The sequence below is a fragment of the Ranitomeya variabilis genome, chromosome 2 (genome assembly GCF_051348905.1).
Source record: "Ranitomeya variabilis isolate aRanVar5 chromosome 2, aRanVar5.hap1, whole genome shotgun sequence".
NCBI classification, from domain to species: Eukaryota; Metazoa; Chordata; class Amphibia; order Anura; family Dendrobatidae; genus Ranitomeya; species Ranitomeya variabilis.
Window position 1 is genome coordinate 607199289 of NC_135233.1, and position 72089 is coordinate 607271377.

Consider the following 72089-nt stretch of genomic DNA (forward strand, 5'->3'; position numbering starts at 1 on the left):
TTTCGTGTCTGCTGATCAGGATGACTGGGTCTCCTTTTTGCCGTTGGCTGAGTTTGCCCTTAATAATGGGGCCAGTTCTGCCACTTTGGTCTCCCCTTTCTTTTGCAATTCAGGGTTCCATCCTCGTTTTTCATCTGGTCAGGTGGAGTCTTCGGATTGTCCTGGAGTGGATACCATGGTGGATAGGTTGCATCGTATTTGGGGGCAGGTGGTGGACAATTTGGAGTTGTCCCAGGAGAGGACTCAACGTTTTGCTAATCGCCATCGTCGTGTTGGTCCTCGTCTTCGTGTTGGGGACTTGGTGTGGTTGTCCTCCCGTTTTGTCCCTATGAGGGTCTCTTCTCCTAAGTTTAAGCCTCGGTTCATCGGTCCTTATAAGATTTTGGAAATTCTTAACCCTGTGTCTTTTCGTTTGGACCTCCCAGCATCCTTTGCTATCCATAATGTCTTCCATCGGTCATTATTGCGGAGGTATGAGGTACCACTTGTGCCTTCTGTTGAGCCTCCTGCTCCTGTGCTGGTTGAGGGTGAATTGGAGTACGTGGTGGAGAAAATCTTGGACTCCCGTGTTTCCAGACGGAGACTTCAATATCTGGTGAAATGGAAGGGCTACGGTCAAGAGGATAATTCTTGGGTTACAGCTTCTGATGTTCATGCTTCTGATTTGGTCCGTGCCTTTCATAGGGCTCATCCAGATCGCCCTGGTGGTTCTTGTGAGGGTTCGGTGCCCCCTCCTTAAGGGGGGGGTACTGTTGTGATTCGGTTCGTGGGCTCCCCCGGTGGTCTCTTGTGGTACTGGTGTCCTGCAAGCTTTGCCTTCTCAGTTCACCTGTTCCTATCAGGATGTGGGAGTATCCTATTTAACCTTGCTCCTCAGTCATTCTAATGCTGGCCATCAATGTATCCAGAGTGATTCTGTTGCATGTTCCTGCTCCCAGTTTTCTGCTCAGCTAAGTTGGACACTTTAGTCCTTAAGTCTATTTTTGTATGTTTTGTCCAGTTTGCACTTATGTGAATCTCTGCAGCTGGAAGCTCTTGTTGGGCTGAAATTACCACTCCAGTGGCATGAGTTGTCACATGAGTTAAGGTAATTTCAGGATGGTGTTTTGAAGGGTTTTGCAGCTGACCGCGAAGTCCTCTGTTGTATCTTTCTGCTATTTAGTTAGCGGGCCTCTCTGTGCTAAATCTGCTTTCATACTATGTGTGTCTTTTCATCTGCTCTCACCGTTATTATATGTGGGGGGCTGCTATCTCCTGTGGGGACATTCTCTGGAGGCAAGCCAGGACTGTGTTTTCTTCTACCAGGGGTAGTTAGTTCTCCGGCTGGCGCGCGGCATCTAGAGACAACGCAGGAATGCCCCCTGGCTACTTCTAGTGTGGTGTGTAGGTTTAGCATCGCGGTCAGCTCTAGTTTCCATCACCCGAGAGCTTGTCCGTTTATTCTATGCTTCTGATGTTTCCTTGCCATTGGAAACCATAACAGTTCCCGATAGCCCCCCGATACTCATCCTTCTCCCCGATACTCCTCGTGGCTCCCGATGGGCGCCGCCATCTTTTTCCAGGAAAAAAAATGGTGGGTGCATGCGCAGTGCGCCGGCCGGCTGGCACCCTGAAGATCTTTGGGGTCTCGGCTGCCAGGGGTAGCCGAGACACCAAAGAACATGATCGGGGTTGGTTTTTACCAACCCCTGTTTTGTGATCGCTGGTAAATAACCGTTTACCGGCGACCACAAAAAGAAAAAAAAAAAAAACGGCGTGTCATTCTCTGTCCTCTGATATGATCGCACATCAGAGGACAGAGAAATAGGGGGATCGGGGACCCTATCATACTTACCGATGTCCCTGGGTCCTCCTCCATCCCCTCCTGGCCGCCGGCTTCTTCCTCCGGGAAGAAAATGGCTGGTGCATGCGCAGTGCGCCCGCCGTGATATGTCGGCCGGCAGAGGAGGATTCTTCCTCTTGTTTTATTTTGGTCACTAGATCTTATCACAGTGATCAAAATAAAAAAATAGTAAATGACCCCCCGTTTATCACCCCCTTAGTTACGAAAAAATGATAAAATAAAAAAATAAATGTATGTCTATTTTCCAATTAGGGTTAGGGCTAGGGTTAGGGCTAGGGTTAGGGCTAGGGTTAGGGTTGGGGCTAAATTTAGGGTTAGGGTTGGGGCTAAAGTTAGGGCTAGGGTTCGGGTTGGTGCTAAAGTTAGGGCTAGGTTTGGGGCTAAAGTTAGGGTTAGGGCTAGAGTTGGGGCTAAAGTTAGGGTTAGGATTGGAGCTAAAGTTAGGGTTAGGGTTTGGGCTAAAGTTAGGGTTAGGGTTGGGGCTAAAGTTAGGGTTGGGGCTAAAAGTTAGGGTTAGATTTGGGATTAGGGTTAGTGTTTGGATTAGGGTTAGGGTTGGCATTAGGGTTAAGGTTGGCATTAGGGTTACATTTAGGATTAGGGTTAAAGTTAGAGTTGGGGTTAGGTTTGAGGTTATGGTTGAGATTATGATTAGAGGTGTGTTGGGCTTAGGGATTTGATTAGGGTTAGGGTTGGGATTAGGGTTAGGGGTGTTTTGGCATTAGGGTTGTGATTAGGGTTATGGTTGGGATTAGGGTTAGAGGTGTTTTGGGGTTAGGGTTTTGATTAGGGTTATGGATTGGGTTGGGATTAGCATTAGGGGTGTGTTGGGGTTACGATTGGAGTTAGAATTGGGGGGTTTCTACTGTTTAGGTATATCAGGAGGTCTCCAAATGCGACAGCCAATTTTCTGTTCAAAAAGTCAATTGGTGCTCCCTCCCTTCTGAGCTCTGCCGTGCGCTCAAACAGTGGTTTACCCCCACATATGGGGTATCAGCGTACCTAGGACTGATTGAACAACAACTTTTGGGGTCCAGTTTCTCCTGTTACCCTTGCGAAAATAAAAGAAATTGGGGGCTAAAAAATCATTTTTGTGGGGAAAAAATTATTTTTTCTTTTCATGGCTCTGTGTCAAACTTCTGTGATGTATTATAAACATAAGGATGAATGACCTCGGGGAGATCAAAACATCCAACACTCTGGAGATACCATCATGTGTTTCTCAACGCAGTGATCCAGAACACTGCACCCATCCCTAAAGGGAAATATGCAAATGCATGTATAAAAGCCGCGTAGACACCATCACATGTTTCTCAATGCAAGCATTGAATAGCCAGGTCTTTCACTGGGAAGGAACAACCACGGGAAGGGCAGCATCCAATAAAGGAAAACCAACTATGCCAAAACATGGTATCCATCCACAGACAGCTGTTTTGGGGTAAACTTCTGTGAAGCACTTGGGCATTCAAAATGTTCACCACATATCTATAGATAAGTTCCTTGGGGGGTCTAGTTTCCAAAATAGGGTCACTTGTGGGGGGTTTCTACTGTTTAGGTACATCAGGGACTCTGAAAATGCAACATGACACCCGCAGACCATTCCATCAAAGTCTGCATTTTAAAACGTCACTACTTCCCTTCCGAGCCCTGATGTGTGCCCAAATAGTGGTCCCCCACATATGGGGTATCAGCGCACTCAGAACAAATTGGACAACACATTTTGGGGTCCAATTTCTCCTGTTACCCTTGGAAAATAAAAAAATTGGGGCTAAAAAAATCATTTTTGTGGAAAAAAAATATATATTTTCACGACTCTGCATTATAAACTTCTGTGAAGCACTTTGGCATTCAAAGTGCTCACCACACATCTAGATAAGTTCCTTGGGGGGTCTAGTTTCCAAAATAGGGTCACTTGTGGGGGGTTTCTACTGTTTAGGTACATCAGGAGCTCTGCAAATGCAACATGACACCCACAGACCATTCCATCAAAGTCTGCATTTTGAAACGTCACTACTACCCTTCCGAGCCCCGATGTGTGCCCAAACAGTGGTCCCCCCACATATGGGGTATCAGCATACTCAGGACAAACTGGACAACAAATTTTGGGGTCCAATTTCTCCCATTACCCTTGAGAAAATAAAAAATTGCGAGCTAAAAAAATCATTTTTGAGACAAAAAAAAGGATTTTTTATTTTCACAGCTCTACGTTATAAATTTCTGTGAAGCATTTGGGGGTTCAAAGTGCTCACCACACATCTAGATAAGTTCCTTAATGGGTTTAGTTTCCAAAATGGGGTCACTTGTGGGGGGTTTCCGCTGTTTAGGCACATCAGGGGCTCTCCAAACACGAAATGGTGTCCAATCTCACTTCCAGCCAATTCTGCATTGAAAAAGTCAAATGGCGCTCCTTCTCTTCCAAGCCCTGCCATGCACCCAAGCAATGGTTTACCCCCACATATGGGGTATCGGCGTATTCAAGAGAAATTGCACAACAAATTTTGTGGTTCATTTTCTCTTTTTACACTTGTGAAAATAAAAAAATTGGTTCTGAAGTAAAATGTTTGCAAAAAAAAGTTAAATGTTCATTTTTTCCTTCCACATTGTTTCAGTTGCTGTGAAGCACGTCAAGGGTTAATAAACTTCTTGAATGTGGTTTTGAGCACCTTGAGGGGTGCAGTTTTTAGAATGGTGTCAAGTTTGGGTATTTTCTGTCATATAGACCCCTCAAAGTGACTTTAAATGTGAGATGTTCCCTAAAAAAAATGGTTTTGTAAATTTTGTTGTAAAAATGAGAAATCGCTGGTCAACTTTTAACCCTTATAACTTCCTAACAAAAAAAATTTTTTTTTCCAAAATTGTGGTGATGTAAAGTAGACATGTGGGAAATGTTATTTATTAACTATTTTGTGTGACATATCTCTCTGATTTAAGGGCATAAAAATTCCAAGTTTGAAAATTGCAAAATTTTATTTTTTTTTGCCATATTTCCATTTTTTTCACAAATAAACGCAAGTCATATCGAAGAAATGTTACCACTAACATGAAGTACAATATGTCATGAAAAAACAATCTCAGAATCAGCGGGATCCGGTAAAGCGTTCCAGAGTTATAACCTCATAAAATTACAGTGGTCAGAATTGTAAAAATTGGCTCGGTCATTAAGTAGCAAATTGTCTCTGTCACTAAGGGGTTAATTTATAACGTTTTTATTGAGGGTTTAGCAAACTTATTAGTAAATAAAGCGTATTTATTGCATAAGTAAAAGATCTACAATTTACTAGAAGTTTTCTATTTTTTGTCTTCTGGTATTCATTGGTGCTTTTTGCGCAAAATTCTTCAATTTTACCCCAAATCAAAAATGCTCTTTATTTTTGCCTATAATCTCTTTAGTGCAAATAGTCGCCTGTTACACAAAAATGTTATAAAATGTGCCCAAGAACTTAAGACATAAGTAACATGAGTGTGGGGGACTGGAGAATTTGGGCAGAAAAGTTTTTGAAAAACAAAAAAACAAAACAGGCAAACAAATATAACATAGACTTAAAAATGAGGAGAGGAAAGAGAAGAGAAGAAAAGAGAGGAACGAAAAGAAAGAGGGGAGGAGAGAAGAAAAGGAGAGAGAAGAGAGGGGAGCAGAGAAGAGAGGAGAGAGGACTGAAGAGGAGAGGGGAGAAGAGAGAAAAGAAAGAGGAACGGGGAGAGGAGAGGAGAGAGGACAGAAGAGGAGTGAAGAGAGGAGAGAGGGGAGGAGAGAGGACAGAAGGGGAAAGGAGAGAGAAGAGAGGATATGAGAGAAAAAAAGAGGGAAGGAGAGAGGAGAGGACAGAAGGGGAGAGGAGAGAGAAGAGAGGATATGAGAGAAAAGAAAGAGGGACGGAGAGAGGAGAGGAGAGAGGACAGAAGAGAGGAGAGAGAAGAAAGGGAAGGAGAGAGGAGAGAAGGGAGGAAAAAGCAGAGGAGAGAGGACAGAAGAGGAAAAGGGAGAGAAGGGAGAGAAGAGAGGAGAGAAAAGAAAGAGGGACGGAGAGAGCAGAGGAGAGAAGAGGGGAGAGGAGAGAAAAGAAAGAGGGAATGAGAGAGGAGATAGGAGAGAGGAGAGGAGAGAGAAGGAGAGAAGAGTGTAGAGCAGAGAATGGAGGAGAGGTAACAGAAGAGGAGAGGAGAGAAAAGTGAGAGGGAAGGAGAGAGGACAAGGGAGAGGTCAGAAGAGAGAGGAGATGAGAGTGAAGAGAGGAGAGAAGAGATAAAGAATAAGACACAAGTGAAAAATGCCAAAAACTAGAAAGGAAATGGTGTAAAGGCAATAATGAATCGACCCCTTTGTGTCTTGGCAGCTGCACAGAGTTAGCTGCATGTTTGCTACAATGTATCAGTCTGGAGCACTGACTGTTTCGCTCACACAGCATTTTATAGACTTGATACGATGTATCCACTTCTCAGCTGAGAGTCGCACTTGCCATGTACAGATTTACTGTTCCTGATGGAGGTTTCACATTGGCCTTTTTTTGACAAAGATTTTTATGTCTTGTTGGCAAATCTGCAGCAGTTTTCAGAGTTTAACCCCAAAAGAACTCAAATGAATTTTTCTTTTCAACACTGAAACAACATCAATCAATAAAAAGGTGGTTTATAAGGCGTTTGTCAGCATAAAATGACTGTTCAAACTAAGCACAGGTGCACCTTCCCACTTGCTTGTTTGCAATCTGTCTCCTTTCTCGATTGGCTTTAAAGGGAACCTGTCACCTGAATTTGGAGGGAACAATTTTCAGTCATAGGGGCGGGGTTTTCGGGTGTTTGATTCACCCTTTCCTTACCCACTGGCTGCATGCTGGCTGCAATATTGGATTGAAGTTCATTCTCTGTCCTCTGTAGTACACGCCTGCACAAGGCAAGATTGCCTTGCGCAGTCGTGTACTATGGAGGACAGAGAATGAACTTCAATCCAATATTGCAGCCAGCATGCAGCCAGTGGGTAAGGAAAGGGTGAATCAAACACCCCAAAACCCCGCCCATATGCCTGAAAATTGTTCCCTCCAAATTCAGGTGACAGAGTCCCTTTAAGGAGGGCAGAGACAGATGGAAAACAAGAAGGTTGGAAGGTGCATTGAACTGTTTGACCACCACAGAGTTTCTACAGTCGTTTTGACCTGACAGATGCCCTATATAGAATGTTTCAAACTTTTCCAACTCAATCGTCCATGGAATGATTCTCTCATCTCTCATTGCTGCTCATAAGTGAAGACTTTTCTGCGTCTTTTAACTTCAAGATTCAAAAGAAACCAAATGGCTCAAAAATTGATTGGTTTGTTTTTTCATTTTTGCTTCTATGGATTTAAAAAAAAATTCCTGAAAATTCCCATTAATAGAAAGCAAAAACTAATTGAAAAATACTGAGAAAAACAGTCACAAATGTCCCAAAAGTCCTACGGAAATGATCAATAAAGCATTTAAACACTTGTCTTTTTTGTAACTTAAGTTTCAAACTTAGACCAAGTTATTTTTTTTGGCCTCCTCTTGACAGTCAGTCATTTTGTGCAGAAATATCCAACTTAAATTTTTTATTTTTCAGAAGTTCTGCCAAATGAATAATGTGCCTGAAAGTTTAGTAGAAAGTTTTAGAACTTTTCTTGTGTACATTGATTTATAAATTTAGAAATTTCTTATGATAACGCATTTGTATGGAGTAAATCATATATGTCCGCGGACCTATGTCCATTGCTAAGGGGGAGAGCATGACTGTGACTTTCTGTGTCACGCTCCACCCCCTTGACTTTCTGTGTCATGCTCCGCCTTCTTAGACCCAGCACTGACGTTTCACAGTGTATGAACTTTGCTAGGAGACTTCCTTTAATTTTTGTTTTCTGAGTCTATAGCAGAGGACGGGCAACACCTACAGCAGCCGCCATATACGATGGATTCCGTACAGACCGCTTGGTTCTGGACAGTTTTGCTTTTCAGCCTTCTGGCTCATAAAAGGGACTTTAAAACGTTAATGAAAGCCTCTTAATTGACTTATTCTTCTGGTTCATTAATACCTACCACAATCATAATTGTCTGCAATTTATACCCAATTACCAACGTTACGATGATTACGAGGGGAGACATAACTTCTATAAATCACCACACTTACGGCGTTTCTGTCGCCATGTCGCTTTTGTCACATAAACCATTGTGCAATAAACAATCCAAGCTGCAGAAAAAGGAGACGGAAGTAATGGGGGATTTCATAAATATGTGGGTGCGCACACAGCAGATGAGCCCGAGAATCACTATTGCACCTGCACCCTCCACACTTTGGACCACGACCCAGTTGAGACCTTCCTCGGGCTGAAGATACAGCAGTGTGGACCTATGGAGGACGTCGCTCTGACGAATTAGTGATGTGCAGACCCCTGGATGTTCGGGTCCAGCGGGTTTGGCTGAACAGTTAAAAAAAAGTTTGGTTCAGGTACCAGAATCCGAACCCGGACCCCATTTACTTGAATGCGGGGCCCGAACAGCCAGTGTGTGCCGCGCTGTCATGTACATGAAAACGAGGCAAACACTGCCTCTGATCAGGGGTAAGAGCATTACTGCTGGTCAGAGCGCTGCGACTCCCTCAGATGACAACGTGAGCCAGCAACTGTGACTGGAGGTAAAAAGTCTACCTCTGATCACAGGCGTCGGTTGATGGGACTACTACTCCATTCATCCTACGACTTCTGTCGCTGATAACAGCAAGAGCAGGAGCGGCTAGTGGGAGCACTCATCAACCAGCGCCTGCGCTGTAAATAAATACATTTAAACAAAAAAAGGCTTGAGGTTCCCCTGGATTTTTTGATAACCAGCCAGGCAAAACTGACAGCTATGGGCTGCAACCCTCAGCTGTCAGCTTTAGCAAGGCTGGTTATGAGGAAAAAAGGGGTTCCCAGACCATTTTTTTAAATGATTTAAATAAGTAATTGCAAAAACAGTGTGGGGTCCCCCCCATTTTTGACAACCTGTCAAGCTATATCAGACAGCTGGAGGCTGGTAAGGGGCCATGGAATGGTTATTGGCCCCCTCCAGCCTAAAAATAGCAGCCCGCAACTGCCCAGAAAAGGTACATCTATTAGATTCTCCAATTCTGGTGCTTTGCCTGGCTCTTCCCAATTGCCTTGTAGCTGTGGCAAGTGGGGTTCATATTTGTGGGGTTGATGTCACCTTTATATCCATGGCTTAGTAATGGAGAGTTGTCTATAACACACGTATCCATTACTAATCCTATAGTTGTATGGTAAATAAAGACACAGCCGGAATAAAGTCTTTTATTTGAAATAAAACTAAGCACAGTTTTACTTTTTTACTTAAAAATAATATACACAGTTAAACTCGCCTAACGTCCATTCCAATGTTTGGGGTCCGTGCCCAAACAATAGATGTTCGTTACAGACCCCGAACTTTACTGTTTGGGTTTACCCATCTCTAGTCACAAAGAATATCGGAGCTGCTGTGCCGGACGCGCATCGGGGCCACAACACCCGGGATTTTCTCTTTTCAGATTAATTATTATTGAAAAAAAAAGAGTTTACAAAAAATGGAAAAATTAAAGAGAAGGAAATACACCATAAAAATATATGAATAAGAAACAAGGTACTCTGTAATGAAGGACAGCTCCAGAGTGAGGGCCCCTCTGTTTAAATTTCGAGTGCTCTAATAAGTTATTACTTCACAAAGGTTAAGTATTATTTGTTATTTATTTTACTTACATAGTGTCAATAATTCCAGTGGACACCAGATGTACAGAATTTATGCTCCCCTTTCCATTAATTTGACCATCCTAAACCACCAGTTTATGGCATAAAACATGCATAAAACTTTTAACTAGCATGGACCACCATGGTTATTGTACTAAACTCCCTCCTTACCCTAGACCACTTTATCTTCTACACTAACCGGGACCACCAGAGATTCTTTCTTTATCCTCTTCATTGCACTAGTTAATCAGAGACCCTTACATTAGCCCTTTACTAACCTCGAACATCAGAGTCCTTACACTATACCTTTACTAGCCTCAACCATCAGAGATCCTTACATTAACATTTTAATAACCTCAACCATCAGGGAACTTTACATTATCCTTTTCACCACCCTAGACCAAAAGGGATCCTTACATTAGCCTCTTTACTACCCTAGACCATTAGTTCACTTAAATTATACTCTTCACTACCCTAAACCACCAGGGATCCTTACATTATCTCCTTCACTACCCTAGACTACTAGGTCTCCTAAATTATCCCATTCACTACTCGAAACCAACATTGACCTTTACATTATCCCCTTCACTAACCTACATGACCAGGTGTCCTAAATTCCTAAATTATATCCTTCACTACCTCAGACCACCAGGGATCCTTACAATATCCCCTTCACTACTCTAGACACCAGGGATCCTTACTGTGACGACACACCATTTTATCTTAATTAACCAGATGCCTATTTTCAGTAAGCCAGGAAGAATAGACTGCTAGCTGTATGTTGACTTTTGAATTTATGTGTTTCCTTCTGGTTGGTCAAAAAAACACAGACTTTTGTTTGTTGAAGCCTATAATATTGACTTGTAAGTTGACATTTGATGTAACACATTGTGCTGTTTTCCTAAATGGCTAGAGGCGCAGGATAATTGATCAATGATGTTTGCTAATTTGTTGATTACACATTGTATAGGCCAGCTAGTTTGTTGACTTGCAAAACAGAGGAGGAAAAACTATGCAAATAGATTAAAAAATAAAATAATGCAAGTTGATCTTGTCACCATTCTTTCCCGTTACCTGTGAAAAATGGCTTGAAGAACAGTTTTGGATTATAAAAAGAGGAAACACGCCTCTGTAACAGATACATCCATATATGGATATACCTCCAGACAGACAAGAGATCCAGAGATCCAAAGAACCAGAGACTCTCTACAGGACAGCAGTCAAGACATCATAGCTCCATCGCAAGAGACACTGATTTGTCATTCTACACAATGCCAGCTTAGGAAAACCATGGTATAAGCTGAAAAAATACAGATCTGCTCCACTGACCATCACTGTACCACAGATACATTTGGGGTAGTCAGGATTTGGACCCACCGGTCAACTGAGCCCCATGGATTCATTTGTGAAAGCCAGGGATGGGACCGACCGGTTACCTGGCTCCATGGAGATGTTCGGAGAAGCCAGGTTGTGATCCTCCGGTCAGCTGGCCTTGTATCTCAATGGACTGTCATCTTCATAAGCTTTTCGTTACCTCCTCTCTGTGTGTGCCACAGGTGAGGTAGTCAGCACTGGAAGCTGAACAGAGGTTGTGACCCTCCGGTCACCTGGCTTTGTACCTGAATGGACTGTCATCTTCTTACACTTGTCATTACCTCCTCTCTGTGTGCATGCCACAGGTGGGGTAGATGACTCTGGAAGCTCTGAAGTCACAGCTGCTTTTATCACGGTGGGTCAGCGGAAGGGCAAGACTGTAATTTTGCACCATTTTGGGTATTTGCTGGGACTGTTCTACATGTTATTGTCTGTTTTGTGGTTCAACAAAGTATTGCCGCACTGTTTTACCCTCGCCCTTTGTTGTCTGAGTATTATGCCCATGGGGAAATGAGAGAGAGCGTTCAGTGGGATGAGCCCTGGTCGATGTAGTTGCAGTTTTGGCTAGCGGACCAGGGCACCCGCTGACCCCTGTGTCTCCACACTCACATTTCATTCTTAACTGGCAAGAGATGAAATTCACACCTTTACTGCAATGCCACCATGAATGATTCTTTCCACTGCCGTTGAGCACCTGGGATGGCAGCACAAACAATTTTAGTGCCCCAAACTATCAGAACATAAGCATTAACCCTGCCACTACTCCAGACCACCAGTGATACAGACAGTAACCTTCACTGCTCTAGGGTCCATGAGCCTTTAGCTACGTCTCTGAGTGATGGGGGACGAATCACCAGACCAATCTGCGGATCAGGAGACATGAAAAGTTGTGGCAATGTTGGCTGACACCTGGCCTCTCAGAAACCAATATATGGTGATTTTCCCAAGGTGACAGATAAGGACGACTCAAGAAGAAGTCTGCCTTATGATTAATATGGTCCTCGCATAATGCCACTGAGCTGCGGTCGGTCTCTAGTAATAATACGGGACAAATTATAATGGGAATAATTAATTATAAGTTACAAATGATTAGAGTGTCCCGTGACCTCCTACAATCGAATCGGCTCTTCTTGGACCAGTTCACACTGAGGACTCTGGATTCAGATATCAGATTATCCAGAACATAAAATAAATGAAGCGTGTAAAGCGCATTATAAAGGTCAAAACCACTGGAGGAGAACCAGTCGGAGGAATGGCGGACGTTGCTATGCGCACCACTGACGTCGCAGCTCCGGCTGAAACAGCCATAAAGTGACACATAAAATAAGTCCCAGAAAATGGGGCGAGAATGGAGGAGGTCACCGCGGAGAAAGTCAAAAGCTTTGTCTCAACCTAGTGCAACTTCTCTGCATTGTAGGCTTATAATAATATAATAATAATAATTTTTATTTATATAGCGCCAACATATTCCGCAGCACTTTACAATTAAGCGGGGACATGTAACATGGCTTTGTTAGTGCTGTTCACAGACATAGTGAGAAATGTCCAAAAGAAGAACAGTCCACGTGCCAGCAAGAGCCGCAGATTACCAAAAACCAGAAGCACAATCCAACAGGAGGCAGCGCCCTCTACAGAGCGTGAGAGTCTACTACTACAGCAAGGACCAAAAGGAGAATACACAGCGGACAAAGTGGAACACAAATACTGATCCTCTACTGATCGTGAGTTACCTCCTGTATTATACTCCAGAGCTGCACTCGCTATTCTGCTGCTGTAGTCACTGTGTACATACATTACTGATCCTGAGTTACATCCTGTATTATACCCCAGAGCTGCACTCACTATTCTGCTGGTGCAGTCACTGTGTACATTCATTACATTACTGATCCTGAGTTACATCCTGTATTATACCCCAGAGCTGCACTCACTATTCTGCTGGTGTAGTCACTGTGTACATACATTACATTACTGATCCTGAGTTAAATCCTGTATTATAATCCAGAGGTGCACTCACTATTCTGCTGGTGCAGTCACTGTGTACATTACATTACATTACTGATCCTGATTTACATCCTGTAGATCTTTTATTATAAAAATGAAAAACATAACAACAATAATAGCAGAAAACATAACAAAAATATTAGCCAGAAAATAATCAGTATACTGAACACTGGTCCAGCCGCTCATTCTCTCCTCTCACACAGTATATACAGAATAACTACTTTGATTTTCAGGTCCGGTCACCAAACAAAATAATAACAAATAAAATAAACAATGGCAAACAGACTATATACATTAACTTTTTTTTTTTTTTTTTAGTTTTAAATAAAATAACTACAAATATATACAATACTACAAGCTATCCTCCATTCCCAACCCCCCGCACTGACCTGAGAGCTGGTCCTGCGTCTCATGCCTCAGTCCATGTCCAACGTCCATAGGCCAGATCAGGCAGTGCCAGTTTTCCCCCAAACAACCCAGTGTCCCATAGTCCCACAAGATAATCCCACCTCCCCCCTTTTCCCACCACCCAACCTAAGACCTACACCCAATTCTATATCCCTATATACAATATATACATTATATACAGCAGCGCACACCACAATAATTACAAAACACGAAGCCCAAGTTCGGCGCCTGCAGCCCTACATCACTGTATAATCAAACAAAACAAAAATCTACAGTGTCAGCAGCAGCCCACCACCAGGAAAGGAGATGACCAGACTAGGGCACACTAAAAGAAAAGCCCCTCCAGAGGAGCGCGGCTCTCCGTGCGCCCAGTCTCCCATACTCCAGAGAGCGCACCTTCACCAGGTCACCGAGTATGGTCCTAAACACATCGTCCACTGGGAGGATTTTTCGTTGCGTCGATACTAAGCACCGTGCGTTCCACGTGTGATACCTAACCACTGCGCTAACTAGAAATAAGGTGCAGCGGTCCCGACCACCCAGGTCTCCGAATGCTCCATAGGCCCATTCCGCATAGGAGAGACCAGCCAGCCGAGACCAGCCAATGAAGGCGCCCACCCTGTTGTACACCTCTGTGTTGAAGGAACAATGAAGCAGGAAGTGGTCCATGCTTTCCAGCAAGGTACCACAATGCTCCCGAGGACAATTCCTGTCCTCAGAGCTCCTACACTTCAGATTGTCCCTCACACACAGTTTCCCATGGAAGCAGCGCCAAGCCAAGTCCCAAAACTTCGAGGGGATCCTGATAGAATTCAAAAGATGCAAACCAACCCCAAGATCCTGACTTGGGCAGTCCCTGAGCGCCAGAGGCCTCTGGAAATGGGTCAAAAGAACCCTACTGTCAAGTAGTTTCCTTGGCAGAGTCCTGATCTCCCACATTCCCAGACCCCACCGACGAATTACCTTCAGAACCAAGGTAGCGTAAGCCGGAAGATGTCCATGCGGTGTGCGAAGATCCTTCACTTGCCCTCCTGTCTCCCATTCCTGGAAGAAAGGCTGAAACCATCCCCTACAGGAGAATACCCACGGAGGAGCCCTCTCTTTCCAGAGGTTTGCGATATTGATCTTAATGAAGGTATCCACAAGGAATACCACAGGGTTGACCATACCCAACCCTCCTAGTCTCCTCGTACGGTAAGTAACCTCCCTCTTGACCAGGTTCAGTCTATTTCCCCATAACAGTTGGAAGAACAAACTGTAGACCCGAGTCCAGAGAGATTCCGGCAAGATGCACACACTGCCCAGATAAATCAGTAAAGGGAGCAGGTAAGTTTTGATCAGGTTTACCCTTTCCCTTAGGGTCAAAGACCAACCCTTCCATTGGTTCACCTTCTGAGTGGCGATCTCTAGCCTGCTGTCCCAATTTTTTTGGGGGTAATCCCCCTGGCCAAATTCGATGCCAAGGACTTTTGCAGAGACTTTGGGTCCTGGAAGGGTGTCCGGGAGATCAAAACCAGGATCTCCTCCTCCCAGCCAGAGACTCTCACACTTATCCCGGTTGATCTTGGACCCGGATGCCTCCGAGTAGCGATCTACCTCTGACATCAGCCACCCTGCCTCCTCGTGAGAGGAAGCAAACACAGTGACATCATCGGCATACGCCACCACCCTCAGAGTGGCCTCCGGTGCTGCCTGATCCATCCCGATCCCGGCCAACGGTCCACGCTCCACCCTCCTAAGAAGAGGGTCAATCGCAAACACGTACAGCAGCGGGCTCAAGGGACAACCCTGGCGAACACCGGACCCAACCTCAAAAGAGCTACCAATCCAACCATTCACAAGCGGGAAACTCTCTGCCCCACTGTACAAGGTCTTAAGCCAATCAACAAACCCCCCCGGCAGGCCATATCTCAGAAGGATGGACCAGAGGTACTCGTGATTAACCCGATCAAATGCTTTTGCCTGGTCCAGTGACAGCATGTACCCCTTCCAGTGACCAGCCCTACCCTGCTCCACTGCCTCTCGGACACAGAGCACAGCACTAAATGTGCTGCGGCCTGGAACAGAGCAATGCTGGGCCCCCGAAAGGAGTCGGGGTGCAAATTTCACCAGCCGATTAAACAGCACCTTTGCCAGAACCTTCCTGTCTGCATTGAGAAGCGCTATGGGACGCCAATTCTCAATGCAAGACGGGTCCTTACCCTTTGACAAGATGATCAGAGCAGACCTCCTCATTGACTTCGGCAGAGTGCCCGAGGAAAGACACTCATTGAATACCTCAGTCAAGAGGGGAACCAAAACGTCCTTAAAGGTCTTATAGAATTCAGATGTTAAGCCATCTGGACCAGGCGATTTTTTTGGGGCAAGCCCTTCAATCGCCAACTGAACTTCCTCTTCCCTGATCATTTCTGTCAAAACGTCAAGAGAGGGGTCTACCCCTGGTTCGGGGACAGCTTCTGCCAGGAAAGCCGACATCTCATCCCAATCAAGATCCCTCTTCCCCAAGAGGTGCGAGTAGAAGGATCTGACAACCTCCAGGATCCCTGATCTGGATCGCCTCAGGGACCCCGTAGTGTCGACCAGTCCTGTAACCACTTTACTATTCACTGACATCTTGCAGTTTCTGTAAGGGTCGGGCGAGCGGTACTTCCCGTAATCCCTCTCAAAAACCAAAGATGCGTGTCTATCGTACTGACACCTCATAAGCAAAGATTTCACTCTGGAGATCTCCTCGCGGCTACCTCCAGTTGAGACAAGATGCTCGAGTTTCCTCCTCAGACCCTGATACAGGCGGTACCTGCTCAGACTCCTGAGGCTCGAGAGCTGGCGGAAGAATCTCGCCACCCTTTCCTTGAACATCTCCCACCTCTCTGACCTACTACTACAAAGATCCAGTAAGGGTACCTGGCTCTGAAGAAAATCCTCAAAGGACTGTCTTATCTCCGCTTCTTCCAAGAGAGACAAATTGAGCCTCCAAAAGCCTCTTCCCATCCGGAGGGTCTCTGTAACATTCAGAGAAAACAAAATTAAACAGTGGTCGGAGAACTCCACCTCAACAACAGACACTGCTGAAGAGACAGCTTCCTCCTTTAAATAAAACCTATCTATTCTGGACCTACAGTTACCTCTATGATAGGTGAACCCCTCGTGGCCTGGGGTGTGCCGAATGTGGACATCCACCAGGCGAGCCTCACTAGCTATACTATTAAGGGCGACGCTATCATAAGTCAGCTCGTCTCTGGAACCTCCTCTATCTCGGGGCCTCGTGACAGCATTGAAGTCCCCTCCAAAGACAACCTGCTGACTTGTAAAAAGGTAGGGCTTGATCCTCATAAAGAGACACTTCCGGTCCCACTTAGATTGGGGACCATAGATGTTAATGAGCCGGAGCTCTTGTCCTTTCATGAGGACATCTAAGATCAGGCACCTCCCCATTTCTAACTCAATAACCCGTCGGCATTCCACCGATGCGGTAAAAAGGACCGCCACTCCGCTATATGGCTCAGCCGCAAGAGACCAATAGGAGGGCCCGAGTCTCCACTCCCTCTTAGCTTTAAAAACATCTGCCATGTTTGGCAGCCTGGTCTCTTGCAAAAAGAAAATGTCAGCTTCAACCTGGCTGAGAAAATCAAAGGCCGCAAATCTAGCTGTATTTGACTTTATGCTGGTGACATTAATGGACGCCAGCGTCAACGGAGTGGGTTCCGCCATCATTGGTGATTGAGTTAGATGGCTTTCTTTTTCCCACTACCCTTATCCTCTGCCTCAGAGGAGGAATCCTTCCCCCTCTTTAATGACATGGAGGTATCCATTTCCACGCGTTTTTTATTTTTTTCGTCCTCGTCTCCGGACTCTGGGCCAGTCCCTCCCTCCAAAGATCTTATGTTCCCAGAAGGAGGAGACTCGGCGCCCCCTGTGAGCCCCGCCGAAGCCAGAACCTCACCCTCAGCTTCCTCCTCAGAGGAAGAGATGTTTTCAAGGGCTTGGAACCGGTTAGAAAGACCAACCAGAGGGGAGTCGGTTTTTCCTTCCTTAGGTACCTTGGTCAGAGTGAGAGAAGATTTTTTTTTTTTCTCCCTTCTTTCTCTTCTTTTTGGTGCCGAGCTTACGCTTGTCCTCTAGCCACTGCCTATTATCCTCATCCATACTTTCATAATGGGAGGACTCTGAGGCAGTGGCACTCTCCTCCCTGTGGATCCTCCTGACCTCCTCATCCAACTCATCATCCCTTGGGGCCTCAGCAGCAAGACTGGCATCCAGGACAGGGGCCGCCCCAGTAGCCCGAGGCTCGCCCAGCTCCCTATCCTGTCTGCGCTTGTCTAGACGCCTTAGCTGGGCAGGCATCTTTTTATTGCTTTTCTTCCTTGGCCCCTCAGCTCCCTCACCCTTGCTAGTCCCTTCCCCAGCAGAATCAGCCTCACGGCTTTCTCCCACCGGGGTCACGACTGCGTTAGCGAAGGAGCGAGGACAACGGCTGAATGGGTGACCTAACTCACCACACAGGTGGCACCTAATCTCCACACAAGATGCAGCAAGATGGCCGACATCCCCACACAATGCACACTTCTGCACAGTGCAGTTTGCGCTGAAGTGTGTGGGGTCGCCGCACCTGTGACAGAGCTTCGGTTGCCCCTGGTAGAAGACCAGGATACGATCCCTACCCAGGAAGGCAGATGATGGTATGTGGGCAACCGTACCACCTGAACACTTAAGTTTTACCATAAACGTCCAGGCCCCTGACCAGATACCAAACTCGTCACGGTTTTTCTTTGGCATCTCCACTACCTCTCCATACCGGCCAAGCCACGTCATGATGTCATAACAAGAAAGCGACTCGTTACACGTCATCACGGTCACTTTCTTGACTTGATTTTGGCGAGACACCGCCTGAACGGTAAAGTCTCGCCAGCCGGGCTCATTTTTTGCCAACTCATAGTTCGACCAGAAAAGTTCAAGCCCCTCCGGCCGAACAAAGCTGACATCAAACTCAGGTGTGGAATAGGGATGTATCAAGGCGTAGATGTCAATCGCCTTGAAGCCCATCCTCAGCAGGAGCTCCACAACCTTCGACCTTGGAGGACATGCATCACTGCCCCTCCACCGAAGACGGACCACATTCCTACGCACACTAACCGGCCCGGCTGTTGGGAGGGACCACACTGTATCCCCCCCTCTTTGCTCTCGGAAGGCCCCGAGGCCGTGCCTCTCTATCCAGAAGGATAGATCAACCTCTCGACCCTCTACCATTAGTGATCTCTCTCCCTTCTTTAGAGCCTCCAGGAGACGCCGTTGCAACATGCCGTCCCCAGAGCCCAGAGACGAGGAGGACGCCCTATTTCCCCCGGAGGTGACAGCGGCATAACTCCTGACAGGTGCTGCCACCACCGGGGGGGCAACCGGACCAGTGACCACATCCACACCAACAGCATCACCATTACCCACCTCCATAACCACCTCACCCTCCACCAAACCAGCAACCACACCACTAGACAAAGAGTTTTCCTCATCCATACCCACCACCACATTCACTCCTGCTGGACCAGTGACAACAGGGGGTGACATTTTGGCCTCCGCAACATCAGGCACAAGGGGCTGAGTCTCCTCCACAGAACTGGAGGTGACCTCACCCCTGGTTTTATGTGTGCCCTCCGCATCATCAGTTGATATTTTCCGCTGCTTCATGGTTGCTACCAGGCGCCGTTGATCTTTAGCTGCTGTGAGGCACCGCTGATCCTTAGCATCAGGATCTTGTTGACCAGCGGCGCCAACACAGAACAGGACTTTGGTGGGAGGACCGGAACGGCCCGCCCCGGTAACCCCCTCACACTGCCGCCGCTTCTCAACTAAGTGATCAGCGGCAACAGCATTCAGGGGCACCGAGGCTACCGGAGCTGCCCCTGACACCGGGCTGCTCCCCCCTCCCACTGGGGAGCGCACCACAGTATCGTGGCCTGATTTTTCGCCCGCCGCCGGGCCGCCCTCACTGTCCAGCCTCTCGGCTGATGCACTTGCTGCTACGTCCCCGCTACTACAAGCAGAGACGGAGCTCTGCGCCTCACTACCGTGCTTTGTAGTCTCCCCGCGCCTTTGCACCGGATCCACAGCAGAACCCGGGCTGGGCTGGGCAACTGGGCTTATACAGCGAGCTGACCCTGCAGCCGACTCAGGGGGTACAGGGAGGGGGCCATACACATAGCTTACCGCTTCCTGCAGCTTAGGTTTGATCTTCTTCACCTTTTTTTTCTTGCCCCCAGGTGCCTCCTCTGGCAAATCATCACCAAGATGGAAGTTCTGAAGGCACACTGGGGACTCCAGGAGCTTGATCTCTGCCATTAGTGCCCCTCCCTGGCCGATGTCACTGTCCTCCCCAGAGCCAGCAGAACTGCAACGAGATGTCACTGTTGCCTGACAAGCAGGGAGTTCGCTGCACGTGGCCTGTGAGTGACTAAGCAGGCTGCCAGGTGGGGCTTTCTGCTGGTCATCCTCCTTCTTCTCATCATCATCATCATCATCATCATCATCCACCTGGCTCCCAGGCTGCAGCCCTATCTGCCTTTGCTCTCTGTTATCAGCCATTTCTCTGAATCGGTCTTCATTTTGCAATTTTTCTTTAAATGGTCCACTTTTTTCTTGGATAAAGGCTTTTCTTACCTCCAGGTCATTAATTTCCAGCTTCAGCCTCTTTACCTCAGCCTGGAATTGCGCCTTCCTGGGTCTGGAGGTGCCTGCAGCTTTTGCGCTTGTGCAGCGCAGCTCCTCCCGGAGCCTTCTCAATCTCTTGCTTGCTTCTTCATACTCACGAAGGTGGCTCATGACCCGGGAGGCATAGGTGGACACAGACTCCCGGGGTCTCTGCAGCGCCCAACCCTCCTCAGTGAGGTCGGCCTCACCTCCGTGAGCACTCAGCTTTCCTCCGGAAGGGCCGTCATCCTGCACGCTAGCAGGCTTCTCCTCCATGGAAGCCTTGCGGCTTCTCTGGTTCTCTGCAGACCTGTGGGGAGTAGGAGCCACATTGCTGCGACTCCTGGTGGAGCGTCTCACCCCCGAATCCTCTGATGTGCAGGCTGGTTGCTGGTTCTTTCTGCCCCCCGCCAGCCTGGTCCGGGAAGCAGAAGCCTGGGACTTGGCCCCTTCATTCATCCCAGGAAAACCCACTCACTCCCTGGGTAAGAGAGAGAGCAGGTCCCCGGGCGGAGAGGTGGTGGTTCCCAGGAGCTCAGGAGCACACTGCAGGTTCAGCAGCGACCGCACCCACAATCAGCACAGTGAGTAGCAGCTGAGCAGAGCTGCACCCACTATTCTGCTGGTGCAGTCACTGTGTACATATATTACATTACTGATCCTGAGTTACATCCTGTATTATACCCCAGAGCTGCACTCACTATTCTGCTGGTGCAGTCACTGTGTACTGTACATACCTTACTGATTCTGAGTTACATCCTGTATTATACTCCAGAGCTGCACTCACTATTCTGCTGGTGCAGTCACTGTGTACATTACATTACATTACTAATCCTGAGTTACATCCTGTATTATACCCCAGAGCTGCACGCACTATTCTGCTGGTGTAGTCACTGTGTACATACATCACATTACTGATCCTGAATTACATCCTGTATTATACCCCAGAGCTGCACTCACTATTCTGCTGGTGTAGTCACTGTGTACATACATCACATTACTGATCCTGAATTACATCCTGTATTATACCCCAGAGCTGCACTCACTATTCTGCTGGTGCAGTCACTGTGTACATACATTACTGATCCTGAGTTACATCCTGTATTATACCCCAGAACTGCACTCACTATTCTGCTGGTGCAGTCACTGTGTACATACATTACTGATCCTGAGTTACCTCCTGTATTATACCGCAGAGCTGCACTCACTATTCTGCTGGTGCAGTCACTGTGTACATACATTACATTACTGATCCTGAGTTACATCCTGTATTATATACCAGAGCTGCACTCACTATTCTGTTGGTGCAGTCACTGTGTACATACATTACATTACTGATCCTGAGTTACCTCCTGTATTATACCGTAGAGCTGCACTCACTATTCTGCTGGTGCAGTCACTGTGTACATACATTACTGATCCTGAGTTACCTCCTGTATTATACCGCAGAGCTGCACTCACTATTCTGCTGGTGCAGTCACTGTGTACATATATTACATTACTGATCCTGAGTTACATCCTGTATTATACTCCAGAGCTGCACTCACTATTCTGCTGGTGCCGTCACTGTTTTCACACTTCCTATTGTGTAAACCTTCAATATTACCTCTGTGCAGACATTGAACACAAGTGAATGCACAGAGAGTTCAGCATTGCAGTCTGCAGAATTAAGAATGCTGCTCTATAATATAATATGGTCCAGCTCTATAGATTAGTGTCAGTGATCAGTGAGTTTCTTGGCGGCCGGTGGCACGATTCCTGCCTCTCTCACTGGAGCTTCTTCATTATATCACCTCTGACATCGGCGTGCTAAGACTGAATGTTTCCCCATTATTAGCAGGAGATAATTTGTATATAATGGCGCAGGTCTGTCGGCCAAGGAGAAATGAAGGAGGCTCGTCTCTGCTTAGATGTGTATTCACAGTCACCGCTGCCCGGCACAAGTGTCGGATGTTAGATGGTAATCCACGGACACATGATAAGTAATGTACGACAGAGGCTCAGGGTCGTGGAGATGTGGCGGTCCAACCTTCAGGGCTGCTCTCCCCATAAAATTAATACTACATGTGTATTAGTGGCAGATTAATTTCTTCGGCATCTAATATAATAATAATATTCAATGCGCAGTCATGAGCGTGGCCAAACAGGCAACATGTGAGGGGCTCTGTAATATCCGACATATTCCAGGGTCACATCTTCTGACATGGCCTGTGGTCCTCCAGGGATTTTGGCCCCCTCTTCCATACAGATCTTCTCCAGATCTTCCAGGTTTCGGGGCTGTCGTTGGACAACATCGAGTTTCAGCTCCCTCCAAAGATTTTTTATTGGGTTCAGGTCTGGAGACTGGTTAGGTCACTCCAGAACCTTGAAATGCTTCTTATGGAGCCACTCCTTAGTTGCCCTGGTTGTGTGTTTCTGGTCACTACCATGCTGTAAGTCCCAGCCACGACCCATCTTCAAGGCTCTTACTGAGGGTAAAAGGTTGTTGGCCAAAATCTCACGATACATGACCTCATTCATCCTCCCTCCAATACAGTGCAGTTGTCCAGTCCCTTTTATAGAAAAAGCACCCCCAAAGTATGATGTGTTCCTCACCATGCTTCACAGTTGGGATGGTGTTCTAAGGGTTGTACTCATCTGTCACAGGAGTGTCAGAGGCTACAGACTATCGCTCTGCATCTGACTGCAAAAGGTCTCAGCAGTTTGCTCTGCAGACTTTTTCCTGGGCCTTATGACTTTAGGACCCAGTGGCAACCTCTCCAGGGTATATAAAACTCTCAGCTTTCTGCTGGAAGGCGGGATTGATATTTCTATTTCTAGTTCCCTGTTGCGGCATGGAGCTACTGCAGTCAGCTATCTTTCTCCTTGGTGTTGCTGGAAGACATCTGTGTTTCTCTCTGAGTCTACTCAAGCTAAGTGTTCCCCCTCGTTTCTGTGTCCCATCTGTCTTTAGCAGTAGTGGGGATTGACTAATGGGGATAATTTGTAGGTGGGAATAGTTGCAAAATCATCAGAGTATTAAATAGTTATTTTCCCCACCAAGCCAACATCCATCTGACATCTATTTATCTAACTTTAGAGGGAATAAATCTTCAGAAGGAGGAGGTGAGCTGTGACATCACATATTGTGAATGGTGGATCCTGTGTTATCTACAGTATATAGAGGTGTTATCAGTCATTGTACAGGAGGAGGTGAGCTGTGACATCACCTATTGTGAATGGTGGATCCTGTGTTATTTACTGTATATACAGGTGTTATCAGTCATTGTACAGGAGAAGCTGTGACATCACCTATTGTAAATAGTGGATCCTGTGTTATCTACTGTACATAGAGGTGTTATCATTAATTGCACAGGAGGAGGAGGTGAGCTGTGATATCACCTATTGTGAATGGTGAATCCTGTCTTAACTACTGTATATTGAGGTATTATTAGTCATTGTACAGAAGGAGGAGGTGAGCTGTGACATCACCAATTGTGAATGGTGGATCCTGTGTTATCTACTTTATATAGAGATGTTATCAGTCATTGTACAGGAGGAGGAGGTGAGCTGTGACATCACCTATTGAGAATGGTGGATCCTGTGTTGTGAACTATATTTCTTGGCTCCCTCTTGTGGTCATTAGCGGTATGGCACTTGGAGTGTCTTTCTCCAGGTTGGCACTCACCTGGTTCGTTTGGCCTGGGTGTGCCTATATAAACTTCCTGGATACTCTGTATTGTGCCTGGATTCGTTGTTATCAGACCTAGTCTGTTTTCTCCTGTCTCCTGGTCTCCTGATTTTGCAAGATAAGCTAAGTCCTGCTTTCTTATTTTTGTGTATTTGAATTTCCCTTATTTTGTTCCAGCTTTGTTTAAAATGTGATTCCTGATTTTGCTGGAAGCTCTAGGGGGGCTGTTATTCTCCCCCCACACCGTTAGTCGGTGCGGGGGTTCTTGGATATTCAGCGTGGATATTTTGTAGGGTTTTTTGCTGACCGTATAAGTCATCTTCCTATTTTCTGCTATTAGTCAGTGGGCCTCTCTTTGCTAAATCTAGTTCATACGTTTGTCATTTCTTCTTACCTCACCGTTATTATTTGTTGGGGGCTTGTATTATAACTTTGGGGTCTGTTCTCTTGAGGCAAGAGAGGTCTTATTTTCTCTGAAAGGGTTAGTTAGTTCTCCGGCTGGCGCGAGACGTCTAGAACCAACGTAGGTACGTTCCCCGGCTGCTATTAGTTGTGGGCTAGGATCAGGTATATGGTCAGCCTAGTTACCACTTCCCTATGAGCTGTTTTTTTGTGTTTGCAGACTTAGCTGGTACTCCTGAGATCCTCTGCCATTAGGATCACAACAGTAATCCAGGCCCTTAAAGTGCATTGCTGAAGCGGGATTATAAGAAAAGAAGTCTGAGGTTTTTTTTTTTTTGTTTTTTTTTCTTCCTCCCCTTTATCTCTGAGTGGCTTGAAGCTCTGCTGCAGACATGAATGTTCAGACTCTGATTACTAGTGTGGATCAGCTTGCTGCACGTGTGCAGGGCATTCAGGATTTTGTTATTAGCAGTCCTATGTCAGAACCTAAGATACCTATTCCTGAGCTGTTCTCTGGAGATCGATTTAAATTTGGGAATTTTAGGAAAAATTGTAAATTGTTTCTATATTTGAGACCTCGTTCGTCTGGAGACTCAGCCCAACAAGTTAAAATTGTTATCTCCTTCTTGCGTGGCGACCCTCAGGATTGGGCTTTCTCATTGGCGCCAGGAGATCCAGCATTGGCAAATATTGATGCGTTTTTTTCTGGCGCTCGGATTGCTTTATGAGTAGCCCAATCTTGAAATACAGGCAGAAAAAGCATTGCTGGCTATCTCACAGGGCCAGGATGAAGCTGAGGTGTACCGCCAAAAATTTCGGAAATGGTCCGTGCTTACTCAATGGAATGAATGTGCTCTGGCCGCAAATTTCAGAAATGGCCTTTCTGAAGCCATTAAGAATGTGATGGTGGGTTTCCCCATTCCTACAAGTCTGAATGATTCTATGGCTCTGGCCATCCAGGTTGATCGGCGTTTGCGGGAGCGCAAAACTACTAATCCTCTGGCGGTGTTGTCTGAACGGACACCTGACTCAATGCAATGTGATAGAATCCTAACTAGAACCGAACGGCAAAATCATAGGCGTCAGAATGGGTTGTGTTTTTACTGTGGTGATTCTACACATGTTATCTCGGCATGCTCTAAACGGCCATCAAAGGTTGTTAGTCCTGTCGCCATTGGTAATTTGCAGCCTAAGTTCATTTTGTCTGTGACCTTGATTTGCTCATTATCTTCCTACCCTGTTATGGCGTTTGTGGATTCAGGTGCTGCCCTGAGTCTTATGGATTTATCGTTTGCCAAGCGCTGTGGTTTTGTCCTAGAGCCTTTAGAAAATCCTATTCCTCTTAGAGGAATTGATGCTACGCCATTGGCGGAGAATAAACCGCAGTATTGGACACAAGTGACCATGTGCATGTCTCCTGAACATCGGGAGGTGATTCGTTTTCTTGTTTTGCATAAAATGCAGGATTTGGTCGTTCTGGGTCTGCCATGGTTACAGACCCATAATCCAGTTTTGGATTGGAAGGCAATGTCCGTGTCAAGTTGGGGTTGTCAGGGAATTCATTGCGATTCCTCGTCGGTGTCTATTGCTTCTTCTACTCCTTCTGAAGTCCCTGAGTATTTGTTGGACTATCAGGATGTATTCAGTGAGTCCAGGTCCAGTGCCCTTCCTCCTCATAGGGACTGTGACTGCGCTATAGATTTGATTCCTGGTAGTAAGTTTCCTAAGGGACGACTATTTAATCTGTCTGTACCTGAGCATGCCACGATGCGTGCTTATATTAAGGAGTCTTTGGAGAAGGGACATATTCGCCCATCCTCTTCCCCTCTTGGTGCGGGATTTTTTTTTGTGGCCAAGAAGGACGGGTCTTTGAGACCGTGTATAGATTATCGGCTTTTGAATAAAATCACTGTCAAATTTCAGTATCCTTTGCCACTATTGTCGGACTTGTTTGCCCGGATTAAGGGTGCCAAGTGGTTCACCAAGATAGATCTTCGCGGTGCGTACAACCTTGTGCGCATTAAGCAGGGAGATGAATGGAAAACTGCGTTCAATACGCCCGAAGGTCATTTTGAGTACTTGGTGATGCCTTTTGGGCTTTCTAATGCCCCCTCAGTGTTTCAGTCCTTTATGCATGACATTTTCCGGAAGTATCTGGATAAATTTATGATTGTTTATCTGGATGATATTCTGGTTTTCTCTGATGATTGGGATTCTCATGTAAAGCAGGTCAGGATGGTGTTTCAGGTTTTGCGTGATAATGCTTTGTTTGTGAAGGGCTCAAAGTGTCTCTTTGGAGTGCAGAAGGTTTCCTTTTTGGGTTTTATTTTCGCCCCTTCTACTGTGGAGATGGACCCAGTCAAGGTCCGAGCTATTCATGATTGGACTCAACCCACGTCCGTTAAGAGTCTTCAGAAGTTCTTGGGTTTTGCTAATTTCTACCGTCGTTTTATTGCTAATTTTTCTAGCGTTGTAAAACCTTTGACGGATATGACCAAGAAAGGTTCTGATGTTGCTAATTGGGCTCCTGCGGCCGTGGAGGCCTTCCGGGAGTTGAAGCGCCGGTTTACTTCGGCGCCTGTTTTGTGCCAGCCTGATGTCTCACTTCCCTTTCAGGTTGAAGTAGACGCTTCTGAGATCGGTGCAGGGGCTGTTTTGTCGCAGAAAGGCTCTGGTTGCTCTGTGATGAGACCATGTGCTTTTTTTTCTAGGAAATTTTCGCCTGCTGAGCGGAACTATGATGTTGGTAATCGGGAGTTGTTGGCTATGAAGTGGGCATTTGAGGAGTGGCGTCATTGGCTCGAGGGAGCTAAGCATCGTGTGGTGGTCTTGACTGATCACAAAAATCTGATGTACCTCGAGCCCGCTAAGCGCCTGAATCCTAGACAGGCTCGTTGGTCGTTGTTTTTCTCCCGTTTTGACTTTGTGGTCTCGTACCTGCCTGGTTCAAAGAATGTGAAGGCTGATGCTCTTTCTAGGAGTTTTGTGCCTGACTCTCCTGGAGTCTCAGAGCCAGCGGGTATTCTTAAAGAGGGAGTAATCTTGTCGGCCATTTCTCCTGATTTGCGACGTGTGTTGCAGAGATTTCAGGCTGGTAGACCTGACTCTTGCCCACCTGACAGACTGTTTGTTCCTGATAAATGGACCAGTAGAGTTATTTCCGAGGTTCATTCCTCAGTGTTGGCAGGGCATCCTGGGATTTTTGGTACCAGAGATTTGGTGGCTAGGTCCTTTTGGTGGCCGTCCCTGTCGCGGGATGTGCGATCTTTTGTGCAGTCCTGTGGGATTTGTGCTCGGGCTAAGCCTTGCTGTTCTCGTGCCAGCGGGTTACTTTTGCCCTTGCCCGTCCCGAAGAGGCCTTGGATGCACATTTCCATGGATTTCATTTCAGATCTTCCGGTGTCTCAAGGAATGTCTGTCATCTGGGTGGTCTGTGATCGTTTTTCCAAGATGGTCCATTTGGTGCCCTTGCCTAAATTGCCTTCCTCTTCCGATTTGGTTCCTTTGTTCTTTCAGAATGTGGTTCGTTTGCACGGCATTCCTGAGAATATCGTGTCTGACAGAGGATCCCAGTTTGTGTCCGGATTCTGGCGATCCTTTTGTGCTAGGATGGGCATCGATTTGTAATTTTCATCTGCCTTTCATCCTCAGACTAATGGCCAAACGGAGCGAACGAATCAGACGCTTGAGGCTTCAGGAATTTCAGGCTGACAAACCTGACCGCTGTCCAGTGGGGAAACTGTTTGTTCCTGATAGATGGACTAGTAGAGTGATTTCTGAGGTTCATTGTTCTGTGTTGGCTGGCCATCCTGGTATTTTTCGTACCAGAGATTTGGTTGGTAGGTCCTTTTGGTGGCCTTCTTTGTCACGTGATGTGCGTTCTTTTGTGCAGTCCTGTGGGACTTGTGCGCAGGCCAAGCCATGTTGTTCCCGTGCTAGTGGGTTGCTTTTGCCTTTGCTGGGCCCTGAGAGGCCCTGGACGCATATTTCTATGGATTTTATTTCTGATCTTCCGGTTTCCCAGAAGATGTCTGTCATCTGGGTTGTTTGTGACCGGTTCTCTAAGATGGTCCATTTGGTGCCTTTGCCTAAATTGCCTTCCTCTTCCGATTTGGTTCCTTTGTTCTTTCAGAATGTGGTTCATTTGCACGGCATTCCTGAGAATATCGTGTCTGACAGAGGATCCCAGTTTGTGTCCAGATTCGGGCGATCCTTTTGTGCTAGGATGGGCATCGATTTGTCATTTTCATCTGCCTTTCATCCTCAGACTAATGGCCAAACGGAGCGAACGAATCAGACGCTTGAGGCTTATTTGAGATGTTTTGTTTCTGCAGATCAGGATGATTGGGTGACCTTCTTGCCATTGGCTGAGTTTGCCCTTAATAATCGGGCAAGTTCCGCTACTTTGGTTTCGCCATTTTTCTGCAACTCTGGTTTTCATCCACGGTTTTCCTCGGGTCATGTTGAACCTTCTGACTGTCCTGGGGTGGATTCCGTGGTGGATAGGTTGCAGCGGATTTGGAATCTTGTGGTGGATAACTTGAAGTTGTCACAGGAGAAGGCTCAGCGCTTTGCCAACCGCCGCCGCGGTGTGGGTCCCCGACTTCGTGTTGGGGATTTGGTTTGGTTGTCTTCTCGGTATGTCCCTCTGAAGGTTTCCTCTCCTAAGTTTAAGCCTTGCTTTATTGGTCCTTATAAAATTTTGGAAGTCCTTAATCCGGTGTCGTTTCGTTTGGATCTTCCGGTGTCGTTTGCCATTCACAATGTGTTCCATAGGTCTTTGTTACGGCGGTACGTGGTGCCTATGGTTCCTGCTGTTGAGCCTCCTGCTCCGGTGTTGGTTGAGGGCGAGTTGGAGTATGTGGTGGAGAAGATCTTGGACTCTCGTCTCTCTAGACGGAGGCTTCAGTATCTGGTCAAATGGAAGGGCTATGGTCAGGAGGACAATTCCTGGGTGGTCGCCTCTGATGTTCATGCGGCCAATTTGGTTCGTGCCTTTCACGCTGCTCATCCTGATCGCCCTGGTGGTCTTGGTGAGGGTTCGGTGACCCCTCCTTAAAGGGGGGGTACTGTTGTGAACTATATTTCTTGGCTCCCTCTTGTGGTCATTAGCGGTATGGCACTTGGAGTGTCTTTCTCCAGGTTGGCACTCACCTGGTTCGTTTGGCCTGGGTGTGCCTATATAAACTTCCTGGATACTCTGTATTGTGCCTGGATTCGTTGTTATCAGACCTAGTCTGTTTTCTCCTGTCTCCTGGTCTCCTGATTTTGCAAGATAAGCTAAGTCCTGCTTTCTTATTTTTGTGTATTTGAATTTCCCTTATTTTGTTCCAGCTCTGTTTAAAATGTGATTCCTGATTTTGCTGGAAGCTCTAGGGGGGCTGTTATTCTCCCCCCACACCATTAGTCGGTGCGGGGGTTCTTGGATATTCAGCGTGGATATTTTGTAGGGTTTTTTGCTGACCGTATAAGTCATCTTCCTATTTTCTGCTATTAGTCAGTGGGCCTCTCTTTGCTAAATCTAGTTCATTCTTACGTTTGTCATTTCTTCTTACCTCACCGTTATTATTTGTTGGGGGCTTGTATTATAACTTTGGGGTCTTTTCTCTTGAGGCAAGAGAGGTCTTATTTTCTCTGAAAGGGTTAGTTAGTTCTCCGGCTGGCGCGAGACGTCTAGAACCAACGTAGGTACGTTCCCCGGCTGCTATTAGTTGTGGGCTAGGATCAGGTATACGGTCAGCCTAGTTACCACTTCCCTATGAGCTGGTTTTTTGTGTTTGCAGACTAAGCTGGTACTCCTGAGATCCTCTGCCATTAGGATCACAACAATCCTGTGTTATCTACTTTATATAGAGATGTTATCAGTCATTGTACAGGAGGAGGAGGTGAGCTGTGACATCACCTATTGAGAATGGTGGATCCTGTGTTATCCACTGTATATAGAGGTGTTATCAGTCAGTGTACAGGAGGAGTTGAGCTGTGACATCACATATTGTGAATGGTGGATCCTGTGTTATCTGTTGTGAATTCTGCTCTTGGGTTCCCTCCGGTGGTTGTTGATAGTGATGCAGTTGTCCCTGGGTTGCAATCCTGGGCAGGTGTCCCTGCTGATTGCAGCTCTGACTGGGATATTTAGGTGTGCAGGATTCATTAGCCCTTGCCAGTTGCCCATTTTTCTTGGAGGTTTTGCATCTCTGTCTGGTTCCTTCTGCCCTGCTGCCAAATCAGCAAAGATAAGTGTCTGGTTTTGTTTCTACAGCACACATGCTGTGTGCTTTACAATTCAGTACTATTCAATGTTTTTTCTTGTCCAGCTTAGACTGTGTTTGGATATTTCAGTCAAGTTGGATTCTCAGGAGATGCAGATATACATTCCATGTCTTTAGTTAGATGGTGGAATTTTTGTATTATCTGCTGTGGATATTTTGTAGGGTTTTAATACTGACCGCTTAGTATTCTGTCCTATCCTTTTCTACTTAGCTAGCGTGGCCTCTTTTGCTAAATCCTGATTTCTGCCTGCGTGTGTCTTTCCTCTAATACTCACAGTCAATATTTGTGGGGGGCTGCCTATCCTTTGGGGTTCTGCTCTGAGGCAAGATAGAATTCCCATTTCCATCTATAGGGGTATTTAGTCCTCCGGCTGTGTCGAGGTGTCTAGGATGTGTTAGGTACACCCCACGGATACTTCTAGTTGCGGTGACAGTTTAGGGTTTGCGGTCAGTACAGGTTCCACCTACTCCTGAGAATGTCTCATGCGGCTCCAAGGTCACCGGATCATAACAGTACAACTAGCCAACAATGAGTTAAATGCATCTCAGAAGAAGGGAAGAAAGAGCCATTTTTTTTTCTGTAGCCTGCTTTGTCTTTTCTTCCCTCTTTTTCTCTGGGTGGCTGAGGAGTCTTGTGCTAGCATGGATGTTCAGGGATTAGCTTCTCGTGTAGAGCAGCTTGCTGCTAGGATACAGGATATTTCTGATTATATTGTTCAGACTCCAGTTTTAGAGCCTAAGATTCCTACTCCTGATTTGTTTTTTGGGGACAGGTCCAAATTTTTGAGTTTTAAAAACAACTGTAAACTGTTTTTTGCTCTGAGACCTCGATCCTCTGGTGATTCCATTCAGCAGGTTAAAATTGTCATCTCCCTGCTGCATGGTGATCCTCAGGATTGGGCCTTTTCCCTGGAATTTGGGAATCCGGCCTTGCTTAATGTATACGCCTTTTTTCAGACTTTAGGATTATTATATGATGAACCAAATTCTGTGGATCAAGCGGAGAATACCTTGTTGGTCCTGTCTCAGGGTCAAGAAGCGGCAGAATTGTATTGTCAGAAATTTAGAAAATGGTCTGTGTTGACTAAATGGAATGATGATGCTTTGGCGGCAATTTTCAGAAAGGGTCTTTCTGAATCCGTTAAAGATGTTATGGTGGGGTTTCCCACGCCTTTTGGTCTGAGTGATTCTATGTCTCTGGCCATTCAGATTGATCGGCGTTTGCGGGAGCGCAGAACTGTGCGCGCTGTGGCGTTGTCCTCAGAGCAGATGCCTGAGTCAATGCAGTGTGATAGGATTCTGTCTAGAATGGAACAACAGGGATTCAGACGTCAGAATAGGTTGTGTTTTTATTGTGGCGATGCTTCTCATGTCATTTCAGTCTGCCCTAGGCGTACAAAGAGGATCGCTAGTTCATTTACCATCAGTACTCTACAACCTAAATTTTTATTATCTGTGTCCTTGATCTGCTCATTATCATCATTTTCTGTCATGGCGTTTGTGGATTCAGGCACCGCCTTGAACTTAATGGACTTTGAGTTTGCCAGGCGTTGTGGTTTTCCCTTGCAGTCTTTGCAGAACCCTATTCCTTTAAGGGGCATTGATGCTACACCTTTGGCTAAAAATAAGCCCCAGTTCTGGACACAGGTGACCATGTGCATGGCGCCAGCCCATCAGGAAGATTGTCGATTTCTGGTGTTGCATAATTTACATGATGCTATCGTGCTGGGGTTTCCGTGGTTGCAGGCACATAATCCTGTGTTGGATTGGAAGTCTATGTCTGTGACTAGTTGAGGATGTCAGGGGGTTCATAATGATGTTCCTTTGATGTCAATCTCCTCTTCTTCCACTTCTGAAATTCCAGAGTTTTTGTCTGATTTTCAGGATGTATTCGATGAGCCCAAGTCCAGTTCCCTTCCACCGCATAGGGACTGTGATTGTGCGATTGACTTGATTCCAGGCTGTAAGTTTCCTAAGGGCCGACTTGTCAACCTGTCTGTGCCTGAACATACAGCCATGCGGAGTTATGTTAAGGAGTCTTTGGAGAAAGGACTAGTGTTGAGCGATACCGTCCGATACTTGAAAGTATCGGTATCGGATAGTATCGGCCGATACCCGAAAAGTATCGGATATTGCCGATACTGATACCCGATACCAATACAAGTCAATGGGACACCAAGTATCGGAAGGTATCCTGATGGTTCCCAGGGTCTGAAGGAGAGGAAACTCTCCTTTAGGCCCTGGGATCCATATTAATGTGTAAAATAAAGAATTAAAATAATAAATATTGATATACTCACCTCTCCGGAAGCCCCTGCACCTCACCGCTGTTAACCGGCAGCCTTCTTTGCTTAAAATGAGCGCGTTTAGGGCCTTCCATGACGTCACGGCTTCTGATTGGTCGCGTGCGCTCATGTGACCGCCACGCGACCAATCACAAGCCGTGACGTCATTCTCAGGACCTAAATTCCTAATTCTAGGAATTTAGGACCTGAGAATGACGTCACGGCTTGTGATTGATCGCGTGGCGGTCACATGAGCGCACGCGACCAATCAGAAGCCGTGACGTCATGGAAGGTGCTGAACACGCTCATTTTCAGCAAAGCAGGCTGCCGGTTACTACCAGGGCGCGTCAGAGGGTGAGTATATCCCTATTTTTTATTTTAATTCTTTATTTTTTACATGGATATGGATCCCAGGGCCTGAAGGAGAGTTTCCTCTCCTTCAGACCCTGGGAACCATACACTGGGAACTTCCAATTCCGATTCCCGATACCACAAAAGTATCGGATCTCGGTATCGGAATTCCGATACCGCAAGTATCGGCCGATACCCGATACTTGCGGTATCGGAATGCTCAACACTAGAAAGGACATATTCGGCCATCTTCTTCGCCGTTGGGAGCAGGATTTTTTTTTGTTGCTAAGAAGGATGGCTCCTTAAGACCCTGTATTGATTATCGCCTCTTGAATAAGATCACGGTCAAGTTTCAATACCCTTTACCTCTGCTTTCCGATTTGTTTGCTAGGGTTAAGGGGGCTAGTTGGTTTACTAAGATTGACCTTCGGGGGGCATATAATCTTGTTCGTATTAAGCAGGGTGATGAATGGAAAACTGCGTTTAATACGCCTGAAGGCCATTTTGAATACCTTGTGATGCCATTCGGGCTCTCTAATGCTCCATCTGTTTTTCAGTCCTTCATGCACGATATCTTCCGGACTTATCTTGATAAATTCATGATTGTATATTTGGATGACATTTTAATTTTTTCCGATGATTGGGAGTCTCATGTGAAACAGGTCAGGATGGTATTTCAGATCCTTCGTGATAATGCTTTGTTTGTGAAGGGGTCTAAGTGTCTCTTTGGAGTGCAGAAGGTTTCTTTTTGGGGCTTTATTTTTTCTCCCTCATCTATAGAGATTGATCCGGTTAAGGTTCAGGCCATTCATGATTGGATTCAACCCACATCTGTGAAATCAGAAATTTTTGGGCTTTGCTAATTTTTATCGCCGTTTCATTGCTAACTTCTCCAGTGTGGTTAAACCCTTGACCGATTTGACGAAGAAAGGCGCTGATGTGATGAATTGGTCCTCTGCGGCTGTCTCTGCCTTTCAGGAGCTTAAACGCCAATTTACTTCTGCCCCGGTGTTGCGTCAACCAGATGTTTCTCTTCCGTTTCAGGTTGAGGTTGACGCTTCTGAGATTGGGGCAGGGGCCGTTTTGTCTGAGAGGGATCCTGTTGGTTCCTTGATGAAACCGTGTGCCTTCTTTTCCCGTAAGTTTTTGCCCGCTGAACGCAATTATGATGTCGGCAATCGGGAGTTGTTGGCTATGAAGTGGGCGGTTGAGGAGTGGCGACATTGGCTCGAGGGAGCTAAGCACCGTATTGTGGTCTTGACCGATCATAAAAATCTGATTTACCTCGAGTCTGCCAGGCGGCTGAATCCTAGACAGGCTCGATGGTCCTTGTTTATTTCCCATTTTGATTTCGTGGTCTCGTATCTTCCGGGTTCTAAGAATAATAAGGCTGATGCCCTCTCTAGGAGTTTTTTGCCTGATTCTCCTGAGGTCCTTGAACCGGTCGGCATTCTGAAAGAAGGGGTGGTCCTTTCTGCCATTTCCCCTGATTTACGACGGGTTCTTCAGGAATTTCAGGCTGACAAACCTGACCGCTGTCCAGTGGGGAAACTGTTTGTTCCTGATAGATGGACTAGTAGAGTGATTTCTGAGGTTCATTGTTCTGTGTTGGCTGGCCATCCTGGTATTTTTCGTACCAGAGATTTGGTTGGTAGGTCCTTTTGGTGGCCTTCTTTGTCACATGATGTGCGTTCTTTTGTGCAGTCCTGTGGGACTTGTGCGCAGGCCAAGCCATGTTGTTCCCGTGCTAGTGGGTTGCTTTTGCCTTTGCTGGGCCCTGAGAGGCCCTGGACGCATATTTCTATGGATTTTATTTCTGATCTTCCGGTTTCCCAGAAGATGTCTGTCATCTGGGTTGTTTGTGACCGGTTCTCTAAGATGGTCCATTTGGTGCCTTTGCCTAAATTGCCTTCCTCTTCTGATTTGGTTCCGTTGTTTTTTCAGCATGTGGTTCATTTGCATGGTATTCCGGAGAATATTGTGTCCGACAGAGGGTCCCAGTTTGTTTCTCGGTTTTGGCGGGCCTTTTGTGCTAAGCTGGGCATTGATTTGTCTTTTTCTTCCGCATTTCATCCTCAGACAAATGGCCAGACCGAGCGAACTAATCAGATTTAGAAACTTATCTGAGATGCTTTGTGTCTGCTGATCAGGATGATTGGGTGGCTTTCTTGCCATTGGCCGAGTTTGCCTTAATAATCGGGCTAGTTCGGCTACCTTGGTTTCGCCCTTCTTTTGTAATTTTGGTTTTCATCCTCGTTTTTCTTCGGGGCAGATTGAGCCTTCTGACTGTCCTGGTGTGGATTCTGTGGTTGACAGGTTGCAGCAGATTTGGGCTCATGTGGTGGACAATTTGGTATTGTCTCAGGAGGAGGCTCAACGTTTTGCTAACCGTCGTCGGTGTGTTGGTTCACGGCTTCGGGTTGGGGATCTGGTCTGGTTGTCTTCCCGTCATGTTCCTATGAAGGTTTCTTCCCCTAAGTTTAAGCCTCGCTTTATTGGTCCTTATAGGATTTCTGAGATTATTAATCCGGTGTCTTTTCGATTGGCCCTTCCGGCTTCTTTTGCTATCCATAATGTCTTCCATAGATCTTTATTGCGGAAATATGTGGTGCCCGTTGTTCCCTCTGTTGATCCTCCGGCCCCTGTGTTGGTTGATGGGGAGTTGGAGTATGTGGTTGAGAAGATTTTGGATTCTCGCTTTTCGAGGCGGAGGCTTCAGGACCTTGTTAAATCGAAGGGTTATGGCCAGGAGGATAATTCTTGGGTTTTTGCCTCTGATGTCCATGCTGCTGATTTGGTCCGTGCCTTTCATCTGGCTCGTCCTGATCGGCCTGGGGGCTCTGGTGAGGGTTTGGTGACCCCTCTTCAAGGGGGGGGGGGGTACTGTTGTGAATTCTGCTCTTGGGTTCCCTCCGGTGGTTGCTGATAGTAATGCAGTTGTCCCTGGGTTGCAATCCTGGGCAGGTGTCCATGCTGATTGCAGCTCTGACTGGGATATTTAGGTGTGCAGGATTCATTAGCCCTTGCCAGTTGCCCATTTTTCTTGGAGGTTTTGCATCTCTGTCTGGTTCCTTCTGCCCTGCTGCCAAATCAGCAAAGATAAGTGTCTGGTTTTGTTTCTACAGCACACATGCTGTGTGCTTTACAATTCAGTACTATTCAATGTTTTTTCTTGTCCAGCTTAGACTGTGTTTGGATATTTCAGTCAAGTTGGATTCTCAGGAGATGCAGATATACATTCCATGTCTTTAGTTAGATGGTGGAATTTTTGTATTATCTGCTGTGGATATTTTTAGGGTTTTAATACTGACCGCTTAGTATTCTGTCCTATCCTTTCCTATTTAGCTAGCGTGGCCTCTTTTGCTAAATCCTGATTTCTGCCTGCGTGTGTCTTTCCTCTAATACTCACAGTCAATATTTGTGGGGGGCTGCCTATCCTTTGGGGTTCTGCTCTGAGGCAAGATAGAATTCCCATTTCCATCTATAGGGGTATTTAGTCCTCCGGCTGTGTCGAAGTGTCTAGGATGTGTTAGGTACACCCCACGGCTACTTCTAGTTGCAGTGACAGTTTAGGGTTTGCGGTCAGTACAGGTTCCACCTACTCCTGAGAAAGTCTCATGCGGCTACAAGGTCACCGGATCATAACAGTTATCTACTGTATATAGAGGTGTTATCAGTCATTGTACAGGAGGAGGTGAGCTGTGACATCACCTATTGTAAATGGTGGATTCTGTGTTATCTACTGTATATAGAGATGTTATCAGTCATTGTACAGGAGGAGGTGAGCTGTGACATCACCTATTGTGAATGGTGGATCCTGTGTTATCTTCTGTATATAGAGGTATTGTCAGTCATTGTACAGGAGGAGGAGGTGAGCTGTGACATCACCTATTGTGAATGGTAAATCCTGTGTTATCTACTGTATATAGAGGTATTATCAGTCAGTGTACAGGAGGAGGTGAGCTGTGACATCACATATTGTGAATGGTGGATAAAGTGTTATCTACTGTATATAGAGATGTTATCAGTCATTGTACAGGAGGAGGAGGTGAGCTGTAATATCACCTATTGTCAACGGTGGATCCTGTGTTATCTACTGTATATAGAGGTATTATTAGTCATTGTACAGAAGGAGGAGGTGAGCTGTGACATCACCTATTGTGAATGGTGGATCCTGTGTTATCTACTGTATATAGAGGTATTATCAGTCATTGTACAGGAGGAGGAGGTGAGCTGTGACATCACCTATTGTGAATGGTAAATCCTGTGTTAATTACTGTATATAGAAGTGTTATCAGTCAGTGTACAGGAGGAGGTGAACTGTGACATCACATATTGTGAATGGTGGATCCTGTGTTATGTACTGTATATAGAGGTGTTATCAGTCAGTGTACAGGAGGAGTTGAGCTGTGACATCACCTATTGTGAATGGTGGATCCTGTGTTATCTACGGTATATAGAGGTGTTATCAGTCAGTGTACAGGAGGAGTTGAGCTGTGACATCACCTATTGTGAATGGTGGATCCTGTGTTATCTATGTTATATAGAGGTGTTATCAGTCAGTGTACAGGAGGAGTTGAGCTGTGACATCACCTATTGTGAATGGTGGATCCTGTGTTAACTACTGTATATAGAGGTGTTATCAGTCATTTCACAGGAGGAGGAGGTGAGCTGTGACATCACCTATTGTGAATGGTGGACCCTGTGTTATTTATTGTATATAGAGGTATTATCAGTCATTGTACAGGAGGAGGTGAGCTGTGACATCACATATTGTGAATGGTGGATCCTGTGTTATCTACTGTATATAGAGTGTTATGATCCTGGTGGCAAGGATCGCAAACTGACCTGCTAAGTAACAGAAATCCTTAGGACAAGCTCTGGGGATGTGGGAGCTATACTGACCGCAACCCTGATTTTATCAATACACACTATAGGCAGCCGTGGAGCGTTACCTAAAATCCTAGACGCCTCGTCACAGCCTGAGAAACTAGCTACCCCTAGAGAGAAAGCAAGCCTCACTTGCCTCAGAGAAATCACCCCAAAGTTTTAGACAGCCCACCACAAATAATAACGGTGAGTTAAGGGGAAAACACAAACGTAGAAATGAAAACAGGTTTTTTAGCAAATGAGGCCCGCTAACACTAAATAGACAGAAGACAGCAAGGGATCTGTGCGGTCAGTATAAAATGCTATCAAAAATAATCCACGCAGAGATTACAAGAACCCCCACACCGACTCCCGATGTGAGGGGCGCAACTCTGCACCCCAGAACTTCCAGCAAGCGAGAATATTACATATAAGCAAGCTGGACAGAACTCATCATATACAGAGAAACATTTTCAAGGAAATAATGAGCAAACATGAACTAGCAAGACTTAGCTTCTCAGGAGGAGACAGGTCACAAGGAAAGTCCAGAGAGATCAGAACCAGTACTGAATACAACGACAGCAGGCAAAAAGTGAAGGTCCAGGTGGAGTTAAAGAGGCCAGACTAGCAGAAAACGAGGCAGCAGGATTCCAGCTACAGAACCGCAGTAAGCAATAAAGGCCACCAGAGGGAGCCCAAGAACAGAACTCACACAATACCACTCATGACCACAGGAGGGAGCCCGAGAACGGAATTCACAACAATAGAGGTGTTAACAGTCATTGTACAGGAGGAGGAGGTGAGCTGTGATATTACCTATTGTGAATGGTGGATCCTGTGTTATCTACTGTATATAGAGGTATTATTAGTCAGTGTACAGGAGGAGGTGAGCTGTGACATCACATATTGTGAATGATATTATGAATGGTGGATCCTGTGTTATCTACTGTATACAAAGGTGTTATCAGTCATTGTACAGGAGGAGGAGGTGAGCTGTGACATCACCTATTGTGAATGGTGGATCCTGTATTATCTACTGTATATAGAGATGTTATCAGTCATTGTACAGGATGAGGAGGTGAGCTGTGACATCACCTATTGTGAATGGTGGATCCTGTGTTATTTATTGTATATAGAGGTGCTATCAGTCAGTGTACAGGATGAGGTGAGCTGTGCCATCACATATTGTGAATGGTGGATTCTGTGTTATCTACTGTATATAGAGGTGTTATCAGTCATTGCACAGGAGGAGGAGGTGAGCTGTGACATCACCTATTGTGAATGGTGGATCCTGTTATTTATTGTATATACAGGTGTTATCAGTCATTGTACAGGAGGAGGTGAGCTGTGACATCACCTATTGTAAATGGTGGATTCTGTCTTATCTACAGTATATAGAGGGGTTATCAGTCATTGTACAGGAGGAGGAGGTGAGCTGTGACATCACCTATTGTGAATGGTGAATCCTGTGTTATCTGCTGTATAGAGATCTTATCAGTCATTGTACAGGAGGAGGTGAGCTGTGACATCACCTATTGTGAATGGTGGATCCTGTGTTATCTACTGTATATAGAGGTGTTATCAGTCATTGTACAGGAGGAGGTGAGCTGTGACATCACCTATTGTGAATGGTGGATCCTGTGTTATTTATTGTATATAGAGGTGCTATCAGTCAGTGTACAGGATGAGGTGAGCTGTGCCATCACATATTGTGAATGGTGGATTCTGTGTTATCTACTGTATATAGAGGTGTTATCAGTCATTGCACAGGAGGAGGAGGTGAGCTGTGACATCACCTATTGTGAATGGTGGATCCTGTTATTTATTGTATATACAGGTGTTATCAGTCATTGTACAGGAGGAGGTGAGCTGTGACATCACCTATTGTAAATGGTGGATTCTGTCTTATCTACAGTATATAGAGGGGTTATCAGTCATTGTACAGGAGGAGGAGGTGAGCTGTGACATCACCTATTGTGAATGGTGAATCCTGTGTTATCTGCTGTATAGAGATCTTATCAGTCATTGTACAGGAGGAGGTGAGCTGTGACATCACCTATTGTGAATGGTGGATCCTGTGTTATCTACTGTATATAGAGGTGTTATCAGTCATTGTACAGGAGGAGGTGAGCTGTGACATCACCTATTGTGAATGGTGGATCCTGTGTTATCTACTGTATATAGAGGTGTTATCTTTCATTGTACAGGAGGAAGAGGTGAGCTGTGACATCACCTATTGTGAATGGTGGATCCTGTTGTGAATTTACCTTTTGGCTCCCTCTAGTGGCTACTAGTGATTTGACTCTGGGTATGTCATTCATCCCTTGTATGCTCACCTGGGTCGTTAGGTCAGGGGTGTTGCTATATAAGCTCCCTGGACCTTCAGTTCAATGCCTGGCAACGTTGATATCAGAGCTAATCTGTAGTGCTCTTGTCTACTGATCCTGGTTCCTGCTTGATTAAGCTAAGTCTGCTTTCTTGCTTTTTGCAATTTGTTTTGGTTTGCATTTTTGTCCAGCCTGTATATAATCTGTTTCCTGACCTTGCTGGAAGCTCTAGGGTGGCTGGTGTTCTCCCCCCGGGCCGTTAGACGGTTCGGGGGTTCTTGAATCTCCAGCGTGGATTTTGATAGGGTTTTTGTTGACCATATAAGTTATCTTACTACATTCTGCTATTAGTAAGTGGGCCTCTCTTTGCTAAAATCTAGTTCATCTCTGTGTTTGTCATTTCCTCTTACCTCACCGTTATTATTTGTGGGGGGCTACTATCCTACTTTTGGGGTCTATTCTCTGGAGGCAAGAGAGGTCTTTGTTTTCCTCTTCTAGGGGTAGTTAGTCCTCCGGCTGGCGCGAGACATCTAGCGACCAACGTAGGCATGTTCCCCGGCTACTGCTAGTGTTGGCGTTAGGAGTAGATATATGGTCAACCCAGTTACCACTGCCCTATGAGCTGGATTTTTGTACGTCGCAGACTTACTTGTTTCTCTGAGACCCTCGCCATTGGGGTCATAACAGTTTGTCAGGCCAGTATTAAATGTTAAATGCATTGCAGAAGCGGGATTATAAGAAAGAAAGTTCTGAGTTTTTTTTTCTCTCTCTCATTTTTTTTTTCTTTTCCCCTTTACCTCTGAGTGGCTTGTGTTTGCTGCAGACATGAATGTCCAGACCTTGATTACAAGTGTGGACCAGCTTGCTGCTCGTGTGCAGGGCATACAAGATTATGTTATCAGAAGTCCTATGTCAGAACCTAAGATACCGATTCCTGAACCGTTTTCCGGAGACCGATTTAAATTTAGAAATTTCAGGAATAATTGTAATTGTTTTTGTCCCTGAAACCCTGTTCATCTGGAGACTCCGCTCAGCAAGTAAAAATTGTTATTTCATTTTTACGGGGTGACCCTCAGGATTGGGCCTTCTCGCTGGCGCCAGGAGATCCGGCATTGGCTGACATTGATGCGTTTTTTCTGGCGCTCGGTTTGCTTTATGAGGAACCCAATCTTGAGATTCAGGCAGAAAAGGCCTTGCTGGCTATGTCTCAGGGCCAGGACGAGGCTGAAGTGTATTGCCAAAAATTTCGGAAATGGTCCGTGCTGACCCAGTGGAACGAGTGTGCATTGGCTGCTAATTTTAGAAATGGCCTTTCTGAAGCCATTAAGAATGTGATGGTGGGTTTTCCCATTCCCACAGGTCTGAATGATTCTATGGCCCTGGCTATTCAAATCGACCGGCGGTTGCGGGAGCGCAAAACCGCTAATTCCCTCATGGTGTTGTCTGAACAGACACCTGATTTAATGCAATGTGATAGAATCCTGACTAGAAATGAGCGGAAAATTCATAGACGCCAGAATGGCTTGTGTTATTACTGTGGTGATTCTACACATGTTATCTCAGCATGCTCTAAACGTCTTAGTAAGGTTGTTAGTCCGGTCGCCATTGGTAATTTGCAACCTAAATTTATTCTATCTGTAACTTTGATTTGCTCACTGTCATCGTATCTTGTCATGGCGTTTGTGGACTCGGGTGCTGCCCTGAGCCTTATGGATCTGTCATTTGCCAAGCGCTGCGGATTTGTTCTTGAGCCATTGGAAAATCCTATCCCTCTTAGGGGTATTGATTCTACGCCATTGGCAAAAAATAAACCGCAGTTTTGGACACAGGTTACCATGTGCATGACTCCCGAACATCGGGAGGTAATACGTTTTCTTGTTCTGCATAAAATGCATGATTTGGTTGTTTTGGGTTTGCCATGGTTACAGACCCATAATCCAGTCTTGGACTGGAAGGCTATGTCAGTGTCAAGTTGGGGCTGCCATGGAATTCATGGAGATTCCCTGCCCTTGTCTATTGCTTCTTCTACACCTTCGGAAGTTCCGGCGTATTTGTCTGATTATCAGGATGTCTTCAGCGAGTCTAAGTCCAGTGCACTGCCTCCTCATAGGGAATGTGACTGTGCAATAGATTTGATTCCTGGCAGTAAGTTTCCTAAGGGGAGACTGTTTAATCTGTCGGTACCTGAACATACCGCGATGCGTTCATATATCAAGGAGTCTCTTGAGAAGGGGCATATCCGTCCTTCTTCTTCCCCTCTTGGTGCGGGATTCTTTTTTGTGGCCAAAAAGGACGGATCTTTGAGGCCTTGTATTGACTATCGGCTTTTAAATAAGATCACTGTCAAATTTCAGTATCCTTTGCCGCTGTTGTCAGATTTGTTTGCCCGGATTAAAGGTGCCAAGTGGTTCACCAAGATAGACCTTCGTGGTGCGTACAAGCTTGTGCGCATTAGGCAGGGCGATGAATGGAAAACCGCATTCAATACGCCCGAAGGTCATTTTGAGTACTTGGTGATGCCATTCGGTCTCTCTAATGCACCTTCAGTTTTTCAGTCCTTCATGCATGACATTTTCCGGAAGTATCTGGATACATTTTTGATTGTTTATCTGGATGATATTCTGTTTTTTTCTGATGATTGGGACTCGCATGTGGAGCAGGTCAGGATGGTTTTTGAGATTCTGCGTGAAAATTCTTTGTTTGTAAAAGGCTCAAAGTGTCTCTTTGGTGTACAGAAGGTTCCCTTCTTGGGGTTCATTTTTTCCCCTTCTGCTGTGGAGATGGATCCAGTCAAGGTCCGAGCTATTCATGATTGGACTCAACCCTTGTCAGTTAAGAGTCTTCAGAAGTTCTTGGGTTTTGCTAACTTCTACCGTCGTTTTATCGTAAATTTCTCTAGCGTTGTTAAACCACTGACGGATATGACCAAGAAAGGCTCTGATGTAGCTAACTGGGCTCCTGCTGCCGTGGAGGCTTTCCAGGAGTTAAAACGCCGGTTTACTTCGGCGCCTGTTTTGTGCCAGCCTGACATCTCACTTCCCTTTCAGGTTGAGGTGGATGCTTTGGAGATTGGGGCAGGGGCCGTTTTGTCGCAGAGAGGCCCTGGTTGCTCTACTATGAGACCTTGTGCCTTTTTCTCTAGGAAGTTTTCGCCGGCAGAGCGAAATTATGATGTGGGCAATCGGGAGTTGTTGGCCATGAAGTGGGCATTTGAGGAGTGGCGTCATTGGCTCGAGGGTGCTAAGCATCATGTGGTGGTCTTGACTGATCACAAAAATCTGATGTATCTCGAGTCTGCTAAACGCCTGAATCCTAGACAGGCCCGCTGGTCATTGTTTTTCTCCCGTTTTGACTTTGTGGTCTCGTATTTACCAGGTTCTAAGAATGTGAAGGCCGATGCTCTGTCTAGGAGCTTTGTGCCTGATGCTCCTGGAGTCGCTGAACCTGTGGGTATTCTTAAGGAAGGAGTTATCGTGTCTGCTATTTCTCCAGATCTGCGACGTGTGTTGCAGAGATTTCAGGCTGGTAGGCCTGACTCTTGTCCACCTGACAGATTGTTTGTGCCTGCTAGATGGACCAGCAGAGTCATTTCCGAGGTTCATTCCTCGGTGTTGGCAGGGCACCCGGGAATTTTTGGCACCAGAGATCTGGTGGCCAGGTCCTTTTGGTGGCCTTCCTTGTCAAGGGATGTGCGGTCATTTGTACAGTCCTGTGGTACTTGTGCTCGAGCTAAGCCTTGCTGCTCTCGTGCCAGCGGGTTGCTCTTGCCCTTGCCTGTCCCGAAGAGACCTTGGACACACATCTCTATGGATTTCATTTCTGATCTTCCGGTGTCTCAGGGCATGTCTGTCATCTGGGTGATATGTGACCGTTTCTCCAAGATGGTCCATTTGGTTCCGTTGCCTAAGCTGCCCTCCTCTTCTGATCTGGTTCCTGTGTTCTTCCAGAACGTGGTTCGTTTGCACGGCATTCCTGAGAATATTGTGTCGGACAGAGGATCCCAGTTTGTTTCCAGGTTCTGGCGATCCTTTTGTGGTAGGATGGGCATTGAGTTGTCGTTTTCATCCGCTTTCCATCCCCAGACTAACGGACAAACGGAGCGAACTAATCAGACTCTGGAGGCTTATTTGAGGTGTTTTGTCTCTTCTGATCAGGATGATTGGGTGACCTTCTTGCCGTTGGCCGAATTTGCCCTTAATAATCGGGCTAGTTCCGCCACCTTGGTTTCGCCATTTTTCTGCAACTCTGGTTTCCATCCTCGTTTTTCCTCGGGACATGTGGAGCCTTCTGACTGTCCTGGGGTGGATTCCGTGGTGGATAGGTTGCAGCGGATCTGGGGGCATGTGGTGGACAACTTGAAGTTGTCACAGGAGAAGGCTCAGCGTTTTGCCAACCGCCGCCGCGGTGTGGGTCCCCGACTTCGCGTTGGGGATTTGGTATGGCTGTCTTCTCGATTTGTTCCTATGAAGGTCTCCTCTCCCAAATTTAAGCCTCGCTTCATTGGTCCTTACAAGATATTGGAAATCATTAATCCTGTATCCTTTCGCCTGGATCTTCCGGTGTCGTTTGCCATCCACAACGTATTTCATAGGTCCTTGTTGCGGCGGTACGTTGTGCCTGTGGTTCCTTCTGCTGAGCCTCCTGCTCCGGTGTTAGTTGAGGGCGAGTTGGAGTACGTGGTGGAGAAGATCTTAGATTCTCGTCTCTCCAGGCGGAGGCTTCAGTACCTGGTCAAGTGGAAGGGCTATGGTCAGGAGGATAATTCCTGGGTGGTCGCCTCTGATGTGCATGCGGCCGATTTAGTTCGTGCCTTTCACACCGCTCATCCTGATCGCCCTGGTGGTCTTGGTGAGGGTTCGATGACCCCTCACTAAGGGGGGGGTACTGTTGTGAATTTACCTTTTGGCTCCCTCTAGTGGCTACTAGTGATTTGACTCTGGGTATGTCATTCATCCCTTGTATGCTCACCTGGGTCGTTAGGTCAGGGGTGTTGCTATATAAGCTCCCTGGACCTTCAGTTCAATGCCTGGCAACGTTGATATCAGAGCTAATCTGTAGTGCTCTTGTCTACTGATCTTGGTTCCTGCTTGATTAAGCTAAGTCTGCTTTCTTGCTTTTTGCAATTTGTTTTGGTTTGCATTTTTGTCCAGCCTGTATATAATCTGTTTCCTGACCTTGCTGGAAGCTCTAGGGTGGCTGGTGTTCTCCCCCCGGGCCGTTAGACGGTTCGGGGGTTCTTGAATCTCCAGCGTGGATTTTGATAGGGTTTTTGTTGACCATATAAGTTATCTTACTACATTCTGCTATTAGTAAGTGGGCCTCTCTTTGCTAAAATCTAGTTCATCTCTGTGTTTGTCATTTCCTCTTACCTCACCGTTATTATTTGTGGGGGGCTACTATCCTACTTTTGGGGTCTATTCTCTGGAGGCAAGAGAGGTCTTTGTTTTCCTCTTCTAGGGGTAGTTAGTCCTCCGGCTGGCGCGAGACATCTAGCGACCAACGTAGGCATGTTCCCCGGCTACTGCTAGTGTTGGCGTTAGGAGTAGATATATGGTCAACCCAGTTACCACTGCCCTATGAGCTGGATTTTTGTACGTCACAGACTTACTTGTTTCTCTGAGACCCTCGCCATTGGGGTCATAACAGGATCCTGTGTTATGTACTGTATATAGAGGTGTTATCAGTCAGTGTACAGGAGGAGTTGATCTGTGACATCAAATATTGTGAATGGTGGATTCTGTGTTATCTACTGTATATAGAGATGTAATCAGTCATTGTACAGGAGGAGGGGAGCTGTGACATCACCTATTGTGAATGGTGGATCCTGTGTTATCTACTGTATATAGAGGTGTTATCAGTCAGTGTACAGGAGGAGGTGAGCTGTGACATCACCTATTGTGAATGGTAGATCTTGTGTTATCTACTACTGTATATAGAGGTATTATTAGTCATTGCACAGGAGGAGGAGGTGAGCTGTGATATCAACTATTCTGAATGGTAGATCTTGTGTTATCTACTACTGTATATAGAGGTATTATTAGTCATTGCACAGGAGGAGGAGGTGAGCTGTGATATCAACTATTCTGAATGGTAGATCTTGTGTTATCTACTGTATATAGAGGTATTATTAGTCATTGCACAGGAGGTGGAGGTGAGCTGTGACATCACCTATTGTGAATGGTGGATCCTGTGTTATTTATTGTATATAAAGGTGTTATCAGTCATTGCAAAGGAGGAGGAGGTGAGCTGTGACATCACCTATTGTAAATGGTGGATTCTGTGTTATCAACTGTATATAAAGATGTTATCAGTCATTGTACAGGAGGAGGAGGTGAGCTGTGTCATCACCTATTGAGAATGGTGGATCCTGTGTTATCTACTGTATATAGAGGTGTTATCAGTCATTATACAGGAGGAGGTGAGCTGTGACATCACCTATTGTAAATGGTGGATTCTGTGTTATCTACTGTATATAGAGATGTTACCAGTCATTGTACAGGAGGAGGTGAGCTGTGACATCACCTATTGTGAATGGTGGATCCTGTGTTATCTACTGTATATAGAGGTATTGTCAGTCATTGTACAGGAGGAGGAGGTGAGCTGTGACATCACCTATTGTGAATGGTAAATCCTGGGTTATCTACTGTATATAGAGGTATTATCAGTCAGTGTACAGGAGGAGGTGAGCTGTGACATTACATATTGTGAATGGTGGATCCTGTTTTATCTACTGTATATAGAGGTGTTATCAGTCATTGTACAGGAGGAGGAGATGAGCTGTAATATCACCTATTGTCAACAGTGGATCCTGTGTTATCTACTGTATATAGCGGTATTATTAGTCATTGTACAGAAGGAGGAGGTGAGCTGTGACATCACCTATTGTGAATGGTGGATCCTGTGTTATCTACTGTATATAGAGGTATTATCAGTCATTGTACAGGAGGAGGAGGTGAGCTGTGACATCACCTATTGTGAATGGTAAATCCTGTGTTAATTACTGTATATAGAAGTGTGATCAGTCAGTATACAGGAGGAGGTGAACTGTGACATCACATATTGTGAATGGTGGATCCTGTGTTATGTACTGTATATAGAGGTGTTATCAGTCATTGTACAGGAGGAGGTGAGCTGTGACATCACCTATTGTAAATGGTGGATTCTGTGTTATCTACTGTATATAGAGATGTCATCAGTCATTGCACAGGAGGAGGTGAGCTGTGACATCACCTATTGTGAATGGTGGATCCTGTGTTATCTACTGTATATAGAGGTGTTATCAGTCAGTGTACAGGAGGAGGTGAGCTGTGACATCACTTATTGTGAATGGTGGATCCTGTGTTATCTACTGTATATAGAGGTGTTATCAGTCAGTGTACAGGAGGAGTTGAGCTGTGACATCACCTATTGTGAATGGTGGATCCTGTGTTATCTACGGTATATAGAGGTGTTATCAGTCAGTGTACAGGAGGAGGTGAGCTGTGACATCACCTATTGTGCATGGTGGATCCTGAATTATCTACTGTATATAGATGTGTTATCAGTCAGTGTACAGGAGGAGTTGAGCTGTGACATCACCTATTGTGAATGGTGGATCCTGTGTTAACTAATGTATATAGAGGGGTTATCACTCATTGTACAGGAGGAGGAGGTGAGCTGTGACATCACCTATTGTGAATGGTGGACCCTGTGTTATCTACTGTATATAGAGGTATTATTAGTCATTGTACAGAAGGAGGAGGTGAGCTGTGACATCACCTATTGTGAATGGTGGGTCCTGTGTTATCTACTGTATATAGAGGTGTTATCAGTCATTGTACAGGAGGAGGAGGTGAGCTGTGACATCAGCTATTGTGAATGGTAAATCCTGTGTTATCTACTGTATAAAAAAGTGTTATCAGTCAGTGTACAGGAGGAGGAGAGCTGTGACATCACATATTGTGAATGACATTATGAATGGTGGATCCTGTGTTATCTACTGTATATAAAGGTGTTATCAGTCATTGTACAGGATGAGGAGGTGAGCTGTGACATCACCTATTGTGAATGGTGGATCCTGTGTTATTTATTGTATATAGAGGTGCTATCAGTCAGTGTACAGGATGAGGTGAGCTGTGCCATCACATATTGTGAATGGTGGATCCTGTGTTATCTACTGTATATAGAGGTGTTATCAGTCATTGCACAGGAGGAGGAGGTGAGCTGTGACATAACCTATTTAGAATGGTGGATCCTGTTATTTATTGTATATAGAGGTGTTATCAGTCATTGTACAGGAGGAGGTGAGCTGTGACATCAACTATTGTAAATGGTGGATTCTGTCTTATCTACAGTATATAGAGGGGTTATCAGTCATTGTACAGGAGGAGGAGGTGAGCTGTGACATCCCCTATTGTGAATGGTGAATCCTGTGTTATCTGCTGTATAGAGATCTTATCAGTCATTGTACAGGAGGTGAGCTGTGACATCACCTATTGTGAATGGTGGATCCTGTGTTAACTACTGTATATAGAGGTGTTATCAGTCATTGTACAGGAGGAGGTGAGCTGTGACATCACCTATTGTGAATGGTGGATCCTGTGTTATCTACTGTATATAGAGGTGTTATCAGTCATTGTACAGGAGGAGGAGGTGAGCTGTGACATCACCTATTGTGAATGGTGGATCCTGTGTTATCTACTGTATATAAAGGTGATATCTTTCATTGTACAGGAGGAAGAGGTGAGCTGTGACATCACCTATTGTGAATGGTGGATCCTGTGTTATGTACTGTATATAGAGGTGTTATCAGTCAGTGTACAGGAGGAGGTGAGCTGTGACATCACATATTGTGAATGGTGGATACTGTGTTATCTACTGTATATAGAGGTGTTATCAGTCATTGTAGAGGAGGAGGAGGTGAGCTGTGATATCACCTATTGAGAATGGTGGATCCTGTGTTATCTACTGTATATAGAGGTGTTATCAGTCATTGTACAGGAGGAGGTGAGCTGTGACATCACCTATTGTAAATGGTGGATTCTGTGTTATCTACTGTATATAGAGATGTTATCAGTCATTGTACAGGAGGAGGTGAGCTGTGACATCACCTATTGTGAATGGTGGATCCTGTGTTATCTACTGTATATAGAGGTATTGTCAGTCATTGTACAGGAGGAGGAGGTGAGCTGTGACATCACCTATTGTGAATGGTAAATCCTGTGTTATCTACTGTATATAGAGGCATTATCAGTCAGTGTACAGGAGGAGGTGAGCTGTGACATCACATATTGTGAATGGTGGATCCTGTTTTATCTACTGTATATAGAGGTGTTATCAGTCATTGTACAGGAGGAGGAGATGAGCTGTAATATCACCTATTGTCATCGGTGGATCCTGTGTTATCTACTGTATATAGAGGTATTATTAGTCATTGTACAGAGGAGGAGGTGAGCTGTGACATCCCCTATTGTGAATGGTGGATCCTGTGTTATCTACTGTATATAGAGGTATTATCAGTCATTGTACAGGAGGAGGAGGTGAGCTGTGACATCACATATTGTGAATGGTGGATTCTGTGTTATCTACTGTATATAGAGATGTCATCAGTCATTGTACAGGAGGAGGTGAGCTGTGACATCACCTATTGTGAATGGTGGATCCTGTGTTATCTACTGTATATAGAGGTGTTATCAGTCAGTGTACAGGAGGAGGTGAGCTGTGACATCACTTATTGTGAATGGTGGATCCTGTGTTATCTACTGTATATAGAGGTGTTATCTTATCAGTCAGTGTACAGGAGGAGTTGAGCTGTGACATCACCTATTGTGAATGGTGGATCCAGTGTTATCTACGGTATATAGAGGTGTTATCAGTCAGTGTACAGGAGGAGGTGAGCTGTGACATCACCTATTGTGAATGGTGGATCCTGAATTATCTACTGTATATAGATGTTTTATCAGTCAGTGTACAGGAGGAGTTGAGCTGTGACATCACCTATTGTGAATGGTGGACCCTGTGTTATTAATTGTATATAGAGGTATTATCAGTCATTGTACAGGAGGAGGTGAGCTGTGACATCACATATTGTGAATGGTGGATCCTGTGTTATCTACTGTATATAGAGGTGTTATCAGTCATTGTACAGGAGGAGGAGGTGAGCTGTGATATTACCTATTGTGAATGGTGGATCCTGTGTTATCTACTGTATATAGAGGTATTATTAGTCATTGTACAGAAGGAGGAGGTGAGCTGTGACATCACCTATTGTGAATGGTGGGTCCTGTGTTATCTACTGTATATAGAGGTGTTATCAGTCATTGTACAGGAGGAGGAGGTGAGCTGTGACATCACCTATTGTGAATGGTAAATCCTGTGTTATCTACTGTATATAAAAGTGTTATCAGTCAGTGTACAGGAGGAGGTGAGCTGTGACATCACATATTGTGAATGATATTATGAATGGTGGATCCTGTGTTATCTACTGTATATAAAGGTGTTATCAGTCATTGTACAGGAGGAGGAGGTGAGCTGTGACATCACCTATTGTGAATGGTGGATCCTGTATTATCTACTGTATATAGAGATGTTATCAGTCATTGTACAGGATGAGGAGGTGAGCTGTGACATCACCTATTGTGAATGGTGGATCCTGTGTTATTTATTGTATATAGAGGTGCTATCAGTCAGTGTACAGGATGAGGTGAGCTGTGCCATCACATATTGTGAATGGTGGATCCTGTGTTATCTACTGTATATAGAGGTGTTATCAGTCATTGCACAGGAGGAGGAGGTGAGCTGTGACATAACCTATTTAGAATGGTGGATCCTGTTATTTATTGTATATAGAGGTTTTATCAGTCATTGTACAGGAGGAGGTGAGCTGTGACATCACCTATTGTAAATGGTGGATCCTGTGTTATCTGCTGTATAGAGATCTTATCAGTCATTGTACAGGAGGAGGTGAGCTGTGACATCACCTATTGTGAATGGTGGATCCTGTGTTATCTACTGTATATAGAGGTGTTATCTTTCATTGTACATGAGGAAGAGGTGAGCTGTGACATCACCTACTGTGAATGGTGGATTGTTGTGAATTTGGATTCTGGGCTCCCCCGGTGGCCGCTTGTGGAATTGGACTTGTCATCCTCTTTCCTGTTTCACCTGTTTCCATCAGTAGTGGGTGTCGCTATTTAAGCTCATTTCTCTGGTGGTTTCTTGCCGGTCAACAATGTTATCTGATGCCTCTCAGTGCTTGTTCCTGCTTCTGACAACTACTAGATAAGTTGGACTTTTGTCCATGTTTCGTTTTGCCTATTTGTTCCAGTTCACAGCTGAAGTTTTGTTACTGTGTCTGGAAAGCTCTCGTTGATCAGGGATTGCTACTCTGGTGTTATGAGTTAATGCCAGAGTTTAAGGTAATCTCTGGATGGTGTTTTGTTAGTGTTTTTCTGCTGACCATGAAAGTATACTATCTGTCTTCTGCTATCTAGTAAGCGGACCTCAAATTTGCTAAGACTATTTTCCTGCTGCGTTTGTTGTTTCATCTGAACTCACCGTCATTATATGTGGGGGGCTACTGTCTTCTTTGGAATATTTCTCTAGAGGTGAGCCAGGTCTTATATTTTCCTCTGCTAGCTATTTAGGTCTTAGGCCAGAGCTGGGCATCTAGCAATAAATAGGAAATGCTACCTGGCTATTTCTAGTTGCGCGGCAGGCTTAGTTCATGGTCAGTATAGTTGCATCTTCCGAGAGCTTGTCCCTCTATAGGCTTGCTATGATCTCTGCCTGCAGAGATCATGACAGTTTGACCGGCCATAAAGTGTTAAAGACCCAGGTTGAGAAAGGAGAGTTATAAGAAGTCTGCTGGAATTTTTTTTTTTTTTTTTTTTTTTTCCTCCAGTTTGCCTTGCTGCAGTCTTTTTTCTCTCTCTCCTCCTAATCTCTGTATGGCTCTGTGTGCACCTGACAATAATGGATCTTCAGAGTGTAACTGCGGGTTTGAATAATCTCATCACGAAAGTACAAAATTTACAAGATTTTGTGGTACATGCTCCAGTATCTGAGCCGAGAATTCCTTTGCCGGAGTTCTTCACAGGGAATAGAGCTAGCTTCCAGAATTTCCGAAATAATTGTAAGCTTTATTTGTCCCTGAAGTCTCGTTCAGCTGGAGACCCTGCTCAGCAGGTTAGGATTGTGATTTCCTTGCTCAGGGGTGACCCTCAAGATTGGGCCTTCTCATTGCCAGCAGGGGATCCTGCGTTGCGCGATGTGGATGCGTTTTTTCTGGCCTTGGGCTTGCTTTATGAGGAACCTCATTTGGAACTTCAGGCAGAAAAAACTTTGATGGCACTATCTCAGGGGCAAGACGAAGCTGAGGTTTACTGCCAAAAATTCCGTAAATGGTCTGTGCTTACTCAGTGGAATGAGTGCGCCTTGGCGGCAACTTTCAGAGAAGGTCTCTCTGATGCCGTTAAGGATGTTATGGTGGGGTTCCCTGTGCCTGCAGGTCTGAATGAGTCCATGACAATGGCTATTCAGATTGATAGGCGTCTGCGGGAGCGCAAACCGGTGCACCATCTGGCGGTGTCTATGGAAAAGACGCCAGAAAGTATGCAGTGTGATAGAATTCTGTCCAGGAGCGAGCGACAGAATTTTAGACGGAAGAATGGATTGTGCTTCTATTGTGGGGATTCTACTCATGTTATATCAGCATGCTCTAGGCGTACAAAGAAGCTTGATAAGTCTGTTTCCATTGGCACCATTCAGTCTAAGTTTATTTTGTCTGTAACCCTGATTTGCTCTTTGTCATCCATTGCCACGGACGCCTATGTTGACTCTGGCGCCGCTCTGAGTCTTATGGATTGGTCCTTTGCCAATCGTTGTGGTTTTGATTTAGAGCCTTTGGAGACTCTTATTCCTCTGAAGGGGATTGACTCCACCCCATTGGCTAATAATAAACCACAATACTGGACACAAGTAACCATGCGTATCAATCTGGATCACCAGGAGATTATTCGTTTCCTGGTGCTGTATAATTTACATGACGATTTGGTACTGGGATTGCCATGGTTGCAGTCTCACAATCCAGTCTTGGACTGGAGAGCAATGTCTGTGTTGAGCTGGGGATGTAAGGGTATTCATGGGGACTTACCTTTGGTTTCTATTTCGTCGTCCATTCCCTCTGAAGTCCCTGAGTTCCTCTCTGATTATCAAGACGTCTTTGACGAACCCAAGCTTGGGTCGTTACCTCCGCACCGTGAGTGCGATTGTGCCATAGATTTGATACCGGGTTGCAAATATCCAAAGGGTCGTTTGTTTAATCTGTCTGTGCCGGAACATGCTGCTATGCGGGAATATATAAAGGAGTCTTTGGAAAAGGGACATATTCGTCCATCTTCTTCTCCCTTGGGAGCTGGGTTTTTCTTTGTCTCAAAAAAGGACGGCTCTTTGAGACCATGTATTGATTATCGGCTTCTGAATAAGATCACTGTTAAGTACCAATACCCATTGCCATTGCTTACTGATTTGTTTGCTCGTATAGAGGGTGCTAAGTGGTTCTCTAAAATTGATCTTCGTGGGGCGTATAATTTGGTGCGGATCAGGCAGGGGGATGAGTGGAAGACCGCATTTAATACGCCCGAGGGCCACTTTGAGTATTTGGTCATGCCTTTTGGTCTTTCTAATGCCCCTTCAGTTTTCCAGTCTTTTATGCATGATATTTTCCGCGATTTTCTGGATAAATTTATGATAATATATCTGGATGATATTCTGATTTTTTCTGATGACTGGGACTCTCATGTCCAGCAGGTCAGGAGAGTTTTTCAGGTTCTGCGGTCTAATTCTTTATGTGTGAAGGGGTCTAAGTGCGTTTTTGGGGTCCAGAAAATTTCCTTTTTGGGGTATATTTTTTCTCCCTCTTCCATTGAGATGGATCCCGTCAAGGTGCAAGCTATTTGTGACTGGACTCAGCCCTCCTCTCTTAAGGGTCTTCAGAGATTTTTGGGCTTTGCCAACTTTTACCGCCGATTTATTGCTGGTTTTTCGGATGTCGTTAAACCACTGACTGATTTGACCAGACATGGCGCTGATGTTGCTAATTGGTCCCCTCATGCTGTAGAGGCCTTTCAGGAGCTTAAGCACCGTTTTGCCTCTGCCCCTGTGTTACGTCAGCCTGATGTGAATCTGCCTTTTCAGGTTGAGGTTGACGCTTCGGAGATCGGAGCTGGGGCAGTGTTGTCGCAGAAAGGTTCCGACTGCTCCGTCATTAGGCCTTGTGCCTTCTTTTCTCGCAAATTTTCGCCCGCAGAGCGGAATTATGATGTTGGGAATAGGGAGCTTTTGGCCATGAAGTGGGCGTTTGAGGAGTGGCGCCATTGGCTAGAGGGGGCTAAGCATCAGGTGGTGGTATTGACTGACCACAAAAATTTGATTTATCTTGAGACTGCCAGGCGCCTGAATCCTAGACAGGCGCGCTGGTCTTTATTTTTTTCTCGCTTTAATTTTGTGGTGTCATACCTACCGGGTTCTAAGAATGTTAAGGCAGATGCCCTTTCTAGGAGTTTTGACCCGGACTCTCCTGGTAATGCTGAACCCACAGGTATCCTTAGGGAGGGAGTAATTTTGTCGGCCGTTTCTCCTGATCTGCGGCGGTCCTTGCAAGAGTTTCAGGCGGATAGACCGGATCGTTGTCCGCCTGATAGACTGTTTGTTCCGGATGATTGGACCAGTAGAGTCATCTCTGAGGTACATTCTTCTGCATTGGCAGGTCATCCCGGAATTTTTGGTACCAGGGATTTGGTGGCAAGATCCTTCTGGTGGCCTTCCCTGTCACGAGATGTGCGAGTCTTTGTGCAGTCATGTGACATTTGTGCTCGGGCCAAGTCTTGTAGTTCTCGGGCTAGCGGACTGCTGTTGCCCTTGCCTATTCCTAAGAGGCCTTGGACACACATCTCGATGGATTTTATTTCAGATCTGCCTGTTTCCCAGAAGATGTCTGTCATTTGGGTGGTCTGTGACCGTTTCTCTAAAATGGTCCATTTGGTTCCTCTGCCCAAGTTGCCTTCTTCTTCTGAGTTGGTTCCTCTGTTTTTTCAGAATGTTGTCCGATTGCACGGTATTCCTGAGAATATTGTTTCTGACAGAGGTACCCAATTTGTGTCTAGATTTTGGCGGGCATTCTGTGCTAGGATGGGCATAGATTTGTCTTTTTCATCTGCTTTTCACCCTCAGACTAATGGCCAGACCGAGCGGACTAATCAGACCCTGGAGACATATCTGAGGTGTTTTGTCTCTGCTGACCAGGATGATTGGGTTGCTTTTTTGCCATTGGCAGAGTTCGCCCTCAATAATCGGGCCAGCTCTTCCACCTTGGTGTCCCCGTTTTTCTGTAATTCGGGGTTTCACCCTCGATTTTCCTCCGGTCAGGTGGAATCCTCGGATTGTCCTGGAGTGGATGCGGTGGTGGAGAGATTGCATCACATCTGGGGGCAGGTTATGGACAATTTGAAGTTGTCCCAGGAGAAGACTCAGCGTTTTGCCAACCGTCATCGTCGTGTTGGTTCTCGGCTTTGTGTTGGAGATTTGGTGTGGTTGTCTTCTCGTTTTGTCCCTATGAGGGTCTCTTCTCCTAAGTTTAAACCTCGGTTCATCGGCCCTTATAGAATATTGGAGATTCTTAATCCTGTTTCTTTCCGTTTGGACCTCCCTGCGTCCTTTTCCATTCATAACGTTTTTCATCGGTCGTTATTGCGCAGGTATGAGGTACCTGTTGTACCTTCAGTTGAGCCTCCTGCTCCGGTGTTGGTTGAGGGTGAGTTGGAGTACGTTGTGGAGAAAATTTTGGACTCTCGTGTTTCCAGACGGAGACTCCAGTATCTGGTCAACTGGAAGGGTTACGGCCAGGAGGATAATTCTTGGGTCAATGCATCTGATGTTCATGCTTCTGATCTTGTTCGTGCCTTCCATAGGGCTCATCCTGGTCGCCCTGGTGGATCTGGTGAGGGTTCGGTGCCCCCTCCTTGAGGGGGGGGTACTGTTGTGAATTTGGATTCTGGGCTCCCCCGGTGGCCGCTTGTGGAATTGGACTTGTCATCCTCTTTCCTGTTTCACCTGTTTCCATCAGTAGTGGGTGTCGCTATTTAAGCTCATTTCTCTGGTGGTTTCTTGCCGGTCAACAATGTTATCTGATGCCTCTCAGTGCTTGTTCCTGCTTCTGACAACTACTAGATAAGTTGGACTTTTGTCCATGTTTCGTTTTGCCTATTTGTTCCAGTTCACAGCTGAAGTTTTGTTACTGTGTCTGGAAAGCTCTCGTTGATCAGGGATTGCTACTCTGGTGTTATGAGTTAATGCCAGAGTTTAAGGTAATCTCTGGATGGTGTTTTGTTAGTGTTTTTCTGCTGACCATGAAAGTATACTATCTGTCTTCTGCTATCTAGTAAGCGGACCTCAAATTTGCTAAGACTATTTTCCTGCTGCGTTTGTTGTTTCATCTGAACTCACCGTCATTATATGTGGGGGGCTACTGTCTTCTTTGGAATATTTCTCTAGAGGTGAGCCAGGTCTTGTATTTTCCTCTGCTAGCTATTTAGGTCTTAGGCCAGAGCTGGGCATCTAGCAATAAATAGGAAATGCTACCTGGCTATTTCTAGTTGCGCGGCAGGCTTAGTTCATGGTCAGTATAGTTGCATCTTCCGAGAGCTTGTCCCTCTATAGGCTTGCTATGATCTCTGCCTGCAGAGATCATGACAGTGGATCCTGTGTTATGTACTGTATATAGAGGTGTTATCAGTCAGTGTACAGGAGGAGTTGATCTGTGACATCAAATATTGTGAATGGTGGATTCTGTGTTATCTACTGTATATAGAGGTGCTATCAGTCAGTGTACAGGAGGAGGTGAGCTGTGACATCACATATTGTGAATGGTGGATCCTGTGTTATCTACTGTATATAGAGGTATTATTAGTCATTGCACAGGAGGAGGAGGTGAGCTGTGATATCAACTATTGTGAATGGTAGATCTTGTGTTATCTACTGTATATAGAGGTATTATTAGTCATTGCACAGGAGGTGGAGGTGAGCTGTGACATCACCTATTGTGAATGGTGGATCCTGTGTTATTTATTGTATATAAAGGTGTTATCAGTCATTGTACAGAAGGAGGAGGTGAGCTGCGACATCACCTATTGTGAATGGTAAATCCTGTGTTATCTACTGTATATAGAGGTATTATCAGTCAGTGTACAGGAGGAGGTGAGCTGTGACATCACATATTGTGAACGGTGGATCCTGTTTTATCTACTGTATATAGAGGTGTTATCAGTCATTGTACAGGAGGAGGAGATGAGCTGTAATATCACCTATTGTCAACGGTGGATCCTGTGTTATATAATGTATATAGAGTTATTATTAGTCATTGTACAGAAGGAGGAGGTGAGCTGTGACATCACCTATTGTGAATGGTGGATCCTGTGTTATCTACTGTATATAGAGGTATTATCTGTCATTGTACAGGAGGAGGAGGTGAGCTGTGACATCACCTATTGTGAATGGTAAATCCTGTGTTAATTACTGTATATAGAAGTGTGATCAGTCAGTATACAGGACGAGGTGAACTGTGACATCACATATTGTGAATGGTGGATCCTGTGTTATGTACTGTATATAGAGGTGTTATCAGTCATTGTACAGGAGGAGGTGAGCTGTGACATCACCTATTGTAAATGGTGGATTCTGTGTTATCTACTGTATATAGAGATGTCATCAGTCATTGTACAGGAGGAGGTGAGCTGTGACATCACCTATTGTGAATGGTGGATCCTGTGTTATCTACTGTATATAGAGGTGTTATCAGTCAGTGTACAGGAGGAGGTGAGCTGTGACATCACTTATTGTGAATGGTGGATCCTGTGTTATCTACTGTATATAGAGGTGTTATCAGTCAGTGTACAGGAGGAGTTGAGCTGTGACATCACCTATTGTGAATGGTGGATCCTGTGTTATCTACGGTATATAGAGGTGTTATCAGTCAGTGTACAGGAGGAGGTGAGCTGTGACATCACCTATTGTGCATGGTGGATCCTGAATTATCTACTGTATATAGATGTGTTATCAGTCAGTGTACAGGAGGAGTTGAGCTGTGACATCACCTATTGTGAATGGTGGATCCTGTGTTAACTAATGTATATAGAGGTGTTATCAGTCATTGTACAGGAGGAGGAGGTGAGCTGTGACATCACCTATTGTGAATGGTGGACCCTGTGTTATCTACTGTATATAGAGGTATTATTAGTCATTGTACAGAAGGAGGAGGTGAGCTGTGACATCACCTATTGTAAATGGTGGATCCTGTGTTATCTGCTGTATAGAGATCTTATCAGTCATTGTACAGGAGGAGGTGAGCTGTGACATCACCTATTGTGAATGGTGGATCCTGTGTTATCTACTGTATATAGAGGTGTTATCTTTCATTGTACATGAGGAAGAGGTGAGCTGTGACATCACCTATTGTGAATGGTGGATCCTGTGTTATGTACTGTATATAGAGGTGTTATCAGTCAGTGTACAGGAGGAGTTGATCTGTGACATCAAATATTGTGAATGGTGGATTCTGTGTTATCTACTGTATATAGAGGTGCTATCAGTCAGTGTACAGGAGGAGGTGAGCTGTGACATCACATATTGTGAATGGTGGATCCTGTGTTATCTACTGTATATAGAGGTATTATTAGTCATTGCACAGGAGGAGGAGGTGAGCTGTGATATCAACTATTGTGAATGGTAGATCTTGTGTTATCTACTGTATATAGAGGTATTATTAGTCATTGCACAGGAGGTGGAGGTGAGCTGTGACATCACCTATTGTGAATGGTGGATCCTGTGTTATTTATTGTATATAAAGGTGTTATCAGTCATTGTACAGGAGGAGGAGGTGAGCTGCGACATCACCTATTGTGAATGGTAAATCCTGTGTTATCTACTGTATATAGAGGTATTATCAGTCAGTGTACAGGAGGAGGTGAGCTGTGACATCACATATTGTGAACGGTGGATCCTGTTTTATCTACTGTACATAGAGGTGTTATCAGTCATTGTACAGGAGGAGGAGATGAGCTGTAATATCACCTATTGTCAACGGTGGATCCTGTGTTATATAATGTATATAGAGTTATTATTAGTCATTGTACAGAAGGAGGAGGTGAGCTGTGACATCACCTATTGTGAATGGTGGATCCTGTGTTATCTACTGTATATAGAGGTATTATCAGTCATTGTACAGGAGGAGGAGGTGAGCTGTGACATCACCTATTGTGAATGGTAAATCCTGTGTTAATTACTGTATATAGAAGTGTGATCAGTCAGTATACAGGAGGAGGTGAACTGTGACATCACATATTGTGAATGGTGGATCCTGTGTTATGTACTGTATATAGAGGTGTTATCAGTCATTGTACAGGAGGAGGTGAGCTGTGACATCGCCTATTGTAAATGGTGGATTCTGTGTTATCTACTGTATATAGAGATGTCATCAGTCATTGTACAGGAGGAGGTGAGCTGTGACATCACCTATTGTGAATGGTGGATCCTGTGTTATCTACTGTATATAGAGGTGTTATCAGTCAGTGTACAGGAGGAGGTGAGCTGTGACATCACTTATTGTGAATGGTGGATCCTGTGTTATCTACTGTATATAGAGGTGTTATCAGTCAGTGTACAGGAGGAGTTGAGCTGTGACATCACCTATTGTGAATGGTGGATCCTGTGTTATCTAAGGTATATAGAGGTGTTATCAGTCAGTGTACAGGAGGAGGTGAGCTGTGACATCACCTATTGTGAATGGTGGATCCTGAATTATCTACTGTATATAGATGTGTTATCAGTCAGTGTACAGGAGGAGTTGAGCTGTGACATCACCTATTGTGAATGGTGTATCCTGTGTTAACAACTGTATATAGAGGTGTTATCAGTCATTTCACAGGAGGAGGAGGTGAGCTGTGACATCACCTATTGTGAATGGTGGACCCTGTGTTATTTATTGTATATAGAGGTATTATCAGTCATTGTACAGGAGGAGGTGAGCTGTGACATCACATATTGTGAATGGTGGATCCTGTGTTATCTACTGTATATAGAGGTGTTATCAGTCATTGTACAGGAGGAGGAGGTGAGCTGTGAAATCACCTATTGTGAATGGTGGGTCCTGTGTTATCTACTGTATATAGAGGTGTTATCAGTCATTGTACAGGAGGAGGAGGTGAGCTGTGACATCACATATTGTGAATGGTGGATCTTGTGTTATCTACTGTATATAGAGGTATTATCATTGTACAGAAGGAGGAGGTGAGCTGTGACATCACCTATTGTGAATGGTGGGTCCTGTGTTATCTACTGTATATAGAGGTGTTATCAGTCATTGTACAGGAGGAGGAGGTGAGCTGTGAAATCACCTATTGTGAATGGTGGGTCCTGTGTTATCTACTGTATATAGAGGTGTTATCAGTCATTGTACAGGAGGAGGAGGTGAGCTGTGACATCACATATTGTGAATGGTGGATCTTGTGTTATCTACTGTATATAGAGGTATTATCATTGTACAGAAGGAGGAGGTGAGCTGTGACATCACCTATTGTGAATGGTGGGTCCTGTGTTATCTACTGTATATAGAGGTGTTATCAGTCATTGTACAGGAGGAGGAGGTGAGCTGTGACATCACCTATTGTGAATGGTAAATCCTGTGTTATCTACTGTATATAAAAGTGTTATCAGTCAGTGTACAGGAGGAGGTGAGCTGTGACATCACATATTGTGAATGATATTATGAATGGTGGATCCTGTATTATCTACTGTATATAGAGGTGTTATCAGTCATTGCACAGGAGGAGGAGGTGAGCTGTGACATCACCTATTGTGAATGGTGGATCCTGTGTTATTTATTGTATATAAAGGTGTTATCAGTCATTGTACAGGAGTAGAAGGTGAGCTGTGACAACACCTATTGTAAATGGTGGATTCTTTGTTATCTACTGTATATAGCGATGTTATCAGTCATTGTACAGGAGGAGGAGGTGAGCTGTGACATCACCTATTGTGAATGGTAGATCCTGTGTTATTTATTGTATATAGAGGTGCTATCAGTCAGTGTACAGGATGAGGTGAGCTGTGCCATCACATATTGTGAATGGTGGATCCTGTGTTATCTACTGTATATAGAGGTGTTATCAGTCATTGTACAGGAGGAAGAGGTGAGCTGTGACATCACCTATTGTGAATGGTGGATCCTGTGTTATCTACTGTATATAGAGGTGTTATCTTTCATTGTACAGGAGGAAGAGGTGAGCTGTGACATCACCTATTGTGAATGGTGGATCCAGTGTTATCTACTGTATATAGAGGTTTTATCAGTCATTGTACAGGAGGAGGAGGTGAGCTGTGACATCACCTATTGTGAATGGTGGATCCTGTGTTATGTACTGTATATAGAGGTATTATCAGTCAGTGTACAGGAGGAGGTGAGCTGTGACATTACATATTGTGAATGGTGGATCCTGTTTTATCTACTGTATATAGAGGTGTTATCAGTCATTGTACAGGAGGAGGAGATGAGCTGTAATATCACCTATTGTCAACGGTGGATCCTGTGTTATCTACTGTATATAGTGGTATTATTAGTCATTGTACAGAAGGAGGAGGTGAGCTGTGACATCACCTATTGTGAATGGTGGATCCTGTGTTATCTACTGTATATAGAGGTATTATCAGTTATTGTACAGGAGGAGGAGGTGAGCTGTGACATCACCTATTGTGAATGGTAAATCCTGTGTTAATTACTGTATATAGAAGTGTGATCAGTCAGTATACAGGAGGAGGTGAACTGTGACATCACATATTGTGAATGGTGGATCCTGTGTTATCTACTGTATATAGAGGTGTTATCAGTCAGTGTACAGGAGGAGTTGAGCTGTGACATCACCTATTGTGAATGGTGGATCCTGTGTTATCTACGGTATATAGAGGTGTTATCAGTCAGTGTACAGGAGGAGGTGAGCTGTGACATCACCTATTGTGCATGGTGGATCCTGTGTTATCTACTGTATATAAAGGTGTTATCAGTCATTGTACAGGATGAGGAGGTGAGCTGTGACATCACCTATTGTGAATGGTGGATCCTGTGTTATTTATTGTATATAGAGGTGTTATCAGTCATTGTACAGGAGGAGGTGAGCTGTGACATCAACTATTGTAAATGGTGGATTCTGTCTTATCTACAGTATATAGAGGGGTTATCAGTCATTGTACAGGAGGAGGAGGTGAGCTGTGACATCCCCTATTGTGAATGGTGAATCCTGTGTTATCTGCTGTATAGAGATCTTATCAGTCATTGTACAGGAGGAGGTGAGCTGTGACATCACCTATTGTGAATGGTGGATCCTGTGTTATCTACTGTATATAGAGGTGTTATCAGTCATTGTACAGGAGGAGGTGAGCTGTGACATCACCTATTGTGAATGGTGGATCCTGTGTTATCAACTGTATATAGAGGTGTTATCAGTCATTGTACAGGAGGAGGAGGTGAGCTGTGACATCACCTATTGTGAATGGTGGATCCTGTGTTATCTACTGTATATAAAGGTGTTATCTTTCATTGTACAGGAGGAAGAGGTGAGCTATGACATCACCTATTGTGAATGGTGGATCCTGTGTTATGTACTGTATATAGAGGTGTTATCAGTCAGTGTACAGGAGGAGTTGATCTGTGACATCAAATATTGTGAATGGTGGATTCTGTGTTATCTACTGTATATAGAGGTGTTATCAGTCAGTGTACAGGAGGAGGTGAGCTGTGACATCACATATTGTGAATGGTGGATACTGTGTTATCTACTGTATATAGAGGTGTTATCAGTCATTGTAGAGGAGGAGGAGGTGAGCTGTGATATCACCTATTGAGAATGGTGGATCCTGTGTTATCTACTGTATATAGAGGTGTTATCAGTCATTGTACAGGAGGAGGTGAGCTGTGACATCACCTATTGTAAATGGTGGATTCTGTGTTATCTACTGTATATAGAGATGTTATCAGTCATTGTACAGGAGGAGGTGAGCTGTGACATCACCTATTGTGAATGGTGGATCCTGTGTTATCTACTGTATATAGAGGTATTGTCAGTCACTGTACAGGAGGAGGAGGTGAGCTGTGACATCACCTATTGTGAATGGTAAATCCTGTGTTATCTACTGTATATAGAGGCATTATCAGTCAGTGTACAGGAGGAGGTGAGCTGTGACATCACATATTGTGAATGGTGGATCCTGTTTTATCTACTGTATATAGAGGTGTTATCAGTCATTGTACAGGAGGAGGAGATGAGCTGTAATATCACCTATTGTCATCGGTGGATCCTGTGTTATCTACTGTATATAGAGGTATTATTAGTCATTGTACAGAAGGAGGAGGTGAGCTGTGACATCACCTATTGTGAATGGTGGATCCTGTGTTATCTACTGTATATAGAGGTATTATCAGTCATTGTACAGGAGGAGGAGGTGAGCTGTGACATCACATATTGTGAATGGTGGATTCTGTGTTATCTACTGTATATAGAGATGTCATCAGTCATTGTACAGGAGGAGGTGAGCTGTGACATCACCTATTGTGAATGGTGGATCCTGTGTTATCTACTGTATATAGAGGTGTTATCAGTCAGTGTACAGGAGGAGGTGAGCTGTGACATCACTTATTGTGAATGGTGGATCCTGTGTTATCTACTGTATATAGAGGTGTTATCTTATCAGTCAGTGTACAGGAGGAGTTGTGCTGTGACATCACCTATTGTGAATGGTGGATCCAGTGTTATCTACGGTATATAGAGGTGTTATCAGTCAGTGTACAGGAGGAGGTGAGCTGTGACATCACCTATTGTGAATGGTGGATCCTGAATTATCTACTGTATATAGATGTGTTATCAGTCAGTGTACAGGAGGAGTTGAGCTGTGACATCACCTATTGTGAATGGTGGATCCTGTGTTATTAATTGTATATAGAGGTATTATCAGTCATTGTACAGGAGGAGGTGAGCTGTGACATCACATATTGTGAATGGTGGATCCTGTGTTATCTACTGTATATAGAGGTGTTATCAGTCATTTCACAGGAGGAGGAGGTGAGCTGTGACATCACCTATTGTGAATGGTGGACCCTGTGTTATTAATTGTATATAGAGGTATTATCAGTCATTGTACAGGAGGAGGTGAGCTGTGACATCACATATTGTGAATGGTGGATCCTGTGTTATCTACTGTATATAGAGGTGTTATCAGTCATTGTACAGGAGGAGGAGGTGAGCTGTGATATTACCTATTGTGAATGGTGGATCCTGTGTTATCTACTGTATATAGAGGTATTATTAGTCATTGTACAGAAGGAGGAGGTGAGCTGTGACATCACCTATTGTGAATGGTGGGTCCTGTGTTATCTACTGTATATAGAGGTGTTATCAGTCATTGTACAGGTGGAGGAGGTGAGCTGTGACATCACCTATTGTGAATGGTAAATCCTGTGTTATCTACTGTATATAAAAGTGTTATCAGTCAGTGTACAGGAGGAAGTGAGCTGTGACATCACATATTGTGAATGATATTATGAATGGTGGATCCTGTGTTATCTACTGTATATAAAGGTGTTATCAGTCATTGTACAGGAGGAGGAGGTGAGCTGTGACATCACCTATTGTGAATGGTGGATCCTGTATTATCTACTGTATATAGAGATGTTATCAGTCATTGTACAGGAGGAGGAGGTGAGCTGTGACATCACCTATTGTGAATGGTAAATACTGTGTTATCTACTGTATATAAAAGTGTTATCAGTCAGTGTACAGGAGGAGGTGAGCTGTGACATCACATATTGTGAATGATATTATGAATGGTGGATCCTGTGTTATCTACTGTATATAAAGGTGTTATCAGTCATTGTACAGGAGGAGGAGGTGAGCTGTGACATCACCTATTCTGAATGGTGGATCCTGTATTATCTACTGTATATAGAGATGTTATCAGTCATTGTACAGGATGAGGAGGTGAGCTGTGACATCACCTATTGTGAATGGTGGATCCTGTGTTATTTATTGTATATAGAGGTGCAATCAGTCAGTGTACAGGATGAGGTGAGCTGTGCCATCACATATTGTGAATGGTGGATCCTGTGTTATCTACTGTATATAGAGGTGTTATCAGTCATTGCACAGGAGGAGGAGGTGAGCTGTGACATAACCTATTTAGAATGGTGGATCCTGTTATTTATTGTATATAGAGGTTTTATCAGTCATTGTACAGGAGGAGGTGAGCTGTGACATCACCTATTGTAAATGGTGGATCCTGTGTTATCTGCTGTATAGAGATCTTATCAGTCATTGTACAGGAGGAGGTGAGCTGTGACATCACCTATTGTGAATGGTGGATCCTGTGTTATCTACTGTATATAGAGGTGTTATCTTTCATTGTACATGAGGAAGAGGTGAGCTGTGACATCACCTATTGTGAATGGTGGATCCTGTGTTATGTACTGTATATAGAGGTGTTATCAGTCAGTGTACAGGAGGAGTTGATCTGTGACATCAAATATTGTGAATGGTGGATTCTGTGTTATCTACTGTATATAGAGGTGCTATCAGTCAGTGTACAGGAGGAGGTGAGCTGTGACATCACATATTGTGAATGGTGGATCCTGTGTTATCTACTGTATATAGAGGTATTATTAGTCATTGCACAGGAGGAGGAGGTGAGCTGTGATATCAACTATTGTGAATGGTAGATCTTGTGTTATCTACTGTATATAGAGGTATTATTAGTCATTGCACAGGAGGTGGAGGTGAGCTGTGACATCACCTATTGTGAATGGTGGATCCTGTGTAAATGTATATAAAGGTGTTATCAGTCATTGTACAGGAGGAGGAGGTGAGCTGCGACATCACCTATTGTGAATGGTAAATCCTGTGTTATCTACTGTATATAGAGGTATTATCAGTCAGTGTACAGGAGGAGGTGAGCTGTGACATCACATATTGTGAACGGTGGATCCTGTTTTATCTACTGTATATAGAGGTGTTATCAGTCATTGTACAGGAGGAGGAGATGAGCTGTAATATCACCTATTGTCAACGGTGGATCCTGTGTTATATAATGTATATAGAGTTATTATTAGTCATTGTACAGAAGGAGGAGGTGAGCTGTGACATCACCTATTGTGAATGGTGGATCCTGTGTTATCTACTGTATATAGAGGTATTATCAGTCATTGTACAGGAGGAGGAGGTGAGCTGTGACATCACATATTGTGAATGGTGGATCCTGTGTTATGTACTGTATATAGAGGTGTTATCAGTCATTGTACAGGAGGAGGTGAGCTGTGACATCACCTATTGTAAATGGTGGATTCTGTGTTATCTACTGTATATAGAGATGTCATCAGTCATTGTACAGGAGGAGGTGAGCTGTGACATCACCTATTGTGAATGGTGGATCCTGTGTTATCTACTGTATATAGCGGTGTTATCAGTCAGTGTACAGGAGGAGGTGAGCTGTGACATCACATATTGTGAATGGTGGATCCTGTGTTATCTACTGTATATAGAGGTATTATTAGTCATTGCACAGGAGGAGGAGGTGAGCTGTGATATCAACTATTGTGAATGGTAGATCTTGTGTTATCTACTGTATATAGAGGTATTATTAGTCATTGCACAGGAGGTGGAGGTGAGCTGTGACATCACCTATTGTGAATGGTGGATCCTGTGTAAATGTATATAAAGGTGTTATCAGTCATTGTACAGGAGGAGGAGGTGAGCTGCGACATCACCTATTGTGAATGGTAAATCCTGTGTTATCTACTGTATATAGAGGTATTATCAGTCAGTGTACAGGAGGAGGTGAGCTGTGACATCACATATTGTGAACGGTGGATCCTGTTTTATCTACTGTATATAGAGGTGTTATCAGTCATTGTACAGGAGGAGGAGATGAGCTGTAATATCACCTATTGTCAACGGTGGATCCTGTGTTATATAATGTATATAGAGTTATTATTAGTCATTGTACAGAAGGAGGAGGTGAGCTGTGACATCACCTATTGTGAATGGTGGATCCTGTGTTATCTACTGTATATAGAGGTATTATCAGTCATTGTACAGGAGGAGGAGGTGAGCTGTGACATCACCTATTGTGAATGGTGGACCCTGTGTTATTTATTGTATATAGAGGTATTATGAGTCATTGTACAGGAGGAGGTGAGCTGTGACATCACATATTGTGAATGGTGGATCCTGTGTTACCTACTGTATATAGAGGTGTTATCAGTCATTGTACAGGAGGAGGTGAGCTGTGACATCACCTATTGTAAATGGTGGATTCTGTGTTATCTACTGTATATAGAGATGTCATCAGTCATTGTACAGGAGGAGGTGATCTGTGACATCACCTATTGTGAATGGTGGATCCTGTGTTATCTACTGTATATAGAGGTGTTATCAGTCAGTGTACAGGAGGAGGTGAGCTGTGACATCACTTATTGTGAATGGTGGATCCTGTGTTATCTACTGTATATAGAGGTGTTATCAGTCAGTGTACAGGAGGAGTTGAGCTGTGACATCACCTATTGTGAATGGTGGATCCTGTGTTATCTAAGGTATATAGAGGTGTTATCAGACAGTGTACAGGAGGAGGTGAGCTGTGACATCACCTATTGTGAATGGTGGATCCTGAATTATCTACTGTATATAGATGTGTTATCAGTCAGTGTACAGGAGGAGTTGAGCTGTGACATCACCTATTGTGAATGGTGTATCCTGTGTTAACTACTGTATATAGAGGTGTTATCAGTCATTTCACAGGAGGAGGAGGTGAGCTGTGACATCACCTATTGTGAATGGTGGACCCTGTGTTATTTATTGTATATAGAGGTATTATCAGTCATTGTACAGGAGGAGGTGAGCTGTGACATCACATATTGTGAATGGTGGATCCTGTGTTATCTACTGTATATAGAGGTGTTATCAGTCATTGTACAGGAGGAGGAGGTGAGCTGTGACATCACCTATTGTGAATGGTGGATCCTGTGTTATTTATTGTATATAAAGGTGTTATCAGTCATTGTACAGGAGTAGGAGGTGAGCTGTGACATCACCTATTGTAAATGGTGGATTCTTTGTTATCTACTGTATATAGCGATGTTATCAGTCATTGTACAGGAGGAGGAGGTGAGCTGTGACATCACCTATTGTGAATGGTAGATCCTGTGTTATTTATTGTATATAGAGGTGCTATCAGTCAGTGTACAGGATGAGGTGAGCTGTGCCATCACATATTGTGAATGGTGGATCCTGTGTTATCTACTGTATATAGAGGTGTTATCAGTCATTGTACAGGAGGAAGAGGTGAGCTGTGACATCACCTATTGTGAATGGTGGATCCAGTGTTATCTACTGTATATAGAGGTTTTATCAGTCATTGTACAGGAGGAGGAGGTGAGCTGTGACATCACCTATTGTGAATGGTGGATCCTGTGTTATGTACTGTATATAGAGATGTTATCAGTCATTGTACAGGAGGAGGGGAGCTGTGACATCACCTATTGTGAATGGTGGATCCTGTGTTATCTACTGTATATAGAGGTGTTATCAGTCAGTGTACAGGAGGAGTTGATCTGTGACATCAAATATTGTGAATGTTGGATTCTGTGTTATCTACTGTATATAGAGATGTTATCAGTCATTGTACAGGAGGAGGGGAGCTGTGACATCACCTATTGTAAATGGTGGATTCTGTGTTATCTACTGTATATAGAGATGTTATCAGTCATTGTACAGGAGGAGGTGAGCTGTGACATCACCTATTGTGAATGGTGGATCCTGTGTTATCTACTGTATATAGAGGTATTGTCAGTCACTGTACAGGAGGAGGAGGTGAGCTGTGACATCACCTATTGTGAATGGTAAATCCTGTGTTATCTACTGTATATAGAGGCATTATCAGTCAGTGTACAGGAGGAGGTGAGCTGTGACATCACATATTGTGAATGGTGGATCCTGTTTTATCTACTGTATATAGAGGTGTTATCAGTCATTGTACAGGAGGAGGAGATGAGCTGTAATATCACCTATTGTCATCGGTGGATCCTGTGTTATCTACTGTATATAGAGGTATTATTAGTCATTGTACAGAAGGAGGAGGTGAGCTGTGACATCACCTATTGTGAATGGTGGATCCTGTGTTATCTACTGTATATAGAGGTATTATCAGTCATTGTACAGGAGGAGGAGGTGAGCTGTGACATCACATATTGTGAATGGTGGATTCTGTGTTATCTACTGTATATAGAGATGTCATCAGTCATTGTACAGGAGGAGGTGAGCTGTGACATCACCTATTGTGAATGGTGGATCCTGTGTTATCTACTGTATATAGAGGTGTTATCAGTCAGTGTACAGGAGGAGGTGAGCTGTGACATCACTTATTGTGAATGGTGGATCCTGTGTTATCTACTGTATATAGAGGTGTTATCTTATCAGTCAGTGTACAGGAGGAGTTGTGCTGTGACATCACCTATTGTGAATGGTGGATCCAGTGTTATCTACGGTATATAGAGGTGTTATCAGTCAGTGTACAGGAGGAGGTGAGCTGTGACATCACCTATTGTGAATGGTGGATCCTGAATTATCTACTGTATATAGATGTGTTATCAGTCAGTGTACAGGAGGAGTTGAGCTGTGACATCACCTATTGTGAATGGTGGATCCTGTGTTATTAATTGTATATAGAGGTATTATCAGTCATTGTACAGGAGGAGGTGAGCTGTGACATCACATATTGTGAATGGTGGATCCTGTGTTATCTACTGTATATAGAGGTGTTATCAGTCATTTCACAGGAGGAGGAGGTGAGCTGTGACATCACCTATTGTGAATGGTGGACCCTGTGTTATTAATTGTATATAGAGGTATTATCAGTCATTGTACAGGAGGAGGTGAGCTGTGACATCACATATTGTGAATGGTGGATCCTGTGTTATCTACTGTATATAGAGGTGTTATCAGTCATTGTACAGGAGGAGGAGGTGAGCTGTGATATTACCTATTGTGAATGGTGGATCCTGTGTTATCTACTGTATATAGAGGTATTATTAGTCATTGTACAGAAGGAGGAGGTGAGCTGTGACATCACCTATTGTGAATGGTGGGTCCTGTGTTATCTACTGTATATAGAGGTGTTATCAGTCATTGTACAGGTGGAGGAGGTGAGCTGTGACATCACCTATTGTGAATGGTAAATCCTGTGTTATCTACTGTATATAAAAGTGTTATCAGTCAGTGTACAGGAGGAAGTGAGCTGTGACATCACATATTGTGAATGATATTATGAATGGTGGATCCTGTGTTATCTACTGTATATAAAGGTTGTCATGATCTCTGCAGGCAGAGATCATAGCAAGCCTATAGAGGGACAAGCTCTCGGAAGATGGAACTATACTGACCATGAACTAAGCCTGCCGCGCAACTAGAAATAGCCAGGTAGCATTTCCAATTTATCGCTAGATGCCCAGCTCTGGCCTAAGACCTAAATAGCTAGCAGAGGGAAATATAAGACCTGGCTCACCTCTAGAGAAATATTCCAAAGAAGACAGTAGCCCCCCACATATAATGACGGTGAGTTCAGATGAAACAACAAACGCAGCAGGAAAATAGTCTTAGCAAATTTGAGGTCCGCTTACTAGATAGCAGAAGACAGATAGTATACTTTCATGGTCAGCAGAAAAACACTAACAAAACACCATCCAGAGATTACCTTAAACTCTGGCATTAACTCATAACGCCAGAGTAGCAATCCCTGATCAACGAGAGCTTTCCAGACACAGTAACAAAACTTCAGCTGTGAACTGGAACAAATAGGCAAAACAAAACATGGACAAAAGTCCAACTTATCTAGTAGTAGTCTAGAAGCAGGAACAAGCACTGAGAGGCATCAGATAACATTGTTGACCGGCAAGAAACCACCAGAGAAATGAGCTTAAATAGCGACACCCACTACTGATGGAACCAGGTGAAACAGGAAAGAGGATGACAAGTCCAATTCCACAAGCGGCCACCGGGGGAGCCCAGAATCCAAATTCACAACAAAAGGTGTTATCAGTCATTGTACAGGAGGAGGAGGTGAGCTGTGACATCACCTATTGTGAATGGTGGATCCTGTATTATCTACTGTATATAGAGATGTTATCAGTCATTGTACAGGAGGAGGAGGTGAGCTGTGACATCACCTATTGTGAATGGTAAATACTGTGTTATCTACTGTATATAAAAGTGTTATCAGTCAGTGTACAGGAGGAGGTGAGCTGTGACATCACATATTGTGAATGATATTATGAATGGTGGATCCTGTGTTATCTACTGTATATAAAGGTGTTATCAGTCATTGTACAGGAGGAGGAGGTGAGCTGTGACATCACCTATTGTGAATGGTGGACCCTGTGTTATTTATTGTATATAGAGGTATTATGAGTCATTGTACAGGAGGAGGTGAGCTGTGACATCACATATTGTGAATGGTGGATCCTGTGTTACCTACTGTATATAGAGGTGTTATCAGTCATTGTACAGGAGGAGGTGAGCTGTGACATCACCTATTGTAAATGGTGGATTCTGTGTTATCTACTGTATATAGAGATGTCATCAGTCATTGTACAGGAGGAGGTGATCTGTGACATCACCTATTGTGAATGGTGGATCCTGTGTTATCTACTGTATATAGAGGTGTTATCAGTCAGTGTACAGGAGGAGGTGAGCTGTGACATCACTTATTGTGAATGGTGGATCCTGTGTTATCTACTGTATATAGAGGTGTTATCAGTCAGTGTACAGGAGGAGTT